We start from the raw sequence: 72,089 nt of genomic DNA on the forward strand, positions 1-72,089 counted from the left end.
GTCGGGCATGTGAGGTTTCGTGTTTATGCACTGTCGATTATGTGGTGTCGGTGATTACGTTGTCGGTGTTCTGCAGTTTCGATTATGTCAGGTAGAAATATATATACATATATATATATATATATATATATATATATATATATATATATATATATATATATTTGTGTGTGTGTGTGTGTGTGTGTGTGTATATATATATATATATATATATATATATATATATATATATATATATATATGAAACTGATGTGAAATAAGGTGAAGTCCAAAGGCTGGAAAACCTCTCAACTAAAGGTTGAAGTCAAGAAGCAATCAACACTTAAATACTGATTTAGTTCAACAGCCTTCAATTACACTCTGTAGTTAATCCCGTAGAGGGACATGTATCACATATTACAATGTAAATGGATCTTTTACATAACAATGCTATACTTCAAACTGTACTATCACACTGACAAACAGAACTGTGTGCAGCACAGTATGCTGTAACCCGTCACTGTCCCCATGTTGAAATGTATGAAAATGTACAGCCATATACCTTAATGTGTCTTATTAGTAATATCCCTCACATTTTCTAACAGCCTAGGTTATAAACATTTAATACCCCTCCCCCATAAAATGTCTTACAAGGGCATATAACAGCATTCTCTATACACTGACCTCCTGACTGTATGTGATTACATCTGTGATCATGCAGATGCCTACCATTATTTTGCAGGGGTCATTAATCAATGGTTGGGTGAGATGGTGGGAATGCTCAACCGTGTGGTGTCTGTGGTAGAGCATGTGGTGGGAGTAGGGCATCAGTCATGTGGACGTAGGTCAGCAACACCAGCAGGTGGATGTCCACGTGGACGTGCGACATCTCAGTTCTGCTCCTGTAGTGGCAGTACCAGCAGCATCACTACAGGGGGGGTGCTGTCCACACCACAATGCAGCAGGCCATGTGGATGTGTTTCTGGCTGGTCCAAACAGGGATACAGATCCAGCAGATAAATGCCATCATTAGAGGAGAGTACCATAACTTGGCTTCTGCCTGATGGTGCCCATGAAACTCCTGGCAGGTGCAGTTCCTGTGTCCATGGCCAGACACAGTGAACTGTACACCCTGCCATGTGCAGTACACAGCTGTCCAACATACATCTGTATAGGGCAGCCACATGGCAGAACTGTGTGAATCCATACACACACATCACCATCACAGCTAGGGCAGCTCCATACCTACACACACCATGTCTGCACAGGCCATTTAATGAACAAAGCCTTAACCCACACACATGATGTCAACCAAACAGCTCAGCCTAGGCCTCTGGCATACCCACACCACACCCTGTGCATATGATGATACATGTGCTACATCCCTGTCATCCATACCATCACTGAAGGGACATGGTAATATGGTTCTGATGCACAGGGTGTATGTATGACAGTTTAGCAATGTAATGCTGTTTAAAGTGTTGTCAGTGGGAATGTTTCATGCTTACACATCAGGGTGTGTAGTTGTCCAGCCATGATGCATTATTGCTGCTATTAACACTGACTGAATGTGGTCTCCATAATGTATTCTGTTTGTGTTCTAGGTGTCTGTGTGTCAGGCAGATGTTGGTCTGCTCTCCTTTCTTACAAGTGGTGTGTCACTGTGGTAACATATTGACTGTGTCTTATCCTGGGTATAGCTGAACACAAGTGGCAGGTCTGTATAACAGTTACTGCATGTGCCACATGGCTGATAGGTGTGAGGGGTGTATACAGGTGAGTGCTATGGTGGCTGATGTAAGCAGCTCTTGTACAGTGAACAATGGCAAGTGTACTGGGTGGCACACACCAGATGTTTGTGAATAACACACACACACACACACACACACACACACACACACACACACACACACACACACACACACACACACACACCCACACACACACACACACGGGCTTTGGTGTTGATATGATACACAGAGAATACTGTTCACATGGATGTATGTCATTGTGCAGAAAACTCATGTTAGCATTTGTAATTCCACCAAGACCAAATTGTTAGAACATCACATCAGTAAATAATCAGTCCACCAAATTTAATTTCATTGGAAATGGTACTGGCAGGGTATATGTCCTTTTCCCCAATGTACTGCAATCCTGGAGTTGATATACATAGTTGTGCTGGTGTGGGGGGCACAGACCTCCACATTGGAGTGTGTATGTTGGCATAGAACCACACATAGTGTAATTAACAACTACTTAACCTCTTAACATAAACTGGACAGTATAGCAGCACAGTAAGAGGGGAGATACGCACAAAAATTCCCCCAATGTGAGTGGCTGGGCCCACTACAACCACACCCAACTATGTATACCAACTCCAGTATCGCTGTACAGCTGTACAGTGGGTAAAAGGCATTTACACATCCACTAATATTTCTGATGGAATGATTTTCAACAAGATGATTGCTTTGCAATGTTAACGTTTGCCAGTTAGTTCTCGGACAGATGATGTCCTGGGAAATATATTTTCTGCAAAATAAAGTAGATCCATTCACATACACCTACACATACTTGGCAACACTGAGATTAGAACCTCCACATAGGTACATATTGCTACTAATGTATTTTGCCTTACATGCAAACACCACAGAGCTTGTAGGGTGAGATGTGTCTTGAGCTTCCTGTAAAGTGAACATCACCAGGCATTGGACAGTATGGCAGTGGGGGATGTACTGGGTGTTAATGGACAATACATAGTATAATATGCTGTCATATACACATTGACAAACACATACAGTCATAGACACATTTGACAGACCTGTGTTTAGCAGTGCTAACTTGTCAGTGAGTCCATACTGTTACAGATTTTGTGACCCCAGCACATGCATCATTGGGCTGAAGAGTGTCATCAGTTACCTGTATGGTTGATGGTCACAGCATTCCTCATACAGTGGACCTTGGGACATGTACTGGGGGTACCATGGTGTAAAGACAGTATACCCAGCACACCCAGCCCACATTGGATATTGTACTCACTGAAATCCATGGCAATGCTCTGACATACCCACAATCACACATTGACCAGGACTGCAATACACACCCTTGTCCATCTAATTATTGCTACTACAGGGATATGCATTTATTGCACATGCCACAGGGATAGTAGGCTGAGGGGGTTGTCATGACTCTCCTAATGCCAACAACATCACCATCCCTTATAATGTATGGCAAGGTTTAGTGTATTTGGAGTATGTGGCCTCGGAATGCTATATTCTACAAATATGCACACTCACACACAGTTGCACACACACACACACACACACACACACACACACACACACACACACACACACACACACACACACACACACACACACACTTGCCAGGACTCAGAGGGTAACCCACACCTATATACCCATTTGTAGAACACACAAACACTGTTATACCCAGTAATGCACACAAACACATTTGTCAGTACTGAGGTGCATAGGAGCAGGTGCTCCTAGGTGTGTACCAGACTATTGTCCAAGGAGAGATGAGAAGAGTAGGGCATGTGCGTACACTAGTATCATGGCACCTGATATTTCTCAGCAGGCCATCTATCAACTGTTGCCACTTGAGTGATCCCCACGGAGACAGTTATAGTCAACATCCACTCATCTGGTTTTCTCTTGAAGAGGGCCAGTGAGGTGCTCCACTTGACATGTATGCAACACATATTGCATAACATGGCCATTGTCTGGGTTGGGACCTCTAGTCAAACATGTTCTGTTGACTTTGGTAGTCTGCTTGAGGTATCCATGGCATGTGGTGCATACAGACTGGGGTTTCCTAGCTGTGGCATTCATAACCCAGCTGGGCAGATATGTCAATGTCAGTCAATCAGGGATTGCCTGTAAGCAGCCAAGATGAATGCCTGACATCAGCACATCTGTACAGAGGACAAACAGACAGTAGATAGGCAACAGGTTATGCATTAGGATGAAAGTTTTGACAGATAGACATCTGAGATGGATAGGTATGCCATTACTACATTACAACAGTCCTCAATGACATGTACATAAAATCATGATAAACTACAGTTACTATCAACACAGCAGATCACTATCCACTAGGAGATACATAAACAGATACAGCTCAAGCAGCAACAACAAGATAGTCAGTACTCAGACTCCAGCTTTGCATGCAGGGGTGTATGGTTCCAGTACTACAATCTGCAATCTACTCTTACTTGGAAAACCACTGTTAAAAGTAGTAACACAATGATACCATTCATGCAAGTGTGCTTGCATATAATCAGGGATACTACCCAAGTATGAAACACATACACAGAGAAAGGATTGTGGTACTACACATGTATACGCAGGTGTCCCATACTGTTTACTCACACCCCTTGCTACTGTAAGGACAGCACATTGAAGCATGTTATGTAAATGGACTTAAATACAGTTATTAAAAATGTTATTACCCTGATATTTGATTAGACTGGAATGTGATCACTGGTTACCAGGGCTGGGCTATGCATAGCAGGTGTAAGCATTGCTGAAATGTAAATGCTAAGTGGATTTGCGCACTGGTAAGTGAAGCCTACGTGTAAGCGCGTATTTGTTTAACCGTACATTAACACTGCTTAGCTTCACGCAAAACCACGCAAACCCACTTAAAGCTGCTTTAACGTGCCTTAATCATCCTGTCTCCATCAGCCCTTGTTCTGCCCAGCAACAAAATAAATAGCCCATGCACGTTTTGAACCCAGGACCCTGCACACTACACTGACAGCACTTAACCACTAAGCCATGAGGATGTCTGTTGTTTTTTTCAAATATATCATTCAGTACACATACTGAATAGTAGTGAACAATGCCTTTGACTACTACAATTATTTAGTACTTGTAAGTGAAAATAGTGTTGAATCAGTCATGTTCTTATATGTAAATATACACATATCAGATTAATATGGTGGGATACAGCTGAGAAGGTTTTTACAACACTCATGTTTACACATAAAAGGATATATATGTAGAGATACATATGTAGATATACATATGTAGATATATATTTCACCTAAACTCATTTCACCAAGACCATATCACCTAAAGTTCATTTCACCTAAAACTCATTTCACTGACAAGTAGTACAATAAGGCAAATCAAAGGTATATGTCCTTTTCCCCATTGTAGTGAGATCCTGGTGTTAGTATATATAGTACGGGGGTATGTGTGATCACAGCCCCCACATTGGGGGTTGTGGAGGGCGTAGCCCCCCACCTAGTTGGCTTTTACCAAATAATGTAAAACAAAACCAGACAACATAAAACCAAAATAAGTGGGGTGCTATGCCCCCCATGCCCCCCAATGTGGGGGGCTGCACCCCACTACTATATATACTAACAACAGGATCGCACTACAGTGGGGAAAAGGACATATACCTTTGATTTGCCTTATTGTACTACTTGTCAGTGAAATGAGTTTTAGGTGAAATGAACTTTAGGTGATATGGTCTTGGTGAAATGAGTTTAGGTGAAATATATATCTACATATGTATATCTACATATGTATCTCTACATATATATCCTTTTATGTGTAAACATGAGTGTTGTATGTGTATATTTACATATAAGAACATGACTGATTCAACACTATTTTCACTTACAAGTACTAGGTGATTTGGTTTAGGTGAATTGAGTTTAGGTGAAATGAGATTTAGGTGAAGTGATACATACCTATATATAATTTTTTTGAAAAAAATATATATGTATATATATATATATATATATATATATATATATATATATGTATATATATAAAACATATGCCCATGACATGTGGAGTCATACCTCAGCACTATAAACTCTCAACCTCTTAGTGCAAGGCAATGTAATGTACATATTGCAGTTATAAATGTAGAATGTTGCTACAGTGATAGGGGTTGTGTATGTTGTGATGGAAGGCTCTTCTGAAACTGACATGTATGCCAACTAATGATAGACATCATAAAATCATCATAGTAAAGTACCACACAAATCACAGTAATGATCCTGTGGAATACAGAAGCAATATGAGCAATAAACATGGACAGTCAGAAACAATCTGGTCAGTCAGGAGGTATATACAGAACTCCTTAGTGCAAGAAATGTGGAACAAGCCTGACAAAGGGGATGTTTTAACCCATGAGAATGGGGATATATCACAAATACTGTAGTAGATAAGCTCACACAGTTGATGCATTCACACCCTCCTGTCTGTCCTAACACATATTAACTGGAGGAGCAGAGGCCCCAAGCCCACATACTTCCCACTAGCTAGTGACATACATCTTCACAGCAGCCCACTGCTTTGTCAGAAATACACAACATGTATGATGGCCAGGGAACAGTACATCTGACAAACATCTGGACATAACATCACACTAGGGTACATACACTGAGCTGCTAGGCATGTCGCCAAGCACTGTCTGCACTACAGACAGAATGCCACAACACTAACCCAATTTACCTATGGGGGAATACACATGTAATTGGAAATGTAGAAGGCACTACAGGCATGTAACAGCATGGAGTAACAAATAGCAGTGTGAAAGTGCATACCCACAACCAATCTCAACACAGTCACAAACACATAATGGTAAGCCTAAGTAATAGTATAGTATATGGACTGTGTGAACAAAAGCCATCATCATGTTCGCCACTCACACACTAACCCCACATATACTGGCCCAATTCACAGTGTAGTCTGATGCCTGACTGTGGTATGGAAGATATCTCAGTCTGGCACTGCAAACATATCGGCTGATAGGGTATCAGAAACTGGAGCAGCATGCAATGTCAGATAGAACAGGACCAAGAACATTAACATCTACCCCAGTCTGTACACAGGCCAAATATATTGACAATACACTGCTACATAATACAGACACTCTGTCAACAATCACCATAAGTACACAGACCTCACTACTGTACAGACTACAACAGAATGTCCAGGTTTTGTCCTCAGATATTAGGCCTGCTATACATTACATGTCTGGCAAGCTGATATATCACTGGCTTGATATCAGGAATTATGTCAGTAAATAATGATATACTGTACATATCCACCTCTCACTGCATGACATATGAACAAAGGGTGACAGACTTGGGTGACAGAGGCACAAACACAGGGCCAATTTTGACATATTGCAGTTATAAACTAGAGCATTGCTGGTGTAACAGAGTTTGTAGTGACATATCCCTTCTGAGGAATATGAAGTCAATAACACACATGGATGTTACCATTTACTGACTATAAACATCAGAGTATGCTACTGCATTTATAAAGACAGAAAATGTGTGAGTAGCACACCAAATCTGAGACTCCAAACTCTGGCTAGTCTGCAGATAGCCCTATAGGTGAGTGTTTTCTCAACCACATAACAATGTCATGCCAGAATTTAAATCATGCAGAACAGCCATATCCACACAAACCCTGTTAAGCCAACATTACTTCAAATGTAGAACAGCAATACTTACATTCTGTCCCCATGTCGGGAACATCCCCCTCCAGTTTGTTGGCCTGTCTCTACAGTGTTTGTTGTAAGAGGTATTACCAACTACCCTCTGTGATTCTGTTTGTCAGACACCCACATGTAGTCCTGCTCAAAGTGAAGGAAAAGGGCCAACACCCACTTGCAGTGCTTAGTAACAGGAGTGTGTTTCCATGCAATTGGCTATAGGAATTATACCACAGCTGTTCCACATGCTATTAGCTAGTGGGGGACTCCAATTTGTGCACAGGCCATCATGAGCATTACCTACCAAAGTCAAGTTGCTGCCTATGCAAAACAGATGCATTTTTCCATATCTAACGGGGGTGGGGGTGGGGGACAGAGAGAATGAAAGAAAGGAAGATAGAGAAAGCCAAGTATGTTTGTGTGTATGATCCATGGGTGGAGAGAGGTCTCTGGGTATTACAATGGTTGCATATATATACATTTATGGCTGTGTATTGTCTACAAAAACCTCTACGGTGTTTGACAACTGCTGTCCTTCTAATGTGACATTGGGACATATGAGTCCTCCATATGAAAATGTAGCAAAACCCATGCTGCAATTGCTCCTGTTATTACACAATCACACCAACACCCACACAGGATACAGATGAGACACACACACTTGCCAGTACTGAGTTTTAACCCCCTACCTGGCTATACACTGCTACTACAGTGTGATGTGTTTATTGCGAATCCCACGGAGCTTATATGTTGGAAAGCTGTCCAAAGGTATCTTTGAAGGTGAGTGACTTCAGCAGCAGGGCTAATGGAGGGGTATGGGAAGTGCAGTAGGTGTGAATGTCCACAAAATCAGGTGTCATCAAAGACACACACACACACACACACACACACACACACACACACACACACACACACACACACACACACATTTTCACAGTTGCCAGAACCAGGATTTGAACTCCTACCTAGCTAGTCTGCTATACTATGGTATTATGCCATTATTGCACACGCCACAGAGCTTATATGTTGAAGAGCTGTCCAAAGGTATCTTTGAAGGTGAGTGACATCAGCAACAGGGCTAAAGGAGGAGTATGGGAAGTGCAGTAAGTGTGAATGTCCACAAAATCAGGAGTCATCAAAGAGACACACACTCTCACACAGAAACACACACACACATTTTCACAGTTGTCAGGACCAACATTAGAACTCCTACCTTACTGGTTTGCTACACTATAGTATTACACAGTTACTGCACACATCACAGAGCTTATGGGCTGAGATTTTGCCAATGGGTTATTTCAAGATGACTGACATCTGTAGGAGTGCTAAAGTAGGGCAATAGGAGGTGTAGTAAGTGTGAATGGCCTCAAAATCATTCTTCTCCAAACACACACACAGTTTAACAGTTGCCATGTCTGGGAGTAGAACTCTTAGCTACCTAGTTTACTACACTACAGCATTATGCAGCTATCACAAGCACCAAACAGCTTATAGGACTGTGACTTGCCCAAGGGGTTATATTCAAGGTGACTGACATCAGCAGGGCTGCTAACATGGGCAATGGGAAGTGCAGTGTGTGTGAATGGGCCATAAATCATTCCTCTGGAAACATACACACTCACTCACACACAACTTCACATTTGACAGGACTGAGTTTACAAATGCTACATGAATACCTATTTGCACTATCGCGTTGCACAGTTATCACAAGCACCACAGACACTATAGGGCTGAGGGCTACCAAAAGGAATGTCTACAGTGATTGATAAGCACATCATGTTATATAGGTCAATTGGATGTGTAGTGGGTGGGACAGCCCTCATAATGGCATTGTCTCTGTCACTGTCTGTCTCTCTGTTCCCCACGTCTCTGTGTGTGTATATTTGAAATATTATAGTCTGTTGGACTTAGATATGTGTTAGTATTCCTATCCAATGTGTGTGTGAAGCATAATTGGTGTGCAATTTGGTGTGTGTGCACAGACATCTGCAGATGACAGATATGTATAATCCACTGTGTTGCCAGACATAAGCTTCATTTCTGTAAGTGTAGGAGCATGCCCAGTATGACCTTCTGTATTGAGTGTGTGAATCCATTCCAGGTAGGGTTGTACTCCAGTCCAGGCTTTGGTGTTCTACACCTACAGCTAGCAACCTGTTTCTGCAGAATATCTGTAGATAGATTGACAATATGGAATCACAATGGGTGAAAAATAGGGGGATATTGTAACTATTGTTGTCTGTGCTGCTTGTGTTACATTGTTGGTGTTAGCAGAGATATTCAGACATATGTACTGTTTTACACTGTGATGTATTATGTCATCAACTACTGACAGATAAGATTAATTGATCACAGTTATTTACCGGGAAATACAAGCTGAATGCAGCTGAGTCCAGTATTGTGGTCAGCAGCCTATACATTCTTGCACACTCATGCCATTCTGGAGGGGTAGCTACAGACACTTGCTGATGGGTCTGTGTAAATGGTCCAGCACCTTGATAGTATGGTGGCTGAGGAAACCTTTCTTGTACATATATCAACTTAACAGAGTGGCCATATCCTGCTGTGGCTAAAGCTCTCAGTTGTACAGGTTCACCCAAATTACCCAGAGGCAGGGCTCATATATCTGGTCAATTCACCCTTCATATTGTGTTTTACGAGCAGGTTTACAGCCACCCATTCTTGGGTTTGCAGGCAGGGGTAGTATATGCACACATCAGAGTTTCAGACTTCACACAATCCATAACGTCCATGCTTCTACACCCCCCTCTGTTATTCTACCCTCTTCCTAACAATATGCGAGTGATATCTGAGAAGTATCCCTATAGTTGGCCCTTCATCCCAGAGGTATTTATGGATTGGTCCATAGTTCATGCAGTAGAACATGGGGGCATGCTGCTGGGATTTGTCAGTATGGCCTTGCATTTGTGTTCTGGTGACTATGTTTGGTTGTTAGTTAGGACCTCATGAGATACCATACACTGGCACTATGGGTGAGGCACAGGCCTTTGACAGAAGACTGTAAGCCATTCAGTAGTGAAGCAGACCATCTGTAGCAGGCCAGTGCATTCTGTCACTCCTACATTCCCAGGCTGCGAGCCTGTGGATTCCTCTGGTGTAACAGGGTAAGTGTGTGAGGTGTTAATGGTAATACTTCCTGTCCATATTGATCCATTGGTCTGGATGCAGGCAGGGTGTTGCTTACAGCTAGGGACACACCTGCATAGGACACATCTTCAGCATGCTGCATTCTGTGGGTATCCCCATACAGATCTGGGGTCATCCTGTACTCATTCCCAACAGCAAAGATATGACCTGTGATAAACCTGTGGGTGATAATGGGGTGAGCTGAGTGCATGTGTGGCATGGAAGCTAATTGCAACTGACTCACAGATATACCTGGGACATTCCCCTTATGCTGCCGTGTGCAGGGACATAGGCAGTCTCTCATTACTTCATAACTGTCCCTTTTGTGGTCTGCCAGTGATTGGCCAGACTACATCAGTAGTCCATACACTAATGTGCTGCTAACCTGTATGTACAATTCCAGAGTTGGGTGCAGTTGATAGTTACATTTTATGCACTCTGTCTAGGGTACTTCCACCTGTGTACTGTGTGTATGTATGTGCCCACATTCAGGGCATGTCCATCTTTCAGATGGTGACAGATGTTGACATCTGGACAGTGAGTATGGACGACTGCTAACATGGGTATTGCTGAGAAGCATTGCGGTTGGCTCTGTAGTTGTCAGAACATGGCCCTGTCAACGATAGTACTTCCCATAGGCCACCAAGACACAATCCTCCATGCCTACATGCTGACCACTTCCAGACAACATTGAACACACAACAACGTAACACACATACCCCTGCAAATTGTACACATGCAACAATCTATCCTGTAGACTAGACCAGCTCAGGTAATCTGTGCTCCACTGATATTACTCCTCACACTTACATGTTACTGCATTTCTACACAGAATTGTGGGGGGGCACACTTGACAATTTTAAACATTTGCTATGACTGTACTGGTATTTCAGGTACTCTGTTGGCTTCCATTTCATATTTTATTCTGACCTGCCATGCAGACTGTAGCAGTGGCGGCTGGTGACTTCAAATTAAAGGGGAGCTGCAGGAGACAGCTGAATGGGTGGGGCCAATGGGAAGGGGTGTGGTCAACCAGAAAGGGGTGGAGCTATGCTCAAAACCACAACTGGAACTTTAATTAAATACGCTGCCCCGGATGCCAAACCATCATTACGAGAGTCCAATCAAGACAAAATGAAGTGTAGAAGAAAAAATATTTTAATGCATTGGCTACATTACAGCTTACTTAAAATTTAGATGGAAACACAAAGGTTGTGAGGCATGAAAAAATAAATTACTTTTTAAATACATTACTGGAATGGCAGTCAAAATCAAGTATATAAAAAAAAACAAGCAGCACTCAACTCAAGCCACTTTTTCTTGCACTGCAGTTCCAATTATAATTCTTATTCAGCTTTATAAAATTACCAAGTAACATGCTGGAAGTAGCAGTCTCTGTGATACCCCCACTTGTAAAAATGTTTCTTATCCAAAAAAGACCTGCTGCCTGACAACAACTATCTACTTGTTTCATGAGGAAGACATGATCAAAGTAAAAAATGAACAGCAAACAAGAAACAAGTTCAAGATAAATTGCTTAAAAGATTACTGCACAAGTTACGAACCATGCATGATAGATTGGCATTCTGTTTAGTTTACGGGTAAAGCCTGCAAAGATAACTGCAAGTCTCCAACAAATGTAATGAGCTTCTGAAAATACTGTAATCCTGTCCTTTATTACAAATACTGTAATATGCATTTCAGTACCTAAGACTTATACATTATCTAGTTATGTAAATATTCTCTGCATGGCAACAACAAAAAGGATTTCAATGTTGGTAATTCTTTAACAGTAAGCTTATTAAAGCTTACTTGCATCTTACAATCTCCGACAAGCTTATGTGATGGTCATTAAAGCATTGCTACTTAAACACAGAGCAAAATGGCACTGCAACAGCATGCATTTTCTGAATAATAAGAAGCATAAATCAACAGTATAAAAATATGACAGAAAACCAGAACGTTCTGCAAAATAAAGGACAGATGAAAAGCCATGGTCGTACTTGTGGTCTGCCTTGGATGGGGGAATACTCTGCACACTTAACTGCATAACTGCTCCTTGCTTTGCTTGGACACATCCAGAGCCACTACAATGGGGAGTGGGGTGCAACAAGTATGCCACAATTTGAAATGTCCCTGGCTGACGGTGATGGCTCTGACACTCATACCTCTCAACCTTAGAGGAAGAAATCTGGACAAAGCCATACATAGAAGTGGGACACAGGCCCAAAAATAAGGACAATTTTTAAATATTGTTCTTATAAACTTAGAAAGATAATAGAATAGGAGTAGGTCTTGCATTAATATGAATTTTCTGAAGGGTATGAAATCTCAAACTCAAATGTCTGCCATTATTTTCTAACTTCAGTCTTTAATAATTTGTCACTAATTTGCCATAAAACCACAATTTTATGAAAAACAGACCAAAAATGTGATGCAAAAATATAAAATTGCCACACAATACAGCTGGGAACCTGTCAAAGAAGGGACACCTTTTTAATATTAGTAGTGTTAACTTGAGCAGCTGACAAAATAAGAGCATCTACATGCATTTTTGAAATAAAAGTAATCTATAACTCTGATCATTACAGTTATTTATAATTGTAAACCTTCCACGTTTTCTTCCAAAATTGCCATTTTCAGGAAGGATTATTAGGGGGAGAGCAACATTTTGAGCCAAAATTGGGGACAGTTGAGAGGTTTGGATATTAGTAATTCTATAAAGTGATTTATTTGCACATACCTCTCAACCTCTTAATGCAGGAAATCTGGACAAGACCAAATAGATTGGGGGAACACAGAAACAGTACTAAAAATTGCTCTGTTATAAGCTTAAGACAGTTGATAAAATAACAGGTCTTGCTTTAGCATGCATTTTTCTGAAGGTTATGATGTCTGAAACTCAATGTCTGTCATTTAATGACTTCATTCCTAAATGATTTGCCAGAAAACCACAAATTTTATGAGGAACAAACCAAGAATAAGAAGCAAAAATCTATTCATTCTGCATAAATCTGGACAGTTGAGAGGTATAGTTCAGCCAGAGCTGTCTGAGTTTGTTGCCCTTCCCCCCTCACAAAATCATGTTCAAATGGAGCCTCCACCTGCAGCCATTCCGATGACCCATTCCTTGGTTATTTCACCCCATTTACCATAAACACTGTAATGTGCATACTGCTTTACTTCTGCGATGATTTGGATTTCATTTGAAAGTTTTATTTTGCATTTTACACCACAAATGCTAAAAGATATCTGCTAAACAAAGCAATGCAGTCTCACAATGAAAATAGACTTAGCATTAAAACTTCTCTGCCCTTGAAACTCACATTCATTGAAACAGCATTGAAACCCACATTCAAAGAAAATACATTTTGCCAGTGGCAGATAAAAAATAACTTTGGGCTTTTTTCAAATCATAGACCTCTTGAACACGAAACATACACATGCTCTTTGATACACCTTCTTGATTGTATTAAATTATATTCCTTGTACAATACAATACAGTTGTTAGAGGGCATTTTAAATGTCTTGATTTGAACATTTTTTCAGTAAACAATGAAACAAAATGCATGCACCAATGACAAAACTGCCCAATTCAGAACATTTCCATCATAAAAGTCTACTCAAACTTCTACACTCCACCAGTATCAGTAAATATGCACAATCGTAATCTAAATAATTCCACATTAAAGAAATCTAACTAATGAAGAGGTTGCTGCTAGCAAACAACTTTACACGTCATTGTTTCATCTACAAATAAAGTGCCTGTTGCCCTTGAGGAATAAATTGCCTATGTTGCATTAAAAAAAATTATAAGCTAGTAATATCGCAATAAGGAATGGATGGCAAACTGATAAGAGGTTCAAAGTTACTAGGTATCTTTGCCAAAAAGGACTGCATCCACCCCCTTTACAACACAGTACAGTTTCAGCAATGCATCTACCTACTGTGGGAGTAGAACCCACAGCCTTCTGCATCAAGAGCAAGTAAAATACATGTTGTGCTATTAACAATGCAAGCAGATTCAGTATAAGCAGCACTAAACTTTTGTTTCCCTGCAGCTCTCAGCTCCTTGTAAAATCTACTCGACACACAGTTGTATCTCTGAACTTGGCAGCACAAGAAATCTGGAAAAAAAAATATTTCGGGAGGGGGACAAAAGCCCAAAAGCCAGGGACACATTTTAAACATTGCTTGTATAATGTTTGGAAAGCATAAAATGCTGTGTTACCACCATACATTTCACTGCCAAGTTTTGAACCCAGGGGACCCTGCGCAAAACAGTCAGAGCAACATACCACTATACCAAATCAGCTGTTTTATGAAAGAGAGGAAGACTGAAACTTAAATGGCTACCATTTAGTGAATTACCATGTACTTTCTGAAGAATATGAAGTCTGAAATTCAAATGCCTGTTATTTTTATTTAACATTTGTTAACCAGGAAACTAGTCTGACTTGTAACAAAAGCCAGTTTTCAGCAGAGCAGGGGGAAACACTCCAGACATGTTTTTGTAAGATGGGAGGACATGAAGACACAACATAGAAAGCATCCCAGCCAAAAATCAAACCAGAAAACCTATAGCTGTCAGGCAACAATGCTACCAGTGCACCACTGCACTACTGAGTTTGCAGCAAGGAAAAACAAAGATACAGAAACCACAGATTTTATGAGGAACAGAACACACACACACACACACACACACACACACACACACACACACACACACGCGCACGCGCACGCACACACACACACACACGCACACGCACACGCACACGCACACACACACACACACACACACACACACACACACACACACTAATGAAGTTGTATCCTGTTTATGTTACCTCTCAGACCTTGATATAGCAGTTGACTAAATGTATACTTCATCTGTCAAAACTAAAATGGCACTGATGTTGTTTTGTTGGTTCTGTTATTAATGACAAATTTGACTTTTAATATCAAGATCTAGTCTAAGCCACTCCAAATATAAAATCAAAAAAACTGCAGCTTCTGAGTTCTGCTCAAACAATTTCAGTGAAGAGTGTAGCAGAATCAGTGACTGAGAAATGTAGAAGATGTACATAAAAACCCAATTCCGTTGCTCATAACCACAGAAGCAACTTATACCATTGTTTTAAATATCCTAAGGGGACATATATGCCTGTTTGCTGAATCACTGCAATATTATTAGAAATGTGTTGCTATTAGTAATAAATAATAACACCTTGGAGATTTATTTTAAATGCAATTTATTTTTGTAGTTTATCTGTGTAGTTTTGCAAGCATACATCTGAAACGCTTAATGCAAAAAAAAAAATCAGGACAAAGTGTGACATAATTGGGGACAAAAAACTCAAAATAGGGACAGATTTTAAATATTGTTCTAGTAAACATAAAAAGTCATTAGAGTAAGAGGATGTATATTACATGCGTTTTCTTTTTTTTTCAAAACAGGTTTATTGTTTTAACATATAAGAGAAATATCATAACAATTTTATACAAGTAATTAAAAATAGGTATTATTATAATATTCAACAAAACAACTAAGTATTTACAAAGACATCCACTACAATCAGATCAATTAATTAATCTAAAATACCGTGCTATTGAAATTAGAATTTTTTTAACAAATTTTGTAAATTATCCCATACAATATAATATGATGTTTTTCTAGTTGTTCTCATTCTAATTGTGCTTATTTCCATATGGCACATTATATTCATAACATTTTTAAATTCATTGAACGAAGGAGGTGTATCTGAAATCCAATTTCTAGTTATTATTTTCCTGGCCACTGCTAGGATAGACCATAACAAGGGAAGCTTAATATTTTTAACACATTGAGGTACAGGTGTGTTGAATAATATAAGAGACTTAGAAATAATGAAATTATCTGTAAAAGAGCCTGCAAAATTCATTAATTGACTTCCAGTATTCTTTCAACTTCATACAGTCATAAAACATATGAGCCCAGTCAGCATTAATTTCTACATTACATCTCTTACATAGATTATCTTTATTATTTATTTTATTCATCATCAAAGGTGTATAAAAAGATCTATGTAAAAATTTCCATGTATAAAGTCTCCAGACAATGGAAGATGTAGTTCTATAAGCAGATTCCAATATATATTGTTTATCTTGTTGAGTTGGTGGGTCTCCATTAATAGAGGTGAAATAATTCCAGTATGAATCTACACTGTAAAAAGTTTCTTGTCTGATAATTTTAAGTATATATGAAAGTTCACCTTTATCAGAAACTTTATGCTGTAAATTTAATATCAAGTAATCAATCAGTTTTGGAATAGATTCTTTAACTGTTATAGACATTAGATCTATTCTATCAATGAGATGTTGTCTAAAGATCTGAACCTCTAACCAGCAAGTTTCTCTTAGATCAAATTCTTGTTTTAAGAAATCTAGATTTTTAACTTTATTATCAGATATCAGCTGATACCAGTACTTTAGATCATTATCTATAGCTAAATGAGCTCCTTCAGAAGTAGATGACATAAGCATACCCTGAGTATACATTATAGGGAATACAATAAAATTCCATTCCCTATATTTAGGGTGCATGAATATAAAGTTACGATAACTAATAATAATATTTAATGGGTAACAAACCATAAGTTTAGGTGTAATAGGTGAAGTACAAAATTCCTTTAGCAACCACAACATGGAGTTATTTACAATCATATTTTTATGTGTTAAGGAGATTTTCATGAAGTGCATACTAATTAGCTCCCAATAATCTTTCCATTTTGATATATGACTGATCTATTAATAAAGTAATAACTTTTATAATAGAAGAGATAATATATAAATTAAAGTCTGGAAAAGAAATACCCCTTGAGACCAGCTATTAGTATGTTTCTTTAATGCAATCCTAGGTCTATTAGGTGCCCATAAGAAATTTAACATTAGTGTATTCAGTTTCTTGATAATTATTTTTGTAGGTGAAAGTATTATTAATTGTATTAAGTATAAAATCTTGGGGAATATTATCATTTTAATAATTGTAAGTCTCTCCTCCATAGTAAAAAACATATTATTCCAGGTATTAAAAAGATTTTGTATATTAAGAAAACAGGTATTATAGTTATTACATATAATAGATTTAATATCTTTAGATAGTATTATACCTAAATAAGTTATCTGACCTGAATTGGGTACATATTTAGTAAAATCACTAATGAGAATATTTTTTCGTGTATATATAGGTAGTATTTTAGTTTTTTCTTCATTGAATATTAAACCAGAAATACTTTTAAAATTCATCATTTTATCAAATAAAGACTGCATAGAAGAATTAGATCCTGCTGATGTAATTAGAACATCATCTGCAAAAGTTGAATTTTGATGTTGTATTTTCGTCTATTTCAAAACCCTCTATGTCAGTACTGTTTCTAATCAAATTAGCCCAAGGCTCCATTACTAAAGTGAATAATAGTGGAGAAAGTGGACATCCTTGCTTTGTATCTTTAAGAATGGGTATCTTTTGTGAAACATATGTTCCTACCTTAATATAAGCCAGCGTTCCTTTGTATAAATGCTCAATTAAATTTACAAATGCATCAGAGAAGTTTGTGCATTTCAGTAAGGTAAACAGATAGTCCCAACTTACGAATCAAATGCTGAACCTATATCAAGACTAATAAGTGTTAAATCTTTCTTTTTCCTATTTGCAAAATCAATTAATGTTAAAGTTCTTCTTATATTATCAAAAGTATTTCTATTTACAATGAAGCCCGTCTGATCTATATCTATAATGCCGGGATGATTGTCTTCAATCTATCAGCAAAATACTCATAAACATTTTATAATCAACATTAAGTAATGAGATGGGTCGATATGAAGAACATCTAGTTGGATCTTTATTAGGTTTTAAAATTGGTGAAATAAATGTATATTGCCAAGATGGGGGGGGTTATTAACTCAGTTTGGGCCAAAATAAAAACCTTATGTATTAATGAATATGTAGTTTTAGAAAGGATTTTATATATCTCTGGTATAATACCATCATTACCCGGTGCTTTGTTTGATTTAAGCTTATTTATTTGTGTAATAACTTCTGTATATGAAATACTCTTGTCCAATAGTTTAATCTGTTGTTTATTAAGCTTTTTATTCATGTTTGTGGTTATAAACTCCTTTATTTTATCTTTAGGTTCCATGTTAATGTTGTTATGGTTAATCTTGTGAAAGTGATTTCTAAATTCATCCAGTATTTCTGGTATACTAGAAACATTCTTATTTTTCCTTAGAGAAAAGATTTCTTTGATATGGTTTTGTTTATTCAATCTTTTTGTTTTATTTTAAGTCTATGTAAGTATTTGGGGCTTATTGAATAAGACAAAAACTTGTATTTCTCTAAAGTTATTTTAACTTTATGAGTTAAAATTTCTTTGTATTTCTTATTTAGTTTGTTTATTTCTTCAATAACTTTCTTGTCCATAATATTTTCTTTATTATTATGTTTATAAGAGTCTAATTTACTTTGAATATCTAACAATTCCTTATCCCAAGATTTCCTTTTATTATTATACCATCTGATACTTTGTCCATATAGATATGATTTTAAGGCATCCCAAACATAGACAATGGAGACTTCAGGAGTATTATTTATGTCTGGAAAATGTTGTACTTCTGAAAGTATATATTCTTTATAGTCTTTTAGCTGAGTTAAGTATGCTGGTATCCTTTTGATCTGAACATTATGAGTATTTTTTATCATGAATTCAAAAACAATTGAGTTATGATCAGATATAGGACATGAAATGATTTTGGAATTAATTAAATCTGTTACCATCTGGTTAGAAATAAAGACCCTATCTATTTTTGAATAAGTTTTGTATCTGTTAGAAGAAAAGGTGTATGGTAATGATTTTGAATCTATCTGATTATTAATATCATTCAAATGATAAGAATTAGCAAAATCATTTAAATGTTTTGCATTAGATGTAATTCTTCTTTTCCTTATAGTGGTAGTATCACTTTCATGTAGTATACAATTAAAATCACCAGCTAAAATAATATCCCCTATAGAGAATGATATGATCTTATCAATATGATGTTTCACTGTATTAATACCAATTCCAGGTATCCAATATACATTAATTAAAGTGTAAGTATTCCCATTAATTTGTATTGTAACCATACAAAATATTCCTTTGTCATCCTGAAAAGACTTAATGGTTTTAGGAATGGGCATACTTTTATTCCATAAAATAGCCACTCCTCTTTTTTCTGAGTGTGCTCTGAACTAACCAATACTGTATACTTATTAGTGGCTAGTTTATCAATATCTTTTTTCAAGAGATGGGTTTCTTGCAGGAAGACTAGATTGGCCTTGTGTAAATTAATGTATCTTATTAGGCTTGCCCTTTTACACGGATTATTCAATCCATTAATGTTTAAAGAAATTCCTTTTAAAGATGTCATTTGGCATTTTTAAAACTCAAGAATCTTATGATCGAAATAACAAATAACAAGATAAATAATGTTACATCTCCTCTTTTAGGTGTACCTTTAAATATAGCTGTATTTATTAAATCTCTTATGGGATTTTGTATAGGATTCAATTTTGTCTGTAGTGACAATGAGTGTACAAAATATATTGTGGATGTCAAAACTATATACATATAACAATGAATAAGTGAAAATAATGTAAGGATTAAACCTTGCATCCAGCCTGGAGTTGAAAACTCCAACTTAGAGTAGTATTTACTACTCAAGTTAACCCCCTACCCTAAGCAGCAGTACCTCAGCTACCACCTTATCAATTTAATACTAGTTATATTTAACTGAGGTTAACAGTTTTCAATTCAATTATCTATCAAGACAAAACTACACATTTGGTAAAACAGCATCATATAAACTAAAATAAACTTTTTTTTTTTTTTTAAAACTGTTCATACTACTATATAGATCTATGTAATATATAACACTTGTATTCAAATAGCATTCAAATAATCTTGATGTTAGAAATCAAGAGGAGAGAAAATTAGGTTCTAACATTCATTTAAATCAAAAACTTTGGCTAATATGATTCAGACATTACATATATTAAGATGCATCTATTTTCTGTCATGTGAATACTATTAACAGCTTCCAAAAAAAAAATCTTGAATTGTTTGTATATGAGCATTTACTTAAACTCATTATTGTCAATAGAGTAAAATATTGTATTCATAAAATTATTATAAATCATATTGCATAGTTATGCAAATTCTCAGAAACACTTGCATTAAAAAAAAGCCATCACACACATACACACAGACACACACACACATACATACACACACACATACACATATACACACACACACACACACACACACACATATATATATATATATATATATATATATATATATATATATATATATATATCTGATCTCACTGAGTTATGTCCTTGTTGAGCACTATCCTACTTGCTGTCCCTAGAATAAATCTGTCTGCTTTATAGAAAATAATGCACAGCAAACACATTTTAGTAACCAGATTTTACAATCATGCTAACCTACTGCTTTAAAATATATCACATGACATTTCTTCCAGAATAGAATTATAAAATTGTTTATGCTTGTCAATCAGATGAATTAAATGAATTATAATAAAGTATATGTTTGGAACAGAAGTTTTTAACACAGATTATTATGCTGCTGTTAAGTACATTTTCAAAAACATTTAAATAAATGTTTCATTTTCTATGCCTTCTAAAATAAGACATTTACTTACTACAAGAAACTACATCATTTAAACTCATTATAACTGACATTTTATGAATAGAGTATTTTTCCTGAATCTGTGGTGTGTCAGTATGATAACTAGGTCAGAGGTTATACTAACTGCTTTCAGTTTCTCTGTGAGAATTCTGTGAGTTGAAGCTTTTGACGTAGTTCATGGACACTGTGCATGAGACAGCCCACATCCCAGATTGTCTCCCTTAACATTTTGGCGGAAACTTATTAAAACTTGTGGCAAACATTCATTTTGTCAATAGAGTAAAATATTGTATTCATAGAAATTATTATAAATCATATTGGATAGTTATGCAGATTCTCAGAAACACTTGCATTATTATATAAAAAAAAAAAAAGCCATCACACTTACACACACACATACACATACATACACACACACACACACACACACACACACACACACACACACACACACACACACACACACACACACACACACACACATATATATATCTGATCTCACTGAGTTGTGTCTTTGTTGAGCACTATCCTACTTGCTGTCCCTAGAATAAACCTGTCTGCTTTATACAAAAGAATGCACAGCAAACACATTTTAGTAACCAGATTTTACAATCATGCTAACCTACTGCTTTAAAATATATCACATGACATTTCTTCCAGAATAGAGTTATAAGATTATTTATGCTTGTCAATCAGATGAATTAAATGAGTTATAGTAAAGTATATGTTTGGAACACAAATTTTTAACACAGATTATTATGCTGCTATTAAGTAGATTTTCAAAAACATTTAAATAAATGTTTCATTTTCTATGCCTTCTAAAATAAGACATTTACTTACTACAAGAAACTACATCATTTAGACTCATTATAACTGGCATATTTTATGAATAGAGTATTTTTCCTGAATCTGTGGTGTGTCAGTGTGATAACTATGTCAAAGGTTATACTAACTGCTTTCAGTTTCTCTGTGAGAATTCTGTGAGTTGAAGCTTTTGAAGTAGTTCATGGACACTGTGCATGAGACAGCCCACATCTCAGATTGTCTCTCTTAACATTTTGGCGGGAAACTTATTAAAAACTAGTGACAAACATTAATTTAGTAGTGTAAATGCATGTAAACATGACAAAACCTTCACAATGTATTCCACAGACCATTACAGCCTCTTACTTCTTTTCAGAAAGAGAAACAAATTGAATCACAGCTTGCCATTAAATCTTCAGATATTTTGACTGGTTATGAAACAAAACATTATAACTGACATATTTTATGAATAGAGTATTTTCCTGAATCTGTGGTGTGTCAGTGTGATAACTATGTCAAAGGTTATACTAACTGCTTTCAGTTTCTCTGTGAGAGTTCTGTGAGCTGAAGCTTCTGAAGTAACTCATGAACACTGTGCATGAGACAGCCCACATCTCAGATTGTCTCTCTTAACATTTTGGCGGGAAACTTATTAAAAACTAGTGACAAACATTCATTTAGCAGTGTAAATGCATCTAAACATGACAAAACCTTCACAATGTATTCAACAGATCATTACAGCCTCTATGTAAGTGAAATTAAGCCCAAAATTACCAACAAGCAATAAAACTCAACATTCTTCTCCCAACTCAATTTTCATACAAATCCTATTATTCACTGTGCCCACACAATCAAAAGCATTTCTATATATTAATAAAAAAAAGAAAAGAGAGTAGAAAATAAAAGGAGTGAGGCAGAAATAAAAAATGTAAGAGAAAGCTGTAAGAAGTATATACAATGGAATGTTACTTACTGTTTATATTAATAGAGTTAAAAATAAAACATATTATTTACTCTTATTTAGTTCTGATTATTATTAGTTAAAGCATAACAGATTATTTACAAACAGGCATAAGCAGTATAATCAAGAAAGTATAATTAGAAATAGCATTTGAAGAACTTATAAAAACTTTTACAGGGAATAAATATGTTATTATTCTATTAATGATATTTTCATTACTGTTCTCTCCCTGCCCTCCCCACCCTTTACCCACTACATAATCTAAATAGAATGTCATTGTTTAAACAAAGAAAATAATAAAAGGAGAAGGAAAAAAAAGGTAAAGATAAAAAATGTATCAAATTACTAACCTTACTTCTTTTCAGAAAGAGAAACAAATTGAATCACAGCTTGCCATTAAATCTTCAGGTATTTTGACTGGTTATGAAACAAAACATTTCTTTGCACATAGAGAATAACTTTGATTAAATCTTTTCCAAAATATTTGTGGCTTTCTGGAAATGCAGGAACTATATTCAAAAGATTAATAATGAACTAAAATGATGAGAGAGAAAAAAACATATAACAAATCATTTGTTTTTTAGTCTCTTCTTCTTTGAAGTCTTCCACAAAGCTTCAGTTGCCAATCTCTTTAATGAAGAACTAGCCCATTCCATTTCTTCTATTTTATCCAAAATCCTTTTTCTTTGACAAACAGTAAAGCAGAGTCTAAATCATCGAAAACCTTAGGACCATCAGGAAGGAAGATTTTAAGCTTGGCAGGAAACAGAAGGTATGTTTTAAACTGTGCTTTTTTAAGCTCCCTTATTAGTGGCAGAAAAACTTTTCTTTTAGCTATTACCATGGAAGAATAGTCATTGTCAAAACGCACAGTTGTCTCATTAATCTTAACAGGAGCTTTAGCCCAAGCAGATTTAAGAACCATCTCTTTATCAAAAGATTATAGAAATCTAACTATAACTGATCTAGGATATTTTTTGTTAGAGTTAGTATTAGCTATAGATCTATGTGCTCTTTCGATACCAAAAGAGAATGCTTCTGGTAAGTCTAAAGTTTTAGGGAGCCAAGTTGTTAAAAAAGAAGTAATATTGTTACCTTCAATGTTTTCTGGCAGTCCAAAAATCCTAATGTTATTGCGCCTAGATCTATTTTCCAGGTCATCCAGCTTTGTTTGTAAATGTGTATTTTGTTTCAGCAGAAACTCAATGTTGATTTCCTCTTCTTGGATTCTATTTTCCATCATTCATAGCTTCTTCTATGCCTGTCATCTGGTTCTTCTGTTGTTGCAGGTCTGTATGTAACAGGTCTATTTGTTTTGTAGTTTTTTCTATGAAGGTGTCTATTTTAGTATCCATTTTATCCATTTTATCAGTAAGTTGCTGGATTATAATTATCAGAGACTGAAGTTCTTTCTTGATGCTGGAGTCTTGATAATTTGTCTTACTGGAACTCATTTCAGACTGATAAACTGACAGGAAAATTTCCACAGTGATTTCTGACAGGAATATTGTTAAGATTTCCTTTCTTTTTTAGATATAGTTCAAGAACTATATAAAACAAACATATTTAGAAAGAAAATTACTTCAAAAATTATTTTTTTAAGTAATTAATTCCTGTCAGTGTAATGAAATTGGTGGAGCTGAAGAAATCTGCTGCTATCCTGTGTTCATCCTTGGCCACGCCCCATTACATGCGTTTTCTGAAGGATATGAAGTCTGAAACTCAAATGTATGTCATTATTTAGTGACTTCAATCCCCGGATGATCCCAGTAATTTGCTAGAAAATGACAAATTTTGTGAGTAAAAGACTAAAAATATGAGGCAAAAATCTGGACATTTGAGAGCTATGCTAGCATTTGAGTACTGATTCTACTAAATATATTTACACTCCTAACATCCCGCTTCCAGAGAGTAAAACTGCGATCATAAGACAGCAAACAGTACGGCAATTGTCTGAAGTTAAATGTTACGAGGGTAGTCAGTTCTTATTACTCGCAATAATTATTTAGACAATCATTTCTCTTAAATCTCACACACACACACACACACACACACACACACACACACACACACACACACACACACACACAGACACTCCTTCATAAACACCCTACCTGTTGTTCTCAGACCTGCAGCCCAATCGGTCCTCCATAATCCGTTGGATCTCCCACGATATCCTGTTGGCCCACGCATGCCGTTGGGTCTCCCACGAGATGTGAGGAGGCTGGAGCCTCCTGCTATTGGTCCAGCCTGCGGGCGATGCAGTCCGGTGACCTTCCGGTTTGTGTTGTCATCACCGCACAGACCTCTGGGCTGGAAGGGAGGAGTTTCCTGCCTTCCCTATCTGAACTGCCTAACAGAGCAGTCTGAAGCTCGGAATGCCTGAGCATGAGTGCTTAGAGTTCTGGTTCAGGAACTAAGCACGCACGCGCAGAGTACAATAATTTTTATTTTTTTAATATGTTTATTTTTTTAATCCATTGTACAGGTGGGGGGACCCATTTTACAGGTGGAGGGGCTGCAGTCCCACAGTCTTATAGCACGAGCCGCCCCTGGACTAGAGGCATATCAGTAGAGTACCGATCTTACGTTTTATTGACCTACATTTCAGTTTCAGACTTCTTACCCTTCAGAACTAACATACAACTGCCAGACCTGTTGTAGTTTGTCTGTGTAGGTCTGGAGGGGGGATGTGCACCATTGCCATCAATTGGAGGCATTAGCCCAGCCTTTCTTTATGGTTGTCTACACCTGTCCTGCTGGCTGAGGCTGGTGATGGGTATGTGAGCTTCACTGACATGCATGTGTGTGTCCTATGGACACACACAATTATTTGGGACACCAATATACTGCGGTGGGATTTTTCAGTTTGTCTAGTACTGCCTAGTATGTTGACACCAGCATTTGTTATGGATTTCATGCTGCCCATATAGGTGTCCAGTATCTGCTGCCATCCTATTCAGCCACCTGATTTCCTTGCATGCTCACTTCCATCCCATACATACAACTATCATAGCATACTACTCCATTCAGTAATTGATAGGAAGGGTGATTTACCTTGTGGCTGGCCAGTATTGAGGATGGTGCTATTGGGCTGACAATGTTGGATGCACATACTACACTACTTATACATGGTAAAGCACAGGTAGTGTCATGTTTGGCATCCTTTTTACTGTATGTGCAAGTCAGAGAGAGGTGCCATTCCCTGGGTCCCTACCATGTCGGCGTATGTGCTATGCCTTGCCTCTTTGCCAAGGCCTGGGCATACTGGGCATGCCTCCTTCTGCCTACAGGGGCAGGCTCAGGATGCTCCTCCTCTGAGTCCCTATGAGGCTGTGCTGGCCTTGACGATGGTAGGGAGCTGTGTGGCCCTGCCTTGTGCTGTTCCTGCTGCAGCTGTTTCCGCAAGATCATATTGTGTAGCATGGCACATAATATGAACATTTGTGTACATGTAGCTGGAGAGTACTGCAAGGCTCCACCGGATATATATCCAGGCAGTGGAACTGTGACTTGAGCATCCCAAACACACGATCTATAATGATTCTGGTCTGTGCGTGTGCCTCATTATGGCATTCTTGTTCAGGTGTGTGTGCATTTCTGATGGGTGTCATCAGTCGCAGATGGCTCCACTGCACAGCCAGCATCCCCCACTAAATGGCCATATGGGATGTCCCCACTGGCAAATGACTGGTACAGCTGTGTCATATGCCAAATGTGGGAGTTGTGATAGCTTCCAGGGGTGCCAGCACACACATTCAAGATAATGCCCTGGGCATCGCACATGACCTGGCAGTTGATGGAGGGGAAGCCCTTGCGGTTTATGTAGACCATACCCCGCTCACTGGGTGGTGCTTTGATGTGTATGTGCGTGCAGTCTATAGCACTCACTACCTCACGTTATTCTGCTATTTGGTGGAAGAGACACATATTAATGGTCAATGCCTCATGGGTATTGAGGAAATATATGTGCTCACCGGCATGTGCTCACATAGCATCCAGGAACTGGTGGGGTACCCTGGATGCTGATGCCTGTGAGATCCCCATGATATCCCTAGATGGCCTTTGGAAGGTACCTGTGGCTAGTATTCTTAGGCCTACAAATACCTTGGGTATCCACTGGGATGGATTCCCCTCTGTTGGTTTTGTGTGTGAGGCGGGGCTGGCACAGCTCAACAATTTGCTGTGTAATGTCCCTGTCCACCCTATAGCACTCCACTATCTCCAGCTCATGTAGCCACTGGTAGGTTACCCTGGGTCTGTACACTCTTCTCCTCCTCCTCACTGTGGGATGGTCATCAGCATTCACATCCTCATCACCCTCAGACTCTTGCACATATTGCTGTATGAGAGCAACAGCAGCCCCTAACATTTTGTTAGTTTTGTCAGGTAAAATTTCCCCGTCTGTGTACACCGGTGGTGTAGAATTTGTGGAAAAAAACAGACTGAAAGGTGTTTGCATAGTTTATAGTTGTGTGCTGGACTGCTGTTTGTGTAATTGGCTGATTTTGATACATTTCACCGGCCAGCTATGCTAGTTCTCCTTGATTGCCTTCCTACTGCTGTTTCCCCTTCCCACTTCCTCCCTATTTAAGCCCCGAGGTGCATCGCTCATACCCAGTGCTCAAATGTAAACAGTTCTGCTATTTCCTGTGTTTTTTTTTTTTAGGCCAGCTGCATGCCGCACACACCTGTTTACCCAGTGTAAGCACTTTTAATCAGAAATGTCCCTCCCTGGATGCGAAGCCGCTCTGCATTTCATGGAATAAGACAATACAGCCTCAGACACACCACCTTCCTTAGCTGTGCTTAGCTAAGGGCAAACATGGGCCACAGAGCTCCAATGAACTTACAGCAAGCATGACACACCCCCTTATGAAGTCATTCAGCTCTTAGACTTGCACTGTTCTATTCCTGTATCTACATGGTTAGGTACAAACTGACACTTTGAAGAAATCTGTGATTCAGTATAACTCCCCTCATTTGCATACTCCAGTGTGTAGGTTGTTAGTTACTGTACTTAAACAGATCTTTTCCCCTTGACAACCACTGCTCCTGGGTATTGTTTACATTCTGCATGCCATTGACTATAATGGCAAAATGCAGAATTAAGTTAAAATTGATTTTTCCTATTTTTTTTTATTTTCGGCACAATCTCGTGTGAGCACTGCTGCCCTAAGCTTAAATGACCGAGATTGGCCAAAAGAAAAAAAAAGTTTAATTTAAAAAAAAAAAAAAATCAGTTTTTAATGCCAATGGCCTTATATTTGGCCATTGGCATGTGTATTTAACATAATACATGCTTTTACATGAGCTGTCATGACTCCGTTTTGTCAGATGTAGAAATGTATTCGGTTACTAGCCGAATACATTTTTGCACTGACACTGTTCTTATACTGAGTCCGTGCAGCTTGTTGAATCACAAAATTACCTCATTTGCATGTTTTTTACCAGAAAATGAGGCGATTTGCATATTTTCTGGTTTTCCATGTAGGAACAGTGTAAGGCTGCTTGTGCACGTGAAAATGGCACTATCCTGAATCGCTCGGTGGCCATTTTCCATGCAGGAGCTCCTACACTGTTCCTGCATGGAATTTTAGGCTTCCTGAATCCCAGGGAGCATCATTTGTATACTAATGACTGCTTTGTTGGAGTGTTTAGCAGTTACATTTTATGGCCTGTTTTCTTCCTGATTCGAAACCTTTGTGTGATTTAATTATGTACACATAATTAGGTCCTTACTTTCACAAGAAAAGTGAGAAGTTACATTTTCACCATCGAGTTTCGTCTGCTGTTTTGCATCTTTCATTTTACAATGAAAAGGTCACTCATTCTCAAGGCACTGGAAGCATATATTGCAGATCAAACTGGACTCAAATATACCTTGTAAAGGAGCTACCTGTCTGAAATAAGAACAAAAGAATATATGTACTACATTTTAACTATTTTCCTCTACCCTGGTATCTCAGATTCTAATCAGATAAAAAGATATATACTATAAAAATAAAATGGTTTATGAATGCACAGGAATTCAGTGAAAAAGTAAAGCATTACATGTACAGAATATACAAGGGTTTTTATCAGTATGGACATAGGTGGATCTGACGTATAATAAAGCTGGTTTAACTGTGATTAATTAAAATAAAGATACTATGAACCTATGAACAATCAATATGCATGCATGTACAGTAGTGTTTAAATTTTCATAGTACTTAGTTCTTACAATATTGTTTTCTGTCATACTTCTCAATGGGAAGTTAAGTGATAGAATCTTCCAGAAAAATTTCTAAAAAATGGAAGGATGTATAATAATGCAAAGGGGATACAGAATAGGATTACAGCGAGGCAGGAGGATGACTTCTAAAATAAGTCTCCTATCTGAGGCTCAGCTTTGTGGCACTGAGGGATAAAGCCCAGTATATCACTCAGATAATCTAAGTTCAAGTATTGAATCTAGCATTATAAGTACGGAGTGGAAGAAGGCAGGAGTAAGAAGTGATACCTGCTCACGCATAACAACAATCTGGTTGATGCATACTGATGCCTAGTATATGCAGGCACTTGCAATACTGCACTGAATTGAGGAACTGTGATTGGTTTATCAAGCTAGTGACAGCAACCTTCACTGTGCACATGCAGATGTCATGCATGATTTAATGGAAGGCATTTTGAGTTTCTGCAGTGATGTGCATATGCATATCAGCTGCAAGGGTTGAGGTAGTCAAGTCAGAACTATCCCACCTCAGAGAGTGACACAGGCTGTAGGGAAAGGGATGTCGGGTAGCTGTCTGACCTGGCAGCAGTTGTATCTACCATTAATTGTAGGAGGCTTGTTTTTTTTTTTGGGGGGGGGTAAAGCCAGACACTTAGCCACTGGAATGAGGGAATGTCCCTTTATGTCAGTTGAAGATGGCACAAACAAACTCAGTATCTATGTGGAAAGTGCTTGCCTCTGGTTGCTTCTTTCCCTGAGGAGATTGGACACTGCCTCTGACTGGGAAATTAATAGGATAAAGACACACTGGACAGTGATGGTCAGTAGACAGGGAAGTAAAATGGATGAATGAATGAATGAATGAATGAATGAATGAATGAATGAATGAATACACACATGCCTGCACACTAATAAACAAGTCTCATATCCAAGAAGTCAAATAACATTTCACTTTCTCAAACCAAATGACACTTTACATACATTCCTAGATGCCTATTTGAAAATTGGTCAGGTAGGAAAATACATGCAAGTTTATATTGTGGTATACTGTGGTATAGGTTTAGATTGTGTTATATTGTGGTATAAGTTTCTTAGACCAAGCAAATCATGGGACAAAAAGATTAATCTGTAAGCTGTAACTGTAGGCTACGGTGGCTACAAATGTAGCTGTTATCATAGACACCTGGGCTGCATTCTAATAATTCAATGGTGCAAGGCATACCAAAGAAAAAAATGGAAAGATAGAGATGGGGTAACCATGTTAAATGGAAGGAAATGTATACCAAAAAAGGAGTTGGTGCTTTTATAGACTTGAAAGCTGAAAGGGAGTATAAGCCAGTCTGCATTACTATTGACCATCTGCATACATGGATGACAAAAGCAGAGAGTTAGTGAAGAAAATAAGACAAATTACTGGAAGTGGCAGCACTATGACACCTGCTGTGACTATACCACCCATTAATAGGCACATGGTAGTACTGTGACACCTGCTGTGAGTATACCACCCACTACTAGTCACATGGTGGCACTGTGACACCTACTGTGAGTATACCATTCTGGTTGTTTTGAATAAATGCTTTTATGATATGGTTAGTTAAATTGCCAACAAAGCTCTATTAGTTATCAAATTTATTGGCACTGAATGGGGACCCTGTTGTGGAGTGGAATTAGGGAAATTATCTAGCAAGAAGTCATTATACAGCAGAGAGTCAATTATCTGACCTAGGGTAGTTTGGATAATCAAATTGTTTGGATAATCAAACATATAATTGAACTGGATAAAAAACTTCTAAATTTTTTTTCTTCATGCAGGAATACACTTTTCAACTATTCAGTGATTCCAATAGACAATAAAGAATATTTTTCACACACAGGCTGGCTACAAGCTCAAAAAACATGCTCAAGCAAATACAATGTTTACATATTCAGACTTTATGATTTTCCTACCTGAAAAATTAAAATGGACATTCAGAATTGCCATTAAGCTGAAACACCTCATGTCCTTAAAGGGTAATTTGCATATATCCCATGTCACCTCTAATACAAGAGGTATAAGGAATCACACAATGGAATGTGTAGCTTTGCTAGATTTTTCTTTTGTTTTTACCTGAAAACTTTGGAAGGCTGGTTCTGATAATTGACTTTTCTGATAATCAATGTTCGGATAATCGACTCTCTGCTGTATCATAATGTGATCTTTAGCTTGTCAACGCCAACATCTTGGCAGACAGATTTAGCAAACTTCTCCCCTTCCCCAAAGGAGCAAATGCCTATCCCAACTGAATGTAACCTCCCTGACATCACAGATGCACAGGTGAAAGCTGCCCTCTCCAAAGCAAAAACACAGCATCTATGGGACCGGACGGTGTCCCAGGTTGTGTCTTACACGAGCTCCAAGAAGAACTGAACCCTCACATTAAGTCATGTTCAAACTTAGCCTTACTACAGGATATGTACCTAAAGAATGGTGCACAGCTACAGTGGTCCCACTCCACAAAGGTGGTGCCACAACGGACCCCAAAAACTATCGCCCCATAAGCCTGACTAGTCTGGTCTGTAAAGCTATGGAGCGCATTATCATGGAACTCATAAACAAAGACATTGGGAGCCTCCAGACACTGGACCCTACCCAATTCGGCTTTGTTAAGGGCAGATCTTGCCTCTTAAACCTAGTTGATTTCTTTGAAACAGTTACCAAAGCCATAGATGAGGGCAAGGTAGTCCACACAGCCTACCTGGACCTCGCAAAAGCCTTCGACACAATACCCCACTCAGACATCATAAATAAGCTTACCAGCTTAAATATCAACCCCTATATCACAAGATGGGTTGCAAACTGGCTCAGAGATAGAACCCACATGGTCAGAATCGCAGGTGCCATGTCCGAATCCAAACCAGTTACAAGTGGCATCCCACAGGGCTCAGTTCTGGGACCTCTCTTGTTCGGTATATACTTCTCTGAGATTCAGGCTAACAAGGGGGGATTATGGCTGACAAAGTTCGCAGATGACTGCAAACTGGGGGCCATAATTGAATCTCCAGCCGACACAAGCATCCTCCAAAAGGGTCTCACAGAGATGGATGCTTGGTGCCAGAGCCACGGCCTCAAGCTAAATGCTAAAAAGTACATAGTCATCCCCTTTGGGGAAAACAAGGTGCCCACAAATTACCACATAGGTGGTACTCCATTAAGTACGGAAGAAGTAATTAGAGATTTGTGGACCAATGTAGATAGTAATCTCTCCTTTGATAATCACATTGCCAAAGTGGTTAGAAAGACCTTCTGTATAGCCCACCTTATCACAAAAGGGTTCGCATCTAGATCAAGAGAGGTCACTGTGCCCCTCTACTCGTCACTCATCAGGCCCATAATTGAATACAATGCCCCTTTTGGGATGTACCTTACCCGACACCTGCAGCAACTGGAGAGACTCCAAAAGTACCTCACCAAGAGGATCATGGACTACAAACAGATGTCCTATGCAGCTCGACTAAAGAAACTCCAGCTCTACTCAGTTGCTTACTGCCTACTCAGAGGCGATCTATGCCTGACATACAAAGCCATGTCAAACCCAGAATTAATGGACATGCTCCACCTCAAAAAAACAAAGTCCCTTAGAGCTACATGCTCCAGGGACCTAAACCTCAGCACAAAAATAAATAGGACATGCTGGAGGGACAGATTCATTTCCCAGAGGCTCCCCTCTCTCTGGAATAGAATCCCAATTCATGTTAGACATAGCCCCTCGCTGACCCTCTTCAAGCGAAATCTGGACGCGTGGATGGGAAATTGCAAATTCACCCCTGGGATCTCCTCTGTGTCCCTGCTAGACAGAGACACAGTAAACTAATCTTAAAAGGGTACCTTCTGTGACCCACTTTACATTGTCCAATACACTCTCTTGTCAGTGCAGGATTATTTCACCTGTTTCCTAAAATGGATTTCATCATGGACATGTGCATGTGTTATTGACCCTTCTGCCTGCCTGCTGCAAGTACCTGGGTATCCACAAAGTTCAGTCAGTTAGTCAGTAAGTACAGAAACCCTAACCCTTCAACTGGTCATAACCCTGCCAAATTGTTCTCCTCCTTAGCCAGCATTTTGAGTACGTGATTTGTTAAGTGAATCCATGTTATTCCATGATACTGGTGTTACTGACAACAGTTTTCCCTTTGAGCCATCCTGCTGACTTCAGTGTATTCTAATTAGTCACATGCTATCAATCAATAAATGTGGATCAATGGGGGAATCTGGCATGCTCAGACTGATTGTTAGTGCCTTCATTCTAAAGATAATTATGGAGGGTATTCTAAGAAAAGGATAGTTGCCATTCTGAAAATAAGTGAACTTCATAAGAATTTTAGCAGTTAATTCCTTAGTGCAGAATGCTGTCGAAACAACGTCACTGAGTTTTTTGACTGGAAGTGCAGGAAGTTTGATATTTAAACACAAGGAAGCGACAACAGCATCAAGTAGAGTCATCCTGTTAGTGAATTATTCTGTTTCAAACTTTAGTTGTAGGCATTTCCTCTGTATATTGCACAAAAGCTTGTCAGCATGCTATTCATTTTCAGTTTAATTTTTCACAACATCATCTAGATGTATGCTTCTTTAAGAATATGACTATTATGGGTTTTAAAGGTCCTCCAATTAGTGCATATCCTACATGCACATAGTTTTCAAACTATAATTTCTCTCCAACAGTTATACCTTTTATAAGAAAAATATGTATTATTCAATTGCAGAATCTTTAAGCAAGTTTTATAGGATAACAATGACAGACTATTTGATAAATTGAAAGATGATGAAGGAAGAATAACCCTTCTTAAAATCTTATTAAAAGGTATAACTTATATTATGGGTTATGTCTTTTTTGTTGGTTATACTGCCTTTTATAACTAAATTGCATCCTTGTATCCAGGCTTTTGGTTTAATTTTTATTACATTAACTGGTGACTTTACTCTTCATTTAGGTAGCAGTTTGACTTAAATAAATTTAAATGGCATGAGCACAATTTATAGGACTTTTTCAGTCATGCAATTGCTAGAGTGTCAGTGCGTTATCAGTAATATACTCCACTCTGATGTTAGAATATCAGATGACTATGGGTTCTATTCTTACCTCAGGTACGTGGATTTATGTTTAGGGCAGCTGTGATTTAGGGATTGTGTAGGGGCTGACAACAAGTAAGTAAAGGAATTGAGAACAGTGGGGTTAAACTAACTGCAACTTAGTGAAGAGGGAAGGTGTTATCTTAAGAGAAAAGAGTTGGTTATAGATAGGTATACAGTCCACATTTCCTACCTGGACTTTGGCAAAGTCTTCAATACTATTGATAGCGCTAGAATTATTAATAAACTGTCTCAACCCAATATTAACCTATACATAGTTCACTGGATAGATAGCTGACTGTTTAATAGAAACCATATCTTTAAGGTTTGAAATATTTGTTCTAGACAGGAAAATATCACCAGCAGTGACCCAGTGGACTCTGTCCTTGATCCCCACCTCTTTGCTACATTGGTTCATAGGTATTTACTAGGCTAACAAAAACAAGGGCCTTTTTAAGCCTAGCCATGCATCCCAAATCTCTGACAAGTTCTGATACCCTTGATAAGTGTAAGGATGGGACTGGGAAATGAACCATTTACAGGTTACCTGTGTCTATTAGAGACATAGGTGCTAAACCGGGGATGAGTTTCTGGTTTCCTATCCAATTGTCCAAGTTGCACTTAAATTGGGTTAAGAGGAACTCTGCTTCATATGGATAGGGAGCCTGTTCCATAGATGCGGTAGTCTCTGGGATATATACCTATCTCTCCAGTAGGTCCTAGTTATACCACAGGCAAAGTTTAAGTCTATAGAATGGGTAGTTCTGGTGCTGTGTGTTTTGTGGATATGCAGGAGGTCCATCAGTGTGGGGTTTGACAATGCCCTGTATGCCAGGCATAGATCTCCCCCAAAAGCCTGTAGGAGACAGAATACAGGGATAAGGCCTTGAGGCAGTTTGCATAGGACATTTTACTTACTCCCTGTATTCTTTTAGTGAGGAACCTCTGTGGAGATTCCAATTGCTGAATATACCTGGTTAGGTACATACCAAAGGGGGGCATTGTACTCAATGATAGGTCTGATGAATGCGAATACAGTGGAACAATCCAACCCACTTTTACATCCCCAGATCAGTAATTCTGAATGGATTTTAGAAACTGAAATCAGAAAAGCCATGCCAAAAGTTAAATATAAAAACAACATAAGTACAAATGAAAAGGTTATACTGGATGAGCTCAGATTGAATAATAACATAAGAGTGATGAAACCTGACAAAGGTGGGGGACGGTACTAATGGACACTGTAATATATGAAGGAAAGATGAACGAAATACTTATGGACACAGACAAGTATGAAAGTGTATCAAGAAATCAAGTAAATATTTCTAACAGTAGAATAGATGGAGTTCTTTCTGACCTTTTAATGGAACGGTTAATAGACGTCAGTACCTACAACTATCTTAAAGTTGGGAAACCCAAGATCCCCACAATCTTTGGGATACTCAAAACTTATAAAAATGAAACTGACCCTCCATTGAGACCGATTGTCTCAGCTGAGGGGTCCAAAACGCTACCTTTAGCCAAATTGGTAGATTCTAAGTTAAAAAATATTTGGTTAAAAAAGAAAAATATTTTAAAAGATTCCTGGGATCTACTTAGGAATATACATAATGGTTTGTTCAACAAAGATTTAACATTCATTACAATTGACATAATTGACCTCTTCACATGCATTCCCCACTCTGAAGGAATGCAGATGTTAGAAGGAATTGTATTTGAGGAAACAGAACTGTCACAGGCAGATAGGTTGGTGTGCCTTAACCTGATGGAATTAGTTTTAAAATACAATTTAATTTATTTCAAAGGAGAATTGTACCAACAGGTTAGAGGGGTGGCGATGGGAGTTGCATGCGCACCCACCTACGCTAATTTAATTTTAGCTAAATGGGAAGAAAAATATGTTCTGGACTCCATGTATAAAGATTGTTGGAGCCTCTACAAAAGGTTCCTGGATGACATCTGCATTTTTTGGGTGAACAATAAGAATAGAATTCAGGAATTTGTTGATTTTATACATACCACCACCCCATTTCTCAAATTCACCTTCAACGTTTCTGACGAAAAACTACAAAATTAGATATAGAAATATATAAAGAAAGTAACAGGTTCAATTCAAAGGTGAATAGAAAAAAACACCTTTACTAACTCATATTTGGACTATAACAGTGCTCATCCTTCTCACTACAAGAGAAATATAGTAAAAGGGCTGTATGTAAGGGCAAGTCGTATGATCTCTGACACCAAGGACTTTGTGAATGAGTGCAATTTTCTCAAGGGATTGTTTTCAGCAACGGGGTATCCAAAAGAGTTCCTTGAAAAAATTACAAAACAAGTACAGGAAGGTAGAGATGACAAATATAAACCTATCCTTGGTAAGCCCTTAGTTGAGAACCATAGTACTGACTCCCAGTGGCGGCTGGTGACTTCAAATCAAAGGGGGGGCTGCAGGAGACAGCTGAATGGGTGGGGTCAATGGGAATAGGTGTGACCAACTAGAAAGTGGAGGAGCTATGCTCAAAACCACAAAAACTTTAATTAAATATGCTGCCCTGGGTGCCAAACCATCATTATGGGAGTCCAATCAAGACAAAATGAAGTGTAGAAGAAAACATATTTCAATCCATTGGCTGCATGACAGCTTACTTAATATCTGGATGGAAACAAAAGGATGTGAGACATGAAAAAATAAATTACTTTTTAAATACATTACTGGAATGCCAGTCAAAATCAAGTATAAGAAAAACAAGCAGCACTTAAATCACTTCTCCTTGCACTCCAGTTCTAATTATAATTTATATTCAGCTTTATTAAAGTACCAAGTAACATGCTGAAAGTAGCAATCTCTGTGATACCCTCAATTGTAAAAATGTTTCTTATCCAAAAGACCTGCTGCCTGACAGCTATCTACTTGTTTCATGGGGAAAACATGATCAAAGTAAAAAATGGAAAGCAAACAAGAAACAAGCTCAACATATATTGCTTAAAGGATTACTGCACAGGATATGGACCACGCATGATAGATTGGCATCCTGTTTAGTTTGCAGGTAAAGCCTGTAATGAGCTTAACATAATCTAATCTTGGCCTTTATTACAAATACTGTCATATGCATTTCAATACCCAAGACTTATACATTATCTAGTTATGTAAGTATTCTCTACATGGCAACAAAAGAAAGGCTTTCAATGTTGGCAATACTGCTTATTAAAACTTACTTGCATCTTACAATATCAGACAAGTTTACCGGATGGTCATTAAAGCACTGCTACTTAAATACAGAGCAAAAGGCACTTTCTGAATAATAATAAGCAAATATCAACAGTATAAAAATGACAGAAACCAGAACATTCTGCAAAATCAATGACAGATGAAAAGCCACTGTAGTACTTGTGTCTACCTTGGATGGGGGGATAGTCTGCACATTTACACTGCATAACTGCTCTTGCCTTGCTTGGACACATCCAGAGTCACTACATGGGGGAGTGGGGTACAACAAGTATGTCACAATTTGAAATGTCTCTGGCTGACTGCAATGGACCTGACACATTTGTCATACCTCTCAACCTCAGAGCAAGAAACCTGGACAAAGCCATACATAGAAGTGGGACAAAGGCCCAAAAATAAGGACAATTTTAAATATTGCTCTTATAAACTTAGAAAGATAATAGAATAGTGGGTCTTGTATTAGTATGAATTTTCTGAAAGGTACAAAATCTGAAACTCAAATGTCTTTCATTATTTTCTAACTTCAGTCTTTAATGATTTGCCACTAATTTGCCAAAAAAACCCACAATTTTATGAAAAATTGACCAAAATGTGATGCAAAAATATAAAATAGCCACACAATACAGCTGGGAAACTGTCAAAGAAGGGACACTTTTAATATTAGTACTGCTAACTTGAGCAGCTGACAAAATAAAAGAATCTACATGCATTTCTGAAATAAAAGTAATCTATAACTGATTAATACAGTTATTTATTAATTGTAAACCCTCCATGTTTTCTTCCAAAATTGCCATTTTGCAGAGGGATTATTAGGGGAAGAGCAACATTTTGAGCCAAAATCGGGGACAGTTGAGAGGTTTGGATATGCCTAATTCTATAAAGCAATTTTATTTGCACGTACCTCTCAACCTGTTAATGCAGGAAATCTGGACAAGGCCAAATATATTGGGGGAACATACAAACACTACTAAAATTGCTCTTGTATGAACTTAAGACAGTTGATAGAAAACAGGTCTTGCTTTAGCATGCATTTTCTGAAGGTTATGATGTAAAACTCAATGTCTGTCATTTAGTGACTTCATTCCTAAATGATTTGCCAGAAAACTACACATTTTATGAGGAACAAACCAAAAATAATAAGAAAATATCTATTCATTCTGCAAAAATATGGGCAGCTGAGAGGTATAGTTCAACCAGGGCTGTCTGAGTTTGCTGCCCTTCCCCTCTCAAAATCATGGTCGATTTGGAGCCTCCCCCGTGCAACCATTCCAGTGTCCCATTTCTTGGTTATTTTGCCCCATTTACCATAAACACTGTAATGTGCATACTGCTTTAGTTCTGCGATGATTTGGATTTCATTTGAAAGTTTTATTTTGCATTTTTACAGCACAAACCCCAATAGATATCTACTAAACAAAGCAATGCAGTCTCACAATGAAAACAGACTTAGCATTAAAACTTCTCTGCCCTTGAAACTCACATGCATTGAAACGGCATTGAAACCCACATTCAAAGAAAATACATGTTGCCAGTGGCAGATAAAGATTAACTTTGGGCTGTTTTCAAATCATAGGCCCCTTGAACATGAAACATACACATGCTCTTTGATACACCTTCCCGATTGTATTAAATTTTATTCCTTGTACAATACAGTACAGTTGTTAGAGGGCATTTTAAATTTATTGTTTTGAACATTAGTAAACAATGAAACAAAATGCATGCACCAATGAAAAAACTACCCAATTTGAACATTTCCATCATAAAAGTCTACTCAACCTTCTACACTCCACCAGTATCAGTAAATATGCACAATCTCTGAAGTGTAAAAGTCATTTAAATAATTCCACATTAAAGAAATCTGTAACAATGAAGAGGTTGCTGCTAGCAAACAACTTTATATGTCATTGTTTATTCATCTACAAATAAAGTGCCTGTTGCCCTTAAGGAATAAATTGCCTATGTTGCATGCATTAAAAAAAATGATAAGCTAGTGATATCGCAATAGGGACTGTATGGCAAACTGATAACAGGTTCATAGTTACTACTCTAGGTATCTTTGCCAAAAAGGACTGCAGCATCCACCCACTTTACAACACAGTACAGTATCAACAATGCATCTATCTACTGTGGGAGTAGAACCCACAACCTTCTGCATCAAAAGCAAGTACACTACCTGTTATGCTATTAACAATGCAAGCAAACTCAGAATAAGCAGCACTAAAGTTTTGTTCCCCTGCTCCTTGTAAAATCTACTCGACACACAGTTGTATCTCTGAACTTTGCAGCACAAGAAATCTTGAAAAAGCCAAAATTTATTGGGGGGGGGAGCCCAAAAACCAGGGACACATTTTAAACATTGCTTGTACAATGTTGGAAAGTTACTAGAATAAAATAGTGTGTTACCACCATACATTTCAATGTCACGTCTTTAACCCAGGGGACCCTGTGCAAAACAGTCAGAGAAACATACCACTATGCCAAATCAGCTGTTTTGTGAAAGAGAGGAAGACAAACTTAAATGGCTACTATTTAGTGAATTCAGTTCTCACCATAGCTGTCAACCTCTTGGCACAAAACTCCTGAACAAAGCCAATAATGGGGGAATACAGCCCCAAACATATTCAGTGAATTCAGTTCTCACCATAGATAGCTCTCAACCTTAGCACAAAATACCTGGACAAAGCCAATAATGAGGGAATACAGTCCCAAAAATAGGGACAAATTTCAAATATCCATGTTATAAACTTAGACATCTGCTAGAATAAACAGTTTTGTGTTACCATGTACTTTCTGAAGAATATGAAGTCTGAAATTCAAATGCCTGTTATTTTTAAACATTTAACCAGGAAACTAGTCTGACTTGGAACAAAAGACAATTTTCAGCAGAGCAGGAAGAAACTCCAGACACATCTTTGTAAGATGAGAGGACATGCAGACTCCACAAAGAAGGCACCCCAGCCAAGAATCAAACCAGAGAACCTGTAGCTGTCAGGCAGCAATGCTACTAGTGCACCACTGCACTACAGACTTTGCAAGCCAAGGAAAAATGTAGATACAGAAACCACAGATTTTATGAAGAACAGAACAAATATGAGGCAAAAATCTGCAAATTTTTTTAGAAGTGGTGGTAGATAGGGAATTCAGGTCCTTGCCACCTGCATCCAAAGTACAGGGTTCAAGCCTGAGTATCTCTACCCACCACACACACACTCTTCACCTACCTGTTTCATGCACAGGACATATCTGCAGCCAGCGACTGACCAACAGAACATGTCTGAAGTCACATAATCCATCTAGCAGTGACCAGTATTGGACCTGAGCTCTCAGCTCACTCCTCATTGGCCCTGTCTGCAAGGGAAGCAGTCCAGAGCTCTTCTGTTCTGTGTGGTTGTCAACTGCACAGATTCCTGGGTATCCTACAGCACAGGTTGCTGGCTACCTCTTTCTCTGCATCTGGACTACTGATAAAGGCAGTCTGAGTGTCTGTGGGATTTTTTGTTTCACAGATTTTTTTTCTTTGTTTTTCTAGGTGGGAGGGCTGCAGACCAGCAGTCTGATAGCACGAGCCACCCCTGTGCAGATGTTGATTGGGGTGCATACAATATGTGGGTTACATGAGTGTGCACACCCTTAACACAATGGTTTGTTGTAGCATTTGTTAAGTGAACTACTGCAGTCACTATTCCTGGAAGGTGTATAGTAGCATGGCCCATCTTCACTTGCCATTATTTGGTCACTCCACCCTACAAATGTCCCCCAACTCTGCCAGATTGCAAGGTCAACTCATGTGCACAGCCCTTGGAGGTCACACAGTGCCTTCACTATTGCTGTGGAGTCAGGGTTATGTCTGGCACAATGCATGACCTTGACTGCGTTCAGATACAGCCATTCGTAGTGAGCTTTGGATGTATGCTTCAGCTCACTGTTGTGTTTCAGGATAAAACTCCTCCCCATCCTCAGCCTTTTTGCAGATGCTTGACAACTATGGGTCACACATGAGTTTAATTTTATATATCAGTATCCAAAATTCAGTATAGTGCCTCACCTAAGTCCTGCCAAAACGTAGAAAAGAGACCAAATGCAGAAAAAATCGTGGCAGAACACAGCTTGAAGTCCAAAATGAGTTTAATAAAGCACATAAAACTCAGACACAGAAATCTCCAGTAAGAATGAGCGCTTTGGTAACACCCTTCATCAGATTGATTGAGTACAATGCCCCATTTGGTATGAATTGATGAAGGGTGTTACCTGAAAGCGCTCATTCTTACTGGAGATTTCTGTGTCTGAGTTTTATGTGCTTTTATTAAACTCATTTTGGACTTCAAGCTGTGTTCTGCCACGATTTTTTCTGCATGAGTTTAATTTTGCAGTGTCCCAAATTCAGAACCCCATGTCTACTGGTCTAATTTATGCTAATGAACAGCAAACCTACAGGTGTACACTGGCACCAGCAAGGTACAGATGGGGATGGTGGGCCTGAGGTAGAGTGAGGCTTTGCTTGTGCAGCACATGTATCTTTATTAATACTGTCTGTAGGTTTCAGCCTTGGTCTCAGTACACCATTACACATTGCAACACATGCCTTTGGGAGATTTGATGTTATGCATATGCTACCTGTAGACAGCCCTGGATGATGTCTCCTGTGGAACAACTCTTCCATCTGATTACCCTAACCCAGAAATATCAAAGGCAACTGTGAAAAATACCAACACAGAAGGAAAAACAGTTTATTTAGCGCTTTCATCAGCCAAATGGCTGGACTTCCTCAGAATACAAACCAGACACTGAACAAGCATATAAATACCCACCCAATTAAAGTCAATAGCACCAAGTAATGAATTCATTGAATAATTGATTCGTGTTGCATAAAGACAAAATTAAAGTGAAATACCCAATGCTTATAAAGAAATACAAAAATGAAAACAAGCACAATATATAACCTATACATAGTTTCATAGTTTCATAGTTTCATAGTATAGTACTAGGCTATCTGCCCTAGGGCATTTATAAGCCTAGCCAAAATGTATGTGGCTTTCGCCACCCCATGTAATGATACAAAAGTGTACAATTTAAATTAAATTTAGTTTACTGTGCCTCTATCTAGCAATGACACAGAGATGACCCCCGGGGTAAACCTACGATCACCCATCCATTCGTCCAGATTTCTCTTGAAGAGAGTCAGTGAGGGGCTCTGCCTAACATGGACAGGCATCCTGTTCCAGAGTGCGGAAGCCTCTGGGTTATGAATCTGTCCCTCCAGCATGTCCTATTCATATTTGTGCTGAGGTTTAGATCTTTAGCTCGCGTGGCTCTGATGGATTTGGATTTTTGAGGTGGAGCATGTCCATTAATTCTGAATTGGACATGGCCTTGTACGTAAGGCACAGATCACCTCTGAGCAGGCGGTATGCTACTGAATAGAGCTGGAGCTTTTTCAGTCTGGCAGCATATGACATATGCTGGAGACCCTTGATCCTCTTGGTAAGGTACTTTTGGGGTCTCTCCAGCTGCTGCAGGTGCCGGGTGAGGTACATACCAAATGGGGCATTGTACTCAATCATAGGCCTGATAAGGGAGGAATATAAGGGTACAATGACATCCTTTGATCTGGATGTGAATCCCTTCATGATAAGGTGGGCAAGGTAGAAGGTCTTTCTTACCACTTTGGCGTGGGTGTCAGATGAGAGGTCACTGTCAACTTGGGTCCCCAGGTCTCTGATTACTTTTTCCGTACTTAATGGATTACCACCTATGTAGTAATTTGTGGGTACTTTGTTTTTTCCAAAGGGGATGACTATACATTTTTTGGCATTTAGTTTAAGGCCATGACTCTGGCACCAGTCGTCTGTTTCTGTGAGGCCCTTCTGGAGGATGCATGTGTCAGCTGGTGTGTCGATTATGGCACCTAGTTTGCAGTCATCTGCGAACTTTGTCAGCCACAACCCCCCTATGTTTGCCTGCACATCTGAGAAATAAATGCCGAACAAGAGGGTCCCAAGACAGAGCCTGTGGGACTCCACTTGTGACTGGCTTAGAGTCTGACATAGCTCCAGCTATTCTGACTTTTTGGGTTCTGTCCTTTAGCCAGTTTGCAACCCATCTTGTGACAAACGGGTTTACATTTAAGCTGTTGAGCTTGTCTATGATGCCTGAGTGGGGTATTGTGTCGAAGGCTTTTGCCAGATCCAGGTAGGCTATATGAACTGCTTTGCCTTCATCAATGGCTCTAGTGACTGTTTCAAAAAAGTCCACCAGGTTTAAAAGACAGGCTCTGACTTTTACAAAGCCAAACTGGGTAGGGTCAATTGTCTGTAGGTCCCCGATGTCTTTGTTTATGAGTTCCATAATGATCCTTTCCATAGCTTTGCAGACCAGGCTGGTCAAGCTTATGGGGCGGTAGTTTCCAGGGTCTGTAGAGGTGCCACCTTTGTGGAGTGGGACCACTGTAGCTGTACGCCAGTGTTCAGGGACATATCCTGTAGCAAGGCTAAGATTAAACAGCGTTCTTATGTGCGGGTTTAGCTCCTCTAGGAGTTCACGTAGCACGCAACCCGGGACACCGTCAGGTCCCATGGATGCTGTATTTTAGCTTTGCTGAGGGCAGCTCTCACCTGGACATCTGAGATTTCAGGGAGGTTGCATTCAGCTGAGATATTTATTTCGTCTTTTGAGGGAGAGGGAGGGGAGAAATTTGCACTGAACCTGTCTGCCAGTATGTTGGCAATATCTGTGGGTTCAGTGTATTTTTTGCCGTTATGAACTAACTCTGCACATATCTGAGGGTTTCTGCCCAGGTTTCTAACATAACTGAAGAAGGCCTTGTGATTATCTTTAGTGTCCTTAGCGATTTTTTTCTCGAAGTTGGCCTTTGATGATTTTATTAGTGAACGTAGTTTTTTGCTAATGCTGATCAGGGATGCCTTCCCTTTATGGGATTTTGTTCTGTCTTGCAGTAGCTTCCTTCTCTTGTTATAAAGTTTGTTTATGGCTGGGGTCCACCAGATAGGATGCCTGCCTTTGGTGGAAAGGGTCTTGGTTTTATTTGGGATTGCATGATCCATGCATTCTTGGAGATGCCCGTAGAAAGCATTTGTGAAGGATTCAGCAGTGTGGGATGTGGTTTCCACTGGCCCAGGGGGCTTGAAGGATACCATTTCAGTCCTAAGGAGTGTAAAGTCAGCTTTTGAGAAGTTTCTCACTGTGGTCTTTTGTGCTGGGGGTGGAGGTGGGATATGAATATCTAGGGTTATTAGTTTGTGGTCTGATCTCACTAGTGAGGGGTATACTTCCGGTGTTGAGCATTTTGTCCCCATGTTTGTGATGATCGGGTCAAGTATATTATTTCCCCTTGTGGGGGAGGTGACTAGTTGTTCTATCACATTTGAGTTGATGAATTCCAGGAACCTTTGGGCTAGGGTGTTGGGGCTTGAGTAATGCACCCAGTCTATGTTTGGGTAGTTGAAGTCTCCCAATATGATGGTATTTGATGAGACATTCATATCCTCCAGTGTCTTCAGGAAGACTGAATGGAGTTCCTGAGATTGCGAGGGTGGTCTGTAGCATGCTACAAGTTGTATAGCAGTTTTGCCTACGGTTAGTTGCACATGGATGGTCTCCGATGCTTCGTGCATTGCCACAAACCTGGAGGTGTGGGTGTCTTTAATGAATATGGACACTCCCCCTCCTTTTGTGGTTCGGCCCAGGTTTATTAGTTATCAAATTTATTGGCACTGAATGGGGACCCTGTTGTGGAGTGGAATTAGGGAAATTATCTAGCAAGAAATCATTATACAGCAGAGAGTCAATTATCTGACCTAGGGTAGTTTGGATAATCAAATTGTTTGGATAATCAAACATATAATTGAACTGGATAAAAAACTTCTAAATTTTTTTTCTTCATGCAGGAATACACTTTTCAACTATTCAGTGATTCCAATAGACAATAAAGAATATTTTTCACACACAGGCTGGCTACAAGCTCAAAAAACATGCTCAAGCAAATACAATGTTTACATATTCAGACTTTATGATTTTCCTACCTGAAAAATTAAAATGGACATTCAGAATTGCCATTAAGCTGAAACACCTCATGTCCTTAAAGGGTAATTTGCATATATCCCATGTCACCTCTAATACAAGAGGTATAAGGAATCACACAATGGAATGTGTAGCTTTGCTAGATTTTTCTTTTTGTTTTTTACCTGAAAACTTTGGAAGGCTGGTTCTGATAATTGACTTTTCTGATAATCAATGTTCGGATAATCGACTCTCTGCTGTATCATAATGTGATCTTTAGCTTGTCAACGCCAACATCTTGGCAGACAGATTTAGCGCAAACTTCTCCCCCCCTTCCCCCCCAAAGGAGCAAATGCCTATCCCAACTGAATGTAACCTCCCTGACATCACAGATGCACAGGTGAAAGCTGCCCTCTCCAAAGCAAAAAACACAGCATCTATGGGACCGGACGGTGTCCCAGGTTGTGTCTTACACGAGCTCCAAGAAGAACTGAACCCTCACATTAAGTCATGTTCAAACTTAGCCTTACTACAGGATATGTACCTAAAGAATGGTGTACAGCTACAGTGGTCCCACTCCACAAAGGTGGTGCCACAACGGACCCCAAAAACTATCGCCCCATAAGCCTGACTAGTCTGGTCTGTAAAGCTATGGAGCGCATTATCATGGAACTCATAAACAAAGACATTGGGAGCCTCCAGACACTGGACCCTACCCAATTCGGCTTTGTTAAGGGCAGATCTTGCCTCTTAAACCTAGTTGATTTCTTTGAAACAGTTACCAAAGCCATAGATGAGGGCAAGGTAGTCCACACAGCCTACCTGGACCTCATAAAAGCCTTCGACACAATACCCCACTCAGACATCATAAATAAGCTTACCAGCTTAAATATCAACCCCTATATCACAAGATGGGTTGCAAACTGGCTCAGAGATAGAACCCACATGGTCAGAATCGCAGGTGCCATGTCCGAATCCAAACCAGTTACAAGTGGCATCCCACAGGGCTCAGTTCTGGGACCTCTCTTGTTCGGTATATACTTCTCTGAGATTCAGGCTAACAAGGGGGGATTATGGCTGACAAAGTTCGCAGATGACTGCAAACTGGGGGCCATAATTGAATCTCCAGCTGACACAAGCATCCTCCAAAAGGGTCTCACAGAGACGGATGCTTGGTGCCAGAGCCACGGCCTCAAGCTAAATGCTAAAAAGTACATAGTCATCCCCTTTGGGAAAAACAAGGTGCCCACAAATTACCACATAGATGGTACTCCATTAAGTACGGAAGAAGTAATTAGAGATTTGGGGACCAATGTAGATAGTAATCTCTCCTTTGATAATCACGTTGCCAAAGTGGTTAGAAAGACCTTCTGTATAGCCCACCTTATCACAAAAGGGTTCGCATCTAGATCAAGAGAGGTCACTGTGCCCCTCTACTCGTCACTCATCAGGCCCATAATTGAATACAATGCCCCTTTTGGGATGTACCTTACCCGACACCTGCAGCAACTGGAGAGACTCCAAAAGTACCTCACCAAGAGGATCATGGACTACAAACAGATGTCCTATGCAGCTCGACTAAAGAAACTCCAGCTCTACTCAGTTGCTTACTGCCTACTCAGAGGCGATCTATGCCTGACATACAAAGCCATGTCAAACCCAGAATTAATGGACATGCTCCACCTCAAAAAATCCAAGTCCCTTAGAGCTACATGCTCCAGGGACCTAAACCTCAGCACAAAAATGAATAGGACATGCTGGAGGGACAGATTCATTTCCCAGAGGCTCCCTCACTCTGGAATAGAATCCCAATTCATGTTAGACATAGCCCTCGCTGACCCTCTTCAAGCGAAATCTGGACGCGTGGATGGGAAATTGCAAATTCACCCCTGGGATCTCCTCTGTGTCCCTGCTAGACAGAGACACAGTAAACTAATCTTAAAGGGTACCTTCTGTGACCCACTTTACATTGTCCAATACACTCTCTTGTCAGTGCAGGATTATTTCACCTGTTTCCTAAAATGGATTTCATCATGGACATGTGCATGTGTTATTGACCCTTCTGCCTGCCTGCTGCAAGTACCTGGGTATCCACAAAGTTCAGTCAGTTAGTCAGTAAGTACAGAAACCCTAACCCTTCAACTGGTCATAACCCTGCCAAATTGTTCTCCTCCTTAGCCAGCATTTTGAGTACGTGATTTGTTAAGTGAATCCATGTTATTCCATGATACTGGTGTTACTGACAACAGTTTTCCCTTTGAGCCATCCTGCTGACTTCAGTGTAATCTAATTAGTCACATGCTATCAATCAATAAATGTGGATCAATGGGGGAATCTGGCATGCTCAGACTGATTGTTAGTGCCTTCATTCTAAAGATAATTATGGAGGGTATTCTAAGAAAAGGATAGTTGCCATTCTGAAAATAAGTGAACTTCATAAGAATTTTAGCAGTTAATTCCTTAGTGCAGAATGCTGTCAAACAACGTCACTGAGTTTTTTGACTGGAAGTGCAGGAAGTTTGATATTTAAACACAAGGAAGCGACAACAGCATCAAGTAGAGTCATCCTGTTAGTGAATTATTCTGTTTCAAACTTTAGTTGTAGGCATTTCCTCTATATATTGCACAAAAGCTTGTCAGCATGCTATTCATTTTCAGTTTAATTTTTCACAACATCATCTAGATGTATGCTTCTTTAAGAATATGACTATTATGGGTTTTAAAGGTCCTCCAATTAGTGCATATCCTACATGCACATAGTTTTCAAACTATAATTTCTCTCCAACAGTTATACCTTTTATAAGAAAAATATGTATTATTCAATCGCAGAATCTTTAAGCAAGTTTTATAGGATAACAATGACAGACTATTTGATAAATTGAAAGATGATAAAGGAAGAATAACCCTTCTTAAAATCTTATTAAAAGGTATAACTTATATTATGGGTTATGTCTTTTTTGTTGGTTATACTGCCTTTTATAACTAAATTGCATCCTTGTATCCAGGCTTTTGGTTTAATTTTTATTACATTAACTGGTGACTTTACTCTTCATTTAGGTAGCAGTTTGACTTAAATAAATTTAAATGGCATGAGCACAATTTATAGGACTTTTTCAGTCATGCAATTGCTAGAGTGTCAGTGCGTTATCAGTAATATACTCCACTCTGATGTTAGAATATCAGATGACTATGGGTTCTATTCTTACCTCAGATGCATTGGATTTATGTTTAGGGCAGCTGTGATTTAGGGATTGTGTAGGGCTGACAACAAGTAAGTAAAGGAATTGAGAACAGTGGGGTTAAACTAACTGCAACTTAGTGAAGAGGGAAGGTGTTATCTTAAGAGAAAAGAGTTGGTTATAGATAGGTATACAGTCCACATTTCCTACCTGGACTTTGGCAAAGTCTTCAATACTATTGATAGCTAGAATTATTAATAAACTGTCTCAACCCAATATTAACCTATACATAGTTCACTGGATAGATAGCTGACTGTTTAATAGAAACCATATCTTTAAGGTTTGAAATATTTGTTCTAGACAGGAAAATATCACCAGCAGTGACCCAGTGGACTCTGTCCTTGATCCCCACCTCTTTGCTACATTGGTTCATAGGTATTTACTAGGCTAACAAAAACAAGGGCCTTTTTAAGCCTAGCCATGCATCCCAAATCTCTGACAAGTTCTGATACCCTTGATAAGTGTAAGGATGGGACTGGGAAATGAACCATTTACAGGTTACCTGTGTCTATTAGAGACATAGGTGCTAAACCGGGGATGAGTTTCTGGTTTCCTATCCAATTGTCCAAGTTGCACTTAAATTGGGTTAAGAGGAACTCTGCTTCATATGGATAGGGAGCCTGTTCCATAGATGCGGTAGTCTCTGGGATATATACCTATCTCTCCAGTAGGTCCTAGTTATACCACAGGCAAAGTTTAAGTCTATAGAATGGGTAGTTCTGGTGCTGTGTGTTTTGTGGATATGCAGGAGGTCCATCAGTGTGGGGTTTGACAATGCCCTGTATGCCAGGCATAGATCTCCCCTCAAAAGCCTGTAGGAGACAGAATACAGGGATAAGGCCTTGAGGCAGTTTGCATAGGACATTTTACTTACTCCCTGTATTCTTTTAGTGAGGAACCTCTGTGGAGATTCCAATTGCTGAATATACCTGGTTAGGTACATACCAAAGGGGGGCATTGTACTCAATGATAGGTCTGATGAATGCCGAATACAGTGGAACAATCCAACCCACTTTTACATCCCCAGATCAGTAATTCTGAATGGATTTTAGAAACTGAAATCAGAAAAGCCATGCCAAAAGTTAAATATAAAAACAACATAAGTACAAATGAAAAGGTTATACTGGATGAGCTCAGATTGAATAATAACATAAGGGTGATGAAACCTGACAAAGGTGGGGAGCGGTACTAATGGACACTAATATATGAAGGACAGATGAACGAAATACTTATGGACACAGACAAGTATGAAAGTATATCAAGAAATCAAGTAAATATTTCTAACAGTAGAATAGATGGAGTTCTTTCTGACCTTTAATGGAACGGTTAATAGACGACAGTACCTACAACTATCTTAAAGTTGGGAAACCCAAGATCCCCACAATCTTTGGGATACCCAAAACTTATAAAAATGAAACTGACCCTCCATTGAGACCGATTGTCTCAGCTGAGGGGTCCAAAACGCTACCTTTAGCCAAATTGGTAGATTCTAAGTTAAAAAATATTTGGTTAAAAAAGAAAAATATTTTAAAAGATTCCTGGGATCTACTTAGGAATATACATAACGGTTTGTTCAACAAAGATTTAACATTCATTACAATTGCCATAATTGACCTCTTCACATGCATTCCCCACTCTGAAGGAATGCAGATATTAGAAGGAATTGTATTTGAGGAAACAGAACTGTCACAGGCAGATAGGTTGGTGTGCCTTAACCTGATGGAATTAGTTTTAAAATACAATTTCATTTATTTCAAAGGAGAATTGTACCAACAGGTTAGAGGGGTGGCGATGGGAGTTGCATGCGCACCCACCTACGCTAATTTAATTTTAGCTAAATGGGAAGAAAAATATGTTCTGGACTCCATGTATAAAGATTGTTGGAGCCTCTACAAAAGGTTCCTGGATGACATCTGCATTTTTTGGGTGAACAATAAGAGTAGAATTCAGGAATTTGTTGATTTTATACATACCACCACCCCATTTCTCAAATTCACCTTCAACGTTTCTGACGAAAAACTACAAAATTAGATATAGAAATATATAAAGAAAGTAACAGGTTCAATTCAAAGGTGAATAGAAAAAAACACCTTTACTAACTCATATTTGGACTATAACAGTGCTCATCCTTCTCACTACAAGAGAAATATAGTAAAAGGGCTGTATGTGAGGGCAAGTCGTATGATCTCTGACACCAAGGACTTTGTGAATGAGTGCAATTTTCTCAAGGGATTGTTTTCAGCAACGGGGTATCCAAAAGAGTTCCTTGAAAAATTACAAAACAAGTACAGGAAGGTAGAGATGACAAATATAAACCTATCCTTGGTAAGCCCTTAGTTGAGAACCATAGTACTGACTCCCAGTGGCGGCTGGTGACTTCAAATCAAAGGGGGGGCTGCAGGAGACAGCTGAATGGGTGGGGTCAATGGGAATAGGTGTGACCAACTAGAAAGTGGAGGAGCTATGCTCAAAACCACAAAAACTTTAATTAAATATGCTGCCCTGGGTGCCAAACCATCATTATGGGAGTCCAATCAAGACAAAATGAAGTGTAGAAGAAAAAAAATTTCAATCCATTGGCTGCATGACAGCTTACTTAATATCTAGATGGAAACAAAAAGGATGTGAGACATGAAAAAATAAATTACTTTTTAAATACATTACTGGAATGCCAGTCAAAATCAAGTATAAGAAAAACAAGCAGCACTTAAATCACTTCTCCTTGCACTCCAGTTCTAATTATAATTTATATTCAGCTTTATTAAAGTACCAAGTAACATGCTGAAAGTAGCAATCTCTGTGATACCCTCAATTGTAAAAATGTTTCTTATCCAAAAAAGACCTGCTGCCTGACAGCTATCTACTTGTTTCATGGGGAAAACATGATCAAAGTAAAAAATGGAAAGCAAACAAGAAACAAGCTCAACATATATTGCTTAAAGGATTACTGCACAGGATATGGACCACGCATGATAGATTGGCATCCTGTTTAGTTTGCAGGTAAAGCCTGTAATGAGCTTAACATAATCTAATCTTGGCCTTTATTACAAATACTGTCATATGCATTTCAATACCCAAGACTTATACATTATCTAGTTATGTAAGTATTCTCTACATGGCAACAAAAGAAAGGCTTTCAGTGTTGGCAGTACTGCTTATTAAAACTTACTTGCATCTTACAATATCAGACAAGTTTACCTGATGGTCATTAAAGCACTGCTACTTAAATACAGAGCAAAAGGCACTTTCTGAATAATAATAAGCAAATATCAACAGTATAAAAATGACAGAAACCAGAACATTCTGCAAAATCAATGACAGATGAAAAGCCACTGTAGTACTTGTGTCTACCTTGGATGGGGGGATAGTCTGCACATTTACACTGCATAACTGCTCTTGCCTTGCTTGGACACATCCAGAGTCACTACATGGGGGAGTGGGGTACAACAAGTATGTCACAATTTGAAATGTCTCTGGCTGACTGCAATGGACCTGACACATTTGTCATACCTCTCAACCTCAGAGCAAGAAACCTGGACAAAGCCATACATAGAAGTGGGACAAAGGCCCAAAAATAAGGACAATTTTTAAATATTGCTCTTATAAACTTAGAAAGATAATAGAATAGTGGGTCTTGTATTAGTATGAATTTTCTGAAAGGTACAAAATCTGAAACTCAAATGTCTTTCATTATTTTCTAACTTCAGTCTTTAATGATTTGCCACTAATTTGCCAAAAAAACCCCACAATTTTATGAAAAATTGACCAAAATGTGATGCAAAAATATAAAATAGCCACACAATACAGCTGGGAAACTGTCAAAGAAGGGACACTTTTAATATTAGTACTGCTAACTTGAGCAGCTGACAAAATAAAAGAATCTACATGCATTTCTGAAATAAAAGTAATCTATAACTGATTAATACAGTTATTTATTAATTGTAAACCCTCCATGTTTTCTTCCAAAGTTGCCATTTTGCAGAGGGATTATTAGGGGAAGAGCAACATTTTGAGCCAAAATCGGGGACAGTTGAGAGGTTTGGATATGCCTAATTCTATAAAGCAATTTTATTTGCACGTACCTCTCAACCTGTTAATGCAGGAAATCTGGACAAGGCCAAATATATTGGGGGAACATACAAACACTACTAAAAATTGCTCTTGTATAAACTTAAGACAGTTGATAGAAAACAGGTCTTGCTTTAGCATGCATTTTTCTGAAGGTTATGATGTAAAACTCAATGTCTGTCATTTAGTGACTTCATTCCTAAATGATTTGCCAGAAAACTACACATTTTATGAGGAACAAACCAAAAATAATAAGAAAATATCTATTCATTCTGCAAAAATATGGACAGCTGAGAGGTATAGTTCAACCAGGGCTGTCTGAGTTTGCTGCCCTTTCCCTCTCAAAATCATGGTCGATTTGGAGCCTCCCCCGTGCAACCATTCCAGTGTCCCATTTCTTGGTTATTTTGCCCCATTTACCATAAACACTGTAATGTGCATACTGCTTTAGTTCTGCGATGATTTGGATTTCATTTGAAAGTTTTATTTTGCATTTTTACAGCACAAACCCCAATAGATATCTACTAAACAAAGCAATGCAGTCTCACAATGAAAACAGACTTAGCATTAAAACTTCTCTGCCCTTGAAACTCACATGCATTGAAACGGCATTGAAACCCACATTCAAAGAAAATACATGTTGCCAGTGGCAGATAAAGATTAACTTTGGGCTGTTTTCAAATCATAGGCCCCTTGAACACGAAACATACACATGCTCTTTGATACACCTTCCCGATTGTATTAAATTTTATTCCTTGTACAATACAGTACAGTTGTTAGAGGGCATTTTAAATTTATTGTTTTGAACATTAGTAAACAATGAAACAAAATGCATGCACCAATAAAAAAACTACCCTATTTGAACATTTCCATCATAAAAGTCTACTCAACCTTCTACACTCCACCAGTATCAGTAAATATGCACAATCTCTGAAGTGTAAAAGTCATTTAAATAATTCCACATTAAAGAAATCTGTAACAATGAAGAGGTTGCTGCTAGCAAACAACTTTATATGTCATTGTTTATTCATCTACAAATAAAGTGCCTGTTGCCCTTAAGGAATAAATTGCCTATGTTGCATGCATTAAAAAAAATGATAAGCTAGTGATATCGCAATAGGGACTGTATGGCAAACTGATAACAGGTTCATAGTTACTACTCTAGGTATCTTTGCCAAAAAGGACTGCAGCATCCACCCACTTTACAACACAGTACAGTATCAACAACGCATCTATCTACTGTGGGAGTAGAACCCACAACCTTCTGCATCAAAAGCAAGTACACTACCTGTTATGCTATTAACAATGCAAGCAAACTCAGAATAAGCAGCACTAAAGTTTTGTTCCCCTGCTCCTTGTAAAATCTACTCGACACACAGTTGTATCTCTGAACTTTGCAGCACAAGAAATCTTGAAAAAGCCAAAATTTATTGGGGGGGGGGGAGCCCAAAAACCAGGGACACATTTTAAACATTGCTTGTACAATGTTGGAAAGTTACTAGAATAAAATAGTGTGTTACCACCATACATTTCAATGTCACGTCTTTAACCCAGGGGACCCTGTGCAAAACAGTCAGAGAAACATACCACTATGCCAAATCAGCTGTTTTGTGAAAGAGAGGAAGACAAACTTAAATGGCTACTATTTAGTGAATTCAGTTCTCACCATAGCTGTCAACCTCTTGGCACAAAACTCCTGAACAAAGCCAATAATGGGGGAATACAGCCCCCAAACATATTCAGTGAATTCAGTTCTCACCATAGATAGCTCTCAACCTTAGCACAAAATACCTGGACAAAGCCAATAATGAGGGAATACAGTCCCAAAAATAGGGACAAATTTCAAATATCCATGTTATAAACTTAGACATCTGCTAGAATAAACAGTTTTGTGTTACCATGTACTTTCTGAAGAATATGAAGTCTGAAATTCAAATGCCTGTTATTTTTAAACATTTAACCAGGAAACTAGTCTGACTTGGAACAAAAGACAATTTTCAGCAGAGCAGGAAGAAACTCCAGACACATCTTTGTAAGATGAGAGGACATGCAGACTCCACAAAGAAGGCACCCCAGCCAAGAATCAAACCAGAGAACCTGTAGCTGTCAGGCAGCAATGCTACTAGTGCACCACTGCACTACAGACTTTGCAAGCCAAGGAAAAATGTAGATACAGAAACCACAGATTTTATGAAGAACAGAACAAATATGAGGCAAAAATCTGCAATTTTTTTTAGAAGTGGTGGTAGATAGGGAATTCAGGTCCTTGCCACCTGCATCCAAAGTACAGGGTTCAAGCCTGAGTATCTCTACCCACCACACACACACACACACTCTTCACCTACCTGTTTCATGCACAGAACATATCTGCAGCCAGCGAATGACCAACAGAACATGTCTGAAGCCACATAATCCATCTAGCAGTGACCAGTATTGGACCTGAGCTCTCAGCTCACTCCTCATTGGCCCTGTCTGCAAGGGAAGCAGTCCAGAGCTCTTCTGTTCTGTGTGGTTGTCAACTGCACAGATTCCTGGGTATCCTACAGCACAGGTTGCTGGCTACCTCTTTCTCTGCATCTGGACTACTGATAAAGGCAGTCTGAGTGTCTGTGGGATTTTTTGTTTCACAGATTTTTTTTCTTTGTTTTTCTAGGTGGGAGGGCTGCAGACCAGCAGTCCGATAGCACGAGCCACCCCTGTGCAGATGTTGATTGGGGTGCATACAATATGTGGGTTACATGAGTGTGCACACCCTTAACACAATGGTTTGTTGTAGCATTTGTTAAGTGAACTATTGCAGTCACTATTCCTGGAAGGTGTATAGTAGCATGGCCCATCTTCACTTGCCATTATTTGGTCACTCCACCCTACAAATGTCCCCCAACTCTGCCAGATTGCAAGGTCAACTCATGTGCACAGCCCTTGGAGGTCACACAGTGCCTTCACTATTGCTGTGGAGTCAGGGTTATGTCTGGCACAATGCATGACCTTGACTGCGTTCAGATACAGCCATTCGTAGTGAGCTTTGGATGTATGCTTCAGCTCACTGTTGTGTTTCAGGATAAAACTCCTCCCCATCCTCAGCCTTTTTGCAGATGCTTGACAACTATGGGTCACACATGAGTTTAATTTTATATATCAGTATCCAAAATTCAGTATAGTGCCTCACCTAAGTCCTGCCAAAACGTAGAAAAGAGACCAAATGCAGAAAAAATCATGGCAGAACACAGCTTGAAGTCCAAAATGAGTTTAATAAAAGCACATAAAACTCAGACACAGAAATCTCCAGTAAGAATGAGCGCTTTCGGGTAACACCCTTCATCAGATTGATTGAGTACAATGCCCCATTTGGTATGAATTGATGAAGGGTGTTACCTGAAAGCGCTCATTCTTACTGGAGATTTCTGTGTCTGAGTTTTATGTGCTTTTATTAAACTCATTTTGGACTTCAAGCTGTGTTCTGCCACGATTTTTTCTGCATGAGTTTAATTTTGCAGTGTCCCAAATTCAGAACCCCATGTCTACTGGTCTAATTTATGCTAATGAACAGCAAACCTACAGGTGTACACTGGCACCAGCAAGGTACAGATGGGGATGGTGGGCCTGAGGTAGAGTGAGGCTTTGCTTGTGCAGCACATGTATCTTTATTAATACTGTCTGTAGGTTTCAGCCTTGGTCTCAGTACACCATTACACATTGCAACACATGCCTTTGGGAGATTTGATGTTATGCATATGCTACCTGTAGACAGACCTGGATGATGTCTCCTGTGGAACAACTCTTCCATCTGATTACCCTAACCCAGAAATATCAAAGGCAACTGTGAAAAATACCAACACAGAAGGAAAAACAGTTTATTTAGCGCTTTCATCAGCCAAATGGCTGGACTTCCTCAGAATACAAACCAGACACTGAACAAGCATATAAATACCCACCCAATTAAAGTCAATAGCACCAAGTAATGAATTCATTGAATAATTGATTCTTGTTGCATAAAGACAAAATTAAAGTGAAATACCCAATGCTTATAAAGAAATACAAAAATGAAAACAAGCACAATATATAACCTATACATAGTTTCATAGTTTCATAGTTTCATAGTATAGTACTAGGCTATCTGCCCTAGGGCATTTATAAGCCTAGCCAAAATGTATGTGGCTTTCGCCACCCCATGTAATGATACAAAAGTGTACAATTTAAATTAAATTTAGTTTACTGTGCCTCTATCTAGCAATGACACAGAGATGACCCCCGGGGTAAACCTACGATCACCCATCCATTCGTCCAGATTTCTCTTGAAGAGAGTCAGTGAGTGCTCTGCCTAACATGGACAGTCATCCTGTTCCAGAGTGCGGGTAGCCTCTGGGTTATGAATCTGTCCCTCCAGCATGTCCTATTCATATTTGTGCTGAGGTTTAGATCTTTAGCTCTCGTGGCTCTGATGGATTTGGATTTTTGAGGTGGAGCATGTCCATTAATTCTGAATTGGACATGGCCTTGTACGTAAGGCACAGATCACCTCTGAGCAGGCGGTATGCTACTGAATAGAGCTGGAGCTTTTTCAGTCTGGCAGCATATGACATATGCTGGAGACCCTTGATCCTCTTGGTAAGGTACTTTTGGGGTCTCTCCAGCTGCTGCAGGTGCCGGGTGAGGTACATACCAAATGGGGCATTGTACTCAATCATAGGCCTGATAAGGGAGGAATATAAGGGTACAATGACATCCTTTGATCTGGATGTGAATCCCTTCATGATAAGGTGGGCAAGGTAGAAGGTCTTTCTTACCACTTTGGCGACGTGGGTGTCAGATGAGAGGTCACTGTCAACTTGGGTCCCCAGGTCTCTGATTACTTTTTCCGTACTTAATGGATTACCACCTATGTAGTAATTTGTGGGTACTTTGTTTTTTCCAAAGGGGATGACTATACATTTTTTGGCATTTAGTTTAAGGCCATGACTCTGGCACCAGTCGTCTGTTTCTGTGAGGCCCTTCTGGAGGATGCATGTGTCAGCTGGTGTGTCGATTATGGCACCTAGTTTGCAGTCATCTGCGAACTTTGTCAACCACAACCCCCCTATGTTTGCCTGCACATCTGAGAAATAAATGCCGAACAAGAGGGGTCCCAAGACAGAGCCCTGTGGGACTCCACTTGTGACTGGCTTAGAGTCTGACATAGCTCCAGCTATTCTGACTTTGTGGGTTCTGTCCTTTAGCCAGTTTGCAACCCATCTTGTGACAAACGGGTTTACATTTAAGCTGTTGAGCTTGTCTATGATGCCTGAGTGGGGTATTGTGTCGAAGGCTTTTGCCAGATCCAGGTAGGCTATATGAACTGCTTTGCCTTCATCAATGGCTCTAGTGACTGTTTCAAAAAAGTCCACCAGGTTTAAAAGACAGGCTCTGAATTTTACAAAGCCAAACTGGGTAGGGTCAATTGTCTGTAGGTCCCCGATGTCTTTGTTTATGAGTTACATAATGATCCTTTCCATAGCTTTGCAGACCAGGCTGGTCAAGCTTATGGGGCGGTAGTTTCCAGGGTCTGTAGAGGTGCCACCTTTGTGGAGTGGGACCACTGTAGCTGTACGCCAGTGTTCAGGGACATATCCTGTAGCAAGGCTAAGATTAAACAGCGTTCTTATGTGCGGGTTTAGCTCCTCTAGGAGTTCACGTAGCATGCAACCCGGGACACCGTCAGGTCCCATGGATGCTGTATTTTAGCTTTGCTGAGGGCAGCTCTCACCTGGACATCTGAGATTTCAGGGAGGTTGCATTCAGCTGAGATATTTATTTTGTCTTTTGAGGGAGAGGGAGGGGAGAAATTTGCACTGAACCTGTCTGCCAGTATGTTGGCAATATCTGTGGGTTCAGTGTATTTTTTGCCGTTATGAACTAACTCTGCACATATCTGAGGGTTTCTGCCCAGGTTTCTAACATAACTGAAGAAGGCCTTGTGATTATCTTTAGTGTCCTTAGCGATTTTTCTCTCGAAGTTGGCCTTTGATGATTTTATTAGTGAACGTAGTTTTTTGCTAATGCTGATCAGGGATGCCTTCCCTTTATGGGATTTTGTTCTGTCTTGCAGTAGCTTCCTTCTCTTGTTATAAAGTTTGTTTATGGCTGGGGTCCACCAGATAGGATGCCTGCCTTTGGTGGAAAGGGTCTTGGTTTTATTTGGGATTGCATGATCCATGCATTCTTGGAGATGCCCGTAGAAAGCATTTGTGAAGGATTCAGCAGTGTGGGATGTGGTTTCCACTGGCCCAGGGGGCTTGAAGGATACCATTTCAGTCCTAAGGAGTGTAAAGTCAGCTTTTGAGAAGTTTCTCACTGTGGTCTTTTGTGCTGGGGGTGGAGGTGGGATATGAATATCTAGGGTTATTAGTTTGTGGTCTGATCTCACTAGTGAGGGGTATACTTCCGGTGTTGAGCATTTTGTCCCCATGTTTGTGATGATCGGGTCAAGTATATTATTTCCCCTTGTGGGGGAGGTGACTAGTTGTTCTATCACATTTGAGTTGATGAATTCCAGGAACCTTTGGGCTAGGGTGTTGGGGCTTGAGTAATGCACCCAGTCTATGTTTGGGTAGTTGAAGTCTCCCAATATGATGGTATTTGATGAGACATTCATATCCTCCAGTGTCTTCAGGAAGACTGAATGGAGTTCCTGAGATTGCGAGGGTGGTCTGTAGCATGCTACAAGTTGTATAGCAGTTTTGCCTACGGTTAGTTGCACATGGATGGTCTCCGATGCTTCGTGCATTGCCACAAACCTGGAGGTGTGGGTGTCTTTAATGAATATGGACACTCCTCCTTTTGTGGTTCGCCCAGGTTTATTAGTTATCAAATTTATTGGCACTGAATGGGGACCCTGTTGTGGAGTGGAATTAGGGAAATTATCTAGCAAGAAATCATTATACAGCAGAGAGTCAATTATCTGACCTAGGGTAGTTTGGATAATCAAATTGTTTGGATAATCAAACATATAATTGAACTGGATAAAAAACTTCTAAATTTTTTTTCTTCATGCAGGAATACACTTTTCAACTATTCAGTGATTCCAATAGACAATAAAGAATATTTTTCACACACAGGCTGGCTACAAGCTCAAAAAACATGCTCAAGCAAATACAATGTTTACATATTCAGACTTTATGATTTTCCTACCTGAAAATTAAAATGGACATTCAGAATTGCCATTAAGCTGAAACACCTCATGTCCTTAAAGGGTAATTTGCATATATCCCATGTCACCTCTAATACAAGAGGTATAAGGAATCACACAATGGAATGTGTAGCTTTGCTAGATTTTTCTTTTTGTTTTTTACCTGAAAACTTTGGAAGGCTGGTTCTGATAATTGACTTTTCTGATAATCAATGTTCGGATAATCGACTCTCTGCTGTATCATAATGTGATCTTTAGCTTGTCAACGCCAACATCTTGGCAGACAGATTTAGCGCAAACTTCTCCCCCCCTTCCCCCCAAAGGAGCAAATGCCTATCCCAACTGAATGTAACCTCCCTGACATCACAGATGCACAGGTGAAAGCTGCCCTCTCCAAAGCAAAAAACACAGCATCTATGGGACCGGACGGTGTCCCAGGTTGTGTCTTACACGAGCTCCAAGAAGAACTGAACCCTCACATTAAGTCATGTTCAATCAATGATCATCAATGATGGAGATGGTTTTGTCCAACAACTTCATCTTTTTTAATGGCGAATTATACCGGCAACGCAAGGGGGTTGCCATGGGGGCATCTTGTGCATCCTCCTACGCAAATGTAATATTGCACATGTGGGAGCATACATTCGTTCTAATACCCCCATGGAAAGATCACATTCTGTTCTACAGACGCTATTTGGATGACATCTGTATTTTATGGTCTGGCTCTGAAGGGAACCTATCTGAATTCCTTATACACATCAATTCAACAACAAATTTCCTACAATTCACACACACAGTGGATCAGCACGAACTTAATTATCTGGACATTACTCTTTACAAGGACTACAATCAGAAAACTTTCCATTCCAAACTACATCGCAAGGCAACATTTTCCAACTCCTTGCTACACTTGAAAGTGCCCACCCACCATATCAAAAGAGGGGATCATTAAGGGCAGCTCATCAGAGCAAGTAGAATATGCAGTACGGAGAAAGATTTTGATTCTGAGGTGGAATTTTTGAAAAGCTTTTTGGAGAGAGGTTACCCTCTGGAACTATTTCTAACTCTAGCAGCAGAGGTAAAATCTGCACGACATTCCTCTACAAACCAATACTAGGGGGTTTGTACCAGTGACCAACAATACACAAAACAAGGATACTGTTCACACTAACAGTTTTGCACACACATACTCATCAAATTCCTATGAATTGGAAGAAACAATCTTACATCATTGGCGGTTTTAACCCTCTTTGAAGAACTAAAAGACTATATACCACCTAAACCCAGTTTTGTTCGTAAAGAGGGGCCAATCTAAAGGAATTATTTGAAAGAAATCAAAGAAAAAGATGAAGGTAAAACAACCAAGGCTGGGCACTTTCAGATGTGGTGCCTGTGCCCAATGTCATGCCATATCTAAAGAAACAGCACCATACCTCCCGTCTAGGAACTACAAGATACACCCCACTGGATTTTACACCTGTGCCTCTAGAGGGTCGTATACTTGGGGATGTGCACCAACTGTCAAAGTTTCTATGTGGGCAAAACTGAGAGGGAATTAAGGAAACGTATCTCACGAGCATCTTTATGACATGACCAGGAAGAAGGAAACCAATGCCTTCTATAAACACTCACTCTCCTGCCCAGATCCCAAAATTCAGTTTCTAGTTCTGGAACAGGTTGAGCCAGATGCAAGAGGTGGTGACTGGGAATCCACCTTGGGCTACCGTGAACTATTATGGCAGTTGAGACTGAATGCAGGAAGCCACCAGGTCTGAATGGGATGATCAGCATTAAACCGGTCCTCAAGCTTAGGAGGGCTAGGTTATAACTCTCATACTTGACGCCCTTCATACTACAGCATCCCCACACAGCATATTAAATTACTGAACATCCACGGTTTTAGGATTCTGACTAATAAATCAAATTCTATATGAAATGGTATATGGATGGGCATCAAAAATATCTCACGCACATTTTATTGCATGTCTTTATCAGTGCAAAGTAATAATAAAAAGAAAAAAGTTTTTAACAATTCACTGACAATCCAAACACATCTTTAAGCATATTCCTTAACAATCTACAACCCCAACCAGACTTCAGACTTTTATGTTCTGAAACCTAGGAAACTGGTATTTTAAAATGTTTTTTATGATTAGTCATTTTTATTTAAGTGCAGATGTTGTTGCAAACATTTCATTTTTTGAGTTGGTATAATGACTAACTTTTTTAACATCCAACTCCAAAGCACCACACCTTAGTACTAGACTTACTAATTAATTAATTGTATAATTGCTAGGCTATTTAATGGAGGTTACTGCATACTGCATTTTGTTTTCACTTGATAAAGCTCAGGACTGCCTGAGCGAAAGCGCTTGTGTGATTTTATCTGTGATTTTTGGAATACTTCAGTGTGATTTTATCTGTGACTTTTGGAACACTTCAGAAATAAAAATACAGCCTTGTGGACTTTAGCAGAGTTCTGGTTCCTTTCTTCAAGGTCATGGATTATTCTTTGCTTGTCTTTGGTTTTTTGTGCATTACTTCACATGTTCAAACTTAGCCTTACTACAGGATATGTACCTAAAGAATGGTGTACAGCTACAGTGGTCCCACTCCACAAAGGTGGTGCCACAACGGACCCCAAAAACTATCGCCCCATAAGCCTGACTAGTCTGGTCTGTAAAGCTATGGAGCGCATTATCATGGAACTCATAAACAAAGACATTGGGAGCCTCCAGACACTGGACCCTACCCAATTCGGCTTTGTTAAGGGCAGATCTTGCCTCTTAAACCTAGTTGATTTCTTTGAAACAGTTACCAAAGCCATAGATGAGGGCAAGGTAGTCCACACAGCCTACCTGGACCTCGCAAAAGCCTTCGACACAATACCCCACTCAGACATCATAAATAAGCTTACCAGCTTAAATATCAACCCCTATATCACAAGATGGGTTGCAAACTGGCTCAGAGATAGAACCCACATGGTCAGAATCGCAGGTGCCATGTCCGAATCCAAACCAGTTACAAGTGGCATCCCACAGGGCTCAGTTCTGGGACCTCTCTTGTTCGGTATATACTTCTCTGAGATTCAGGATAACAAGGGGGGATTATGGCTGACAAAGTTCGCAGATGACTGCAAACTGGGGGCCATAATTGAATCTCCAGCTGACACAAGCATCCTCCAAAAGGGTCTCACAGAGACGGATGCTTGGTGCCAGAGCCACGGCCTCAAGCTAAATGCTAAAAAGTACATAGTCATCCCCTTTGGGAAAAACAAGGTGCCCACAAATTACCACATAGGTGGTACTCCATTAAGTACGGAAGAAGTAATTAGAGATTTGGGGACCAATGTAGATAGTAATCTCTCCTTTGATAATCACGTTGCCAAAGTGGTTAGAAAGACCTTCTGTATAGCCCACCTTATCACAAAAGGGTTCGCATCTAGATCAAGAGAGGTCACTGTGCCCCTCTACTCGTCACTCATCAGGCCCATAATTGAATACAATGCCCCTTTTGGGATGTACCTTACCCGACACCTGCAGCAACTGGAGAGACTCCAAAAGTACCTCACCAAGAGGATCATGGACTACAAACAGATGTCCTATGCAGCTCGACTAAAGAAACTCCAGCTCTACTCAGTTGCTTACTGCCTACTCAGAGGCGATCTATGCCTGACATACAAAGCCATGTCAAACCCAGAATTAATGGACATGCTCCACCTCAAAAAATCCAAGTCCCTTAGAGCTACATGCTCCAGGGACCTAAACCTCAGCACAAAAATAAATAGGACATGCTGGAGGGACAGATTCATTTCCCAGAGGCTCCCCTCACTCTGGAATAGAATCCCAATTCATGTTAGACATAGCCCCTCGCTGACCCTCTTCAAGCGAAATCTGGACGCGTGGATGGGAAATTGCAAATTCACCCCTGGGATCTCCTCTGTGTCCCTGCTAGACAGAGACACAGTAAACTAATCTTAAAAGGGTACCTTCTGTGACCCACTTTACATTGTCCAATACACTCTCTTGTCAGTGCAGGATTATTTCACCTGTTTCCTAAAATGGATTTCATCATGGACATGTGCATGTGTTATTGACCCTTCTGCCTGCCTGCTGCAAGTACCTGGGTATCCACAAAGTTCAGTCAGTTAGTCAGTAAGTACAGAAACCCTAACCCTTCAACTGGTCATAACTCTGCCAAATTGTTCTCCTCCTTAGCCAGCATTTTGAGTACGTGATTTGTTAAGTGAATCCATGTTATTCCATGATACTGGTGTTACTGACAACAGTTTTCCCTTTGAGCCATCCTGCTGACTTCAGTGTATTCTAATTAGTCACATGCTATCAATCAATAAATGTGGATCAATGGGGGAATCTGGCATGCTCAGACTGATTGTTAGTGCCTTCATTCTAAAGATAATTATGGAGGGTATTCTAAGAAAAGGATAGTTGCCATTCTGAAAATAAGTGAACTTCATAAGAATTTTAGCAGTTAATTCCTTAGTGCAGAATGCTGTCGAAACAACGTCACTGAGTTTTTTGACTGGAAGTGCAGGAAGTTTGATATTTAAACACAAGGAAGCGACAACAGCATCAAGTAGAGTCATCCTGTTAGTGAATTATTCTGTTTCAAACTTTAGTTGTAGGCATTTCCTCTGTATATTGCACAAAAGCTTGTCAGCATGCTATTCATTTTCAGTTTAATTTTTCACAACATCATCTAGATGTATGCTTCTTTAAGAATATGACTATTATGGGTTTTAAAGGTCCTCCAATTAGTGCATATCCTACATGCACATAGTTTTCAAACTATAATTTCTCTCCAACAGTTATACCTTTTATAAGAAAAATATGTATTATTCAATTGCAGAATCTTTAAGCAAGTTTTATAGGATAACAATGACAGACTATTTGATAAATTGAAAGATGATGAAGGAAGAATAACCCTTCTTAAAATCTTATTAAAAGGTATAACTTATATTATGGGTTATGTCTTTTTTGTTGGTTATACTGCCTTTTATAACTAAATTGCATCCTTGTATCCAGGCTTTTGGTTTAATTTTTATTACATTAACTGGTGACTTTACTCTTCATTTAGGTAGCAGTTTGACTTAAATAAATTTAAATGGCATGAGCACAATTTATAGGACTTTTCAGTCATGCAATTGCTAGAGTGTCAGTGCGTTATCAGTAATATACTCCACTCTGATGTTAGAATATCAGATGACTATGGGTTCTATTCTTACCTCAGGTACGTGGATTTATGTTTAGGGCAGCTGTGATTTAGGGATTGTGTAGGGGCTGACAACAAGTAAGTAAAGGAATTGAGAACAGTGGGGTTAAACTAACTGCAACTTAGTGAAGAGGGAAGGTGTTATCTTAAGAGAAAAGAGTTGGTTATAGATAGGTATACAGTCCACATTTCCTACCTGGACTTTGGCAAAGTCTTCAATACTATTGATAGCTAGAATTATTAATAAACTGTCTCAACCCAATATTAACCTATACATAGTTCACTGGATAGATAGCTGACTGTTTAATAGAAACCATATCTTTAAGGTTTGAAATATTTGTTCTAGACAGGAAAATATCACCAGGAGTGACCCAGTGGACTCTGTCCTTGATCCCCACCTCTTTGCTACATTGGTTCATAGGTATTTACTAGGCTAACAAAAACAAGGGCCTTTTTAAGCCTAGCCATGCATCCCAAATCTCTGACAAGTTCTGATACCCTTGATAAGTGTAAGGATGGGACTGGGAAATGAACCATTTACAGGTTACCTGTGTCTATTAGAGACATAGGTGCTAAACCAGGGATGAGTTTCTGGTTTCCTATCCAATTGTCCAAGTTGCACTTAAATTGGGTTAAGAGGAACTCTGCTTCATATGGATAGGGAGCCTGTTCCATAGATGCGGTAGTCTCTGGGATATATACCTATCTCTCCAGTAGGTCCTAGTTATACCACAGGCAAAGTTTAAGTCTATAGAATGGGTAGTTCTGGTGCTGTGTGTTTTGTGGATATGCAGGAGGTCCATCAGTGTGGGGTTTGACAATGCCCTGTATGCCAGGCATAGATCTCCCCTCAAAAGCCTGTAGGAGACAGAATTCAGGGATAAGGCCTTGAGGCAGTTTGCATAGGACATTTTACTTACTCCCTGTATTCTTTTAGTGAGGAACCTCTGTGGAGATTCCAATTGCTGAATATACCTGGTTAGGTACATACCAAAGGGGGGCATTGTACTCAATGATAGGTCTGATGAATGCCGAATACAGTGGAACAATCCAACCCACTTTTACATCCCCAGATCAGTAATTCTGAATGGATTTTAGAAACTGAAATCAGAAAAGCCATGCCAAAAGTTAAATATAAAAACAACATAAGTACAAATGAAAAGGTTATACTGGATGAGCTCAGATTGAATAATAACATAAGAGTGATGAAACCTGACAAAGGTGGGGGACGGTACTAATGGACACTGTAATATATGAAGGAAAGATGAACGAAATACTTATGGACACAGACAAGTATGAAAGTGTATCAAGAAATCAAGTAAATATTTCTAACAGTAGAATAGATGGAGTTCTTTCTGACCTTTTAATGGAACGGTTAATAGACGTCAGTACCTACAACTATCTTAAAGTTGGGAAACCCAAGATCCCCACAATCTTTGGGATACCCAAAACTTATAAAAATGAAACTGACCCTCCATTGAGACCGATTGTCTCAGCTGAGGGGTCCAAAACGCTACCTTTAGCCAAATTGGTAGATTCTAAGTTAAAAAATATTTGGTTAAAAAAGAAAAATATTTTAAAAGATTCCTGGGATCTACTTAGGAATATACATAACGGTTTGTTCAACAAAGATTTAACATTCATTACAACTGACATAATTGACCTCTTCACATGCATTCCCCACTCTGAAGGAATGCAGATGTTAGAAGGAATTGTATTTGAGGAAACAGAACTGTCATAGGCAGATAGGTTGGTGTGCCTTAACCTGATGGAATTAGTTTTAAAATACAATTTAATTTATTTCAAAGGAGAATTGTACCAACAGGTTAGAGGGGTGGCGATGGGAGTTGCATGCGCACCCACCTACGCTAATTTAATTTTAGCTAAATGGGAAGAAAAATATGTTCTGGACTCCATGTATAAAGATTGTTGGAGCCTCTACAAAAGGTTCCTGGATGACATCTGCATTTTTTGGGTGAACAATAAGAATAGAATTCAGGAATTTGTTGATTTTATACATACCACCACCCCATTTCTCAAATTCACCTTCAACGTTTCTGACGAAAAACTACAAAATTAGATATAGAAATATATAAAGAAAGTAACAGGTTCAATTCAAAGGTGAATAGAAAAAAACACCTTTACTAACTCATATTTGGACTATAACAGTGCTCATCCTTCTCACTACAAGAGAAATATAGTAAAAGGGCTGTATGTAAGGGCAAGTCGTATGATCTCTGACACTAAGGACTTTGTGAATGAGTGCAATTTTCTCAAGGGATTGTTTTCAGCAACGGGGTATCCAAAAGAGTTCCTTGAAAAAATTACAAAACAAGTACAGGAAGGTAGAGATGACAAATATAAACCTATCCTTGGTAAGCCCTTAGTTGAGAACCATAGTACTGACTCCCAGTGGCGGCTGGTGACTTCAAATCAAAGGGGGGGCTGCAGGAGACAGCTGAATGGGTGGGGTCAATGGGAATAGGTGTGACCAACTAGAAAGTGGAGGAGCTATGCTCAAAACCACAAAAACTTTAATTAAATATGCTGCCCTGGGTGCCAAACCATCATTATGGGAGTCCAATCAAGACAAAATGAAGTGTAGAAGAAAAAAAATATTTCAATCCATTGGCTGCATGACAGCTTACTTAATATCTAGATGGAAACAAAAAGGATGTGAGACATGAAAAAATAAATTACTTTTTAAATACATTACTGGAATGCCAGTCAAAATCAAGTATAAGAAAAACAAGCAGCACTTAAATCACTTCTCCTTGCACTCCAGTTCTAATTATAATTTATATTCAGCTTTATTAAAGTACCAAGTAACATGCTGAAAGTAGCAATCTCTGTGATACCCTCAACTGTAAAAATGTTTCTTATCCAAAAAAGACCTGCTGCCTGACAGCTATCTACTTGTTTCATGGGGAAAACATGATCAAAGTAAAAAATGGAAAGCAAACAAGAAACAAGCTCAACATATATTGCTTAAAGGATTACTGCACAGGATATGGACCACGCATGATAGATTGGCATCCTGTTTAGTTTGCAGGTAAAGCCTGTAATGAGCTTAACATAATCTAATATTGGCCTTTATTACAAATACTGTCATATGCATTTCAATACCCAAGACTTATACATTATCTAGTTATGTAAGTATTCTCTACATGGCAACAAAAGAAAGGCTTTCAATGTTGGCAATACTGCTTATTAAAACTTACTTGCATCTTACAATATCAGACAAGTTTACCTGATGGTCATTAAAGCACTGCTACTTAAATACAGAGCAAAAGGCACTTTCTGAATAATAATAAGCAAATATCAACAGTATAAAAATGACAGAAACCAGAACATTCTGCAAAATCAATGACAGACGAAAAGCCACTGTAGTACTTGTGTCTACCTTGGATGGGGGGATAGTCTGCACATTTACACTGCATAACTGCTCTTGCCTTGCTTGGACACATCCAGAGTCACTACATGGGGGAGTGGGGTACAACAAGTATGTCACAATTTGAAATGTCTCTGGCTGACTGCAATGGACCTGACACATTTGTCATACCTCTCAACCTCAGAGCAAGAAACCTGGACTAAGCCATACATAGAAGTGGGACAAAGGCCCAAAAATAAGGACAATTTTTAAATATTGCTCTTATAAACTTAGAAAGATAATAGAATAGTGGGTCTTGTATTAGTATGAATTTTCTGAAAGGTACAAAATCTGAAACTCAAATGTCTTTCATTATTTTCTAACTTCAGTCTTTAATGATTTGCCACTAATTTGCCAAAAAAAACCACAATTTTATGAAAAATTGACCAAAATGTGATGCAAAACTATAAAATAGCCACACAATACAGCTGGGAAACTGTCAAAGAAGGGACACTTTTAATATTAGTACTGCTAACTTGAGCAGCTGACAAAATAAAAGAATCTACATGCATTTCTGAAATAAAAGTAATCTATAACTGATTAATACAGTTATTTATTAATTGTAAACCCTCCATGTTTTCTTCCAAAATTGCCATTTTGCAGAGGGATTATTAGGGGAAGAGCAACATTTTGAGCCAAAATCGGGGACAGTTGAGAGGTTTGGATATGCCTAATTCTATAAAGCAAATTTATTTGCACGTACCTCTCAACCTGTTAATGCAGGAAATCTGGACAAGGCCAAATATATTGGGGGAACATACAAACACTACTAAAAATTGCTCTTGTATAAACTTAAGACAGTTGATAGAAAACAGGTCTTGCTTTAGCATGCATTTTTCTGAAGGTTATGATGTAAAACTCAATGTCTGTCATTTAGTGACTTCATTCCTAAATGATTTGCCAGAAAACTACACATTTTATGAGGAACAAACCAAAAATAATAAGAAAATATCTATTCATTCTGCAAAAATATGGACAGCTGAGAGGTATAGTTCAACCAGGGCTGTCTGAGTTTGCTGCCCTTCCCCTCTCAAAATCATGGTCGATTTGGAGCCTCCCCCGTGCAACCATTCCAGTGTCCCATTTCTTGGTTATTTTGCCCCATTTACCATAAACACTATAATGTGCATACTGCTTTAGTTCTGCGATGATTTGGATTTCATTTGAAAGTTTTATTTTGCATTTTTACAGCACAAACCCCAATAGATATCAACTAAACAAAGCAATGCAGTCTCACAATGAAAACAGACTTAGCATTAAAACTTCTCTGCCCTTGAAACTCACATGCATTGAAACGGCATTGAAACCCACATTCAAAGAAAATACATGTTGCCAGTGGCAGATACAGATTAACTTTGGGCTGTTTTCAAATCATAGGCCCCTTGAACACGAAACATACACATGCTCTTTGATACACCTTCCCGATTGTATTAAATTATATTCCTTGTACAATACAGTACAGTTGTTAGAGGGCATTTTAAATTTATTGTTTTGAACATTAGTAAACAATGAAACAAAATGCATGCACCAATGAAAAAACTACCCAATTTGAACATTTCCATCATAAAAGTCTACTCAACCTTCTACACTCCACCAGTATCAGTAAATATGCACAATCTCTGAAGTGTAAAAGTCATTTAAATAATTCCACATTAAAGAAATCTGTAACAATGAAGAGGTTGCTGCTAGCAAACAACTTTATATGTCATTGTTTATTCATCTACAAATAAAGTGCCTGTTGCCCTTAAGGAATAAATTGCCTATGTTGCATGCATTAAAAAAAATGATAAGCTAGTGATATCGCAATAGGGACTGTATGGCAAACTGATAACAGGTTCATAGTTACTACTCTAGGTATCTTTGCCAAAAAGGACTGCAGCATCCACCCACTTTACAACACAGTACAGTATCAACAATGCATCTATCTACTGTGGGAGTAGAACCCACAACCTTCTGCATCAAAAGCAAGTACACTACCTGTTATGCTATTAACAATGCAAGCAAACTCAGAATAAGCAGCACTAAAGTTTTGTTCCCCTGCTCCTTGTAAAATCTACTCGACACACAGTTGTATCTCTGAACTTTGCAGCACAAGAAATCTTGAAAAAGCCAAAATTTATTGGGGGGGGGGGAGCCCAAAAACCAGGGACACATTTTAAACATTGCTTGTACAATGTTGGAAAGTTACTAGAATAAAATAGTGTGTTACCACCATACATTTCAATGTCACGTCTTTAACCCAGGGGACCCTGTGCAAAACAGTCAGAGAAACATACCACTATGCCAAATCAGCTGTTTTGTGAAAGAGAGGAAGACAAACTTAAATGGCTACTATTTAGTGAATTCAGTTCTCACCATAGCTGTCAACCTCTTGGCACAAAACTCCTGAACAAAGCCAATAATGGGGGAATACAGCCCCCAAACATATTCAGTGAATTCAGTTCTCACCATAGATAGCTCTCAACCTTAGCACAAAATACCTGGACAAAGCCAATAATGAGGGAATACAGTCCCAAAAATAGGGACAAATTTCAAATATCCATGTTATAAACTTAGACATCTGCTAGAATAAACAGTTTTGTGTTACCATGTACTTTCTGAAGAATATGAAGTCTGAAATTCAAATGCCTGTTATTTTTAAACATTTAACCAGGAAACTAGTCTGACTTGGAACAAAAGACAATTTTCAGCAGAGCAGGAAGAAACTCCAGACACATCTTTGTAAGATGAGAGGACATGCAGACTCCACAAAGAAGGCACCCCAGCCAAGAATCAAACCAGAGAACCTGTAGCTGTCAGGCAGCAATGCTACTAGTGCACCACTGCACTACAGACTTTGCAAGCCAAGGAAAAATGTAGATACAGAAACCACAGATTTTATGAAGAACAGAACAAATATGAGGCAAAAATCTACAAATTTTTTTAGAAGTGGTGGTAGATAGGGAATTCAGGTCCTTGCCACCTGCATCCAAAGTACAGGGTTCAAGCCTGAGTATCTCTACCCACCACACACACACACACACTCTTCACCTACCTGTTGCATGCACAGAACATATCTGCAGCCAGCGACTGACCAACAGAACATGTCTGAAGCCACATAATCCATCTAGCAGTGACCAGTATTGGACCTGAGCTCTCAGCTCACTCCTCATTGGCCCTGTCTGCAAGGGAAGCAGTCCAGAGCTCTTCTGTTCTGTGTGGTTGTCAACTGCACAGATTCCTGGGTATCCTACAGCACAGGTTGCTGGCTACCTCTTTCTCTGCATCTGGACTACTGATA

This window comes from Protopterus annectens, chromosome 3.part0, assembly GCF_019279795.1.
Source record: "Protopterus annectens isolate FY-2018-M chromosome 3.part0, PAN1.0, whole genome shotgun sequence".
In the NCBI taxonomy this organism is placed as follows: domain Eukaryota; kingdom Metazoa; phylum Chordata; order Ceratodontiformes; family Protopteridae; genus Protopterus; species Protopterus annectens.